The sequence below is a fragment of the Balaenoptera ricei genome, chromosome 5 (genome assembly GCF_028023285.1).
Source record: "Balaenoptera ricei isolate mBalRic1 chromosome 5, mBalRic1.hap2, whole genome shotgun sequence".
Classification (NCBI taxonomy): domain Eukaryota; kingdom Metazoa; phylum Chordata; class Mammalia; order Artiodactyla; family Balaenopteridae; genus Balaenoptera; species Balaenoptera ricei.
Window position 1 is genome coordinate 6,529,517 of NC_082643.1, and position 72,089 is coordinate 6,601,605.

The window sequence follows — 72,089 nt, forward strand, 5'->3', positions numbered from 1 at the left end:
GTCACATACTAAAAACACAGTAGCTTTCAGGGAAGCATGGCAGTGGGCTGAGGGGAAACTCCAACATTATCCACTCCAGGTTCTAATCAGGGCTTATCCACCAACACGATTAAAAGCAATCAGGGCAAGAAATTGTTTGGAAGAGATACCCATGGGATATGATCTAAAAAAAAAAAAAAAAAAATGAGTAGTCGAGTTGCTCTCCAGGCTGGAGGATTTAGTATTGTGACAATGACAAAAGAGAAAACTCAAAGGTATCTTGGCTACAGCTAGAAAGCTTAATCTTTTTTTTTTTAACATCTTTATTGCAGTATAATTGCTTTACAGTGTTCTGTTAGTTTCTGCAGTATAACAAAGTGAATCAGCTATATGTATACATATATCCCGATATATCTTCCCTCTTGCGGTCTCCCTCCCACCCTCCCTATCCCACCCCTCTAGGTTGTCACAAAGCACGGAGCTGATCTCCCTGTGCTATGCAGCTGCTTCCCACTAGTTATCTATTTTACATTTGGTAGTGTATAAATGTCAGTGCTACTCTCTCACTTCATCGCAGCTTACCTTCCCCGTGTCCGCAAGTCCATTCTCTATGTCTGTGTCTTTATTCCTGTCCTGCCCCTAGGTTCATCAGAACCTTTTTTTTTTTTTTTTTTTTTAGATTCCATATATATGTGTTAGCAGAGGGTATTTGTTTTTCTCTTTCTGACTTACTTCACTCTGTATGAGAGTCTCTAGATCCATCCATGGCTCTACAAATTACCCAATTTCGTTCCTTTTTATGGCTGAGTAATATTTCATTGTATATATGTACCACATCTTCTTTATCCATTCATCTGTCGATGGGCATTTAGGTTCCTTCCATGTCCTGGCTATTGTAAATACTGCTGCAATGAACATTGTGTGAACATGTGTCTTTTTGAATTATGGTTTTCTCTGGGTATATGCCCAGTACTGGAATTGCTGGGTCATATGGTATTTCTATTTTTAGTTTTTTAAGGAACCTCCATACAGTTCTCCATAGTAGCTGTATCAATTTACATTCCCACCAACAGTGCAAGAGGGTTCCCTTTTCTCCACACCCTCTCCAGCATTTGTTGTTTGTAGATTTTCTGATGATGCCCATTCTAACTGGTGTGAGGTGATACCTCACTGTAGTTTTGATTTGCATTTCTCTAATAATTAGTGATGTTGAGAAGCTTTTCACGTGTTTCTCGGCCATCTGTATATCTTCTTTGGAGAAATGTCTGTTTAGGTCTACTGCCAATTTTTGGATTGGGTTGTTTGCTTTTTTGATATTGAGCTGCATGAGTTGCTTGTATATTTTGGAGATTAACCTTTGTCAGTTGCTTCATCTGCAAATATTTTCTCCCATTCCGAGGGTTGTCTTTTCGTCTTGTTTATGGTTTTCTTTGCTGTGCAAAAGCTTTTAAGTTTCATTTGGTCCCATTTGTTTATTTGTGTTTTTATTTCCATTTCTCTAGGAGGTGGGTTAAAAAGGATCTTGCTCTGATTTATGTCATAGAGTGTCCTGCCTATGTTTTCCTCTAAGAGATTTATAGTGTCTGGCCTTACATTTAGGTCTTTAATCCATTTTTGTGTATGGTGTTAGGAAGTTGTTCTAATTTCATTCTTTTACATGTAGCTGTCCAGCTTTCCCAGCAACACTTATTGAAGAGGCTGTCTGTTCTCCATTGTATATTCTTTCCTCTTTATCAAAGATAAGGTGACCATATCTGCATGGGTTTATCTCTGGGCTTTCTATTCTGTTCCATTGATCTATATTTCTGTTTTTGTGCCAGTACCATACTGTCTGGATTACTGTAGCTTTGTAGTACACTCTGAAGTCAGGGAGGCTGATTCCTCCAGCTCCGTTTGTCTTTCTCAAGATTGCTTTGGCCATTCGGGGCCTTTTGTGTTTCCATACAAATTGTGAAATTTTTTGTTCTAGTTCTGTGAAAAATGCCATTGGTAGTTTGATAAGGATTGCATTGAATCTGTAGATGGCTTTGGGTAGCATAGTCATTTTCACAATGTTGATTCTTCCAATCCAAGAACATGGTATATCTCTATATCTGTTTGTATCATCTTTAATTACTTTCATCACTGTCTTATAGATTTCTGCATACAGGTCATTTATCTCCCTAGGTAGGTTTATTCCGAGGTATTTTATTCTTTTTGTTGCAATGGTAAAAGGGAGTGTTTCCTTAATTTCTCTTTCAGATTTTTCATCATTAGTGTATAGGAATGCAAGAGATTTCTGTGCATTAATTTTGTATCCTACTGCTCTGTGAAATTCATTGATTAGCTGTAGTACTTTTCTGGTAGCATCTTTAGGATTCTCTATGTATAGTATTATATCATCAGGAAACAATGACAGTTTTACTTCTTCTTTTCCATTTGGATTCCTTTATTTCTTTTTCTTCTCTGATTGCTGTGGCTAAAACTTACAAAACTATGTTGAATAATAGTGGTGAGAGTGGACATCCTTGTCTTGTTCTGATCTTAGAGGAAATGGTTTCAGTTTTTCATCATTGAGAATGATGTTGGCTGTGGGTTTGTCATATGGACTTTATTATGTTGAGGTAGGTTCCCTCTATGTCTACTTTCTGAAGAGTTTTTATCATAAATGGGTGTAAATTTTGTCAAAAGTTTTTTTTTCTGCATCTATTGAGATGATCATGTAGTTTTTCTGCTTCAATTTGTTAATATGGTGTATCACATTGATTGATTTGCATATACTGAAGAATCTTTACATTCCTGGGATAAACCACACTTGATCACACTGTATGATCCTTTTAATGTGCTGTTGGATTGTGTTTGCTAGCATTTTGTTGAGGATTTTTGCATCTATGTTCATCAGTGATATTGGCCTGTAATTTGTGTGTGTGTGTGTGTGTGTGTGTGTGTGTGTGTGTGTGTGACATCTTTGTCTGGTTTTGGTATCAGGGTGATCGTGGCCTCATAGGATGAGTTTGGGATTATTCCTCCATCTGCTATATTTTGGAAGAGTTTGAGAAGGATAGGTGTTAGCTCTTCTCTAAATGTTTGATAGAATTTGCCTGTGAAGCCATCTGGTCCTGGGTTTTTTTGGTGGAAGATTTTTAATCACAGTTTCAATTTCAGTGCTTGTGATTGGTCTGTTTATATTTTCTGTTTCTTCCTGGTTCAGTCTCGGAAGGTTGTGCCTTTCTAAGAATTTGTCCATTTCTTCCAGGTTGTCCATTTTTTGGGCATATAGTTGCTGGTAGTCATCTCTCATGATCTTTTGTATTTCTACAGTGTCAGTTGTTGCTTCTTTTTCATTTCTCATTCTGTTGATTTGAGTCTTCTCCCTTTTTTTTCTTGATGAGTCTGGCTACTGGTTTACCAATTTTGTTTATCTTCTCAAAGAACCAGCTTTTAGTTTTATTGATCTTTGCTATCACTTCCTTCATTTCTTTTTCATTTATTTCTTATCTGATCTTTATGATTTCTTTCCTTCTGCTAACACTGGGGTTTTTTTGCTCTTCTTTCTCTAATTGCTGTAGGTATAAGTTTAGGTTGTTCATTTGAGATGTTTCTTGTTTCTTGACTTAGGACTGTATTGCTATAAACTTCCCTCTTAGAACTGCTTGTGCTGCATTCCATAGCTTTTGGGTCATCGTGTTTTCATTGTCATTTGTTTCTAGGTATTTTTTGATTTCCTCTTTGATTTCTACAGTGATCTCTTGGTTATTTAGTAGCATATTGTTTAGCCTCCATGTGTTTGTATTTTTTACAGATTTTTTTCCTGTAATTGATATCTAGTCTCATGGCATTGTGGTAGGAAAAGATGCTTGATATGATTTCAATTTTTTTAAATTTACCAAGGCTTGATTTGTGACCCAAGATATGATCTATCCTGGAGAATGTTCCATGAGCACTTGAGAAGAAAGTGTATTTTGTTGTTTTTGGATGGAATGTCCTAAAAAAATCAATTAAGTCCATCTTGTTTAATGTGTCATTTAAAGCTTGTGTTTCCTTATTTATTTTCATTTTTGTTGATCTGTCCATTGGTGAAAGTGTGGTGTTAAAGTCCCCTACTCTCACTGTGTTACTGTCAACTTCCCCTTTTATGGCTGTTAGCATTTGCCTTATGTATTGAGGTGCTCCTATGTTGGGTGCATAAATGTTTACAGTTGTTATATCTTCTTCTTGGATTGATCCCTTGATCATTATGTAGTGTCCTTCTTTGTCTCTCATAATAGTCTTTATTTTAAAGTCTATTTTGTCTGATATGAGAATTGCTACTCCAGCTTTCTTTTGATTTCCATTTGCATGGAATATCTTTTCCCATCCCCTCACTTTCAGTCTGTATGTGTCCCTACGTCTGAAGTGGGTCTCTTGTAGACAGCATATATATAGGTCTTGTTTTTGTATCCATTAAGCCAGTCTATGCCTTTTGGTTGGAGCATTTAATCCATTTACATTTAAGGTAACTATCTATATGTGTGTTTCTATTACCATTTTCTTAATTGTTTCGGTTTTTTTATTTAAGTCTTTTCCTTCTCTTGTGTTTCCTGCCTAGAGAAGTTCCTTTAGCATTTGCTGTAAAGCTGATTTGGTGGTGCTGAATTCTCATAGCTTTTGCTTGTCTGTAAAGGTTTTAATTTCTCCCTCAAATGTGAATGAAATCCTTGCTGGGTAGAGTAATCTTGGTTGTAGGTTTTTCCCTTTCATCACTTTAAATATGTCCTGTCACTCCCTCCTGGCTTGCAGAGTTTCTGCTGAAATATCAGCTGTTAACCTTATGGGGATTCCCTTGTATTTTATGTGTTGCTTTTCCCTTACTGCTTTTAATATTTTTTCTTTATATTTAATTTTTTGATAGTTTGATTAATATGTGTCTTGGCGTGTTTCTCCTTGGATTTATCCTGTAGGGGACTCTCTGTGCTTCCTGGACTTGACTGACTATTTCCTTTCCCATGTTAGGGAATTTTTCAACTATAATGTCTTCAAATATTTTCGCAGTCTGTTTTTTTTCTCTTCTTCTTCTGGGACCCCTATAATTCGAATGTTGGTGCATTTAATGTTGTCCCAGACGTCTCTGAGACTGTCCTCTATTCTTTTCATTCTTTTTTCTTTATTCTGCTCTGCCATAGTCATTTCCACTATTTTATCTTCCAGGTCACTTCTCCATTCTTCTGCCTCAGTTATTCTGCTATTGATTCCTTCTAGAGAATTTTAAATTTCATTTATTGTGTTGTTCATCATTGTTTGATTGCTCTTTAGTTCTTCTTGTTCCTCGTGAAACGTTTCTTGTTTTTTCTCCATTCTATTTCCAAGATTTTGGATCATGTTTACTATCATTACTCTGAATTCTTTTTCAGGTAGACTGCCTATTTCCTCTTCATTTGGTCTGGTGGGTTGTTACCTTGCTCCTTCAATTGCTGCATATTTCTGTGTCTTCTCTTTTTGTTTAACTTACTGTGTTTAGGGTCTCCTTTTCACAGGCTGCAGGTTCGTAGTTCCTGTTGTTTTTGGTGTCTGCCCCCCATGGGTGAGGTTGGTTCAGTGACTTGTGTAATCTTCCTAGTGGAAGGGTCTGGTGCCTGTGTTCTGGTGGGTGGGGCTGGATCTTGTCTTTCTGGTGGGCAGGGCTGCATCTGGTCGTGTATTTTGGGGTGTCTGTGAACTTAGTATGAGTTTAGGCAGCCTCTCTGCTAATGGGTGGGGTTGTCTTCCTGTCTTGCTGTTTGTTTTGCATGGGGCATCCAGCAGTGGAGTTTGCTGGCTTTGGGTGGAGCTGGGTCTTAGCTTTGAGACAGAGATCTCTGGGAGAGCTCTTGCCAATTGATAATACATGGGGCCCTGTGGTCTCTGGTGGTCCAAAGTCCGGATCTCAGCTCTCCCACCTCAGAGGCTCCAGCCTGACACCAGGCCGGAGCACCAAGACCCTGTCAGCCACATGGCTCAGAAGAAAAGGGAGAAAAAAAGAAAGGAAAAATAAGTAAATAAATAAATAATAAATTTAAAATTATTAAAATAAAAAGATTTTTAAAAATCATAATAATTAAAAAGAAGAGAGCAACCAAACCAATAAACAAATCCAGCAATGATAACAAGCGCTAAACGCTAAACTAAGATAAACATAAATGTCAGAAACAAATCAGTTGCAGACCATAAATCCCAAGTCTACATTTGCTCCCAAAGTACACTGTCACAATTTTGGGACAATTCGTTGTCTATTCAGGTATTCCACAGATGCAGGGCACATCAAGTTGATTGTGGGGATTTAATCCGCTGCTCCTGAGGCTGCTGGGAGAGATTTCCCTTTCTCTTCTTTGTTCGCACAGCTCCCGGGGTTCAGCTTTGGATTTGGACCCGCCTCAGTGTGTAGGTCGCCTGAGGGCGTCTGTTCTTTGCTCACACAGGACGGGGTTAAAGTAGCAGCTGCTTCGGGGGCTCTGGCTCACTCAGGCGGGGGGAGGGAGGGGTACGGACGAGGCGGGGCGAGCCTGCGGCATCAGAGGCGTCGTGACGTTGCAGCAGCCCGAGGCGCGCCGTGCGTTCTTCCGGGGAAGTTGTCCCTGGATCACGGAACCCTGGCAGTGGCGGGCAGCACAGGGTCCCGGGAGGGGCGGTGTGGAGACTGACCTGTGCTCGCACACAGGCTTCTTGGTGGCGGTAGCAGCAACCTTAGCGTCTCATGGCCGTCTCTGGGGTCCGCGCTGATGGCCGCAGCTCGCGCCCATCTCTGGAGCTCGTTTAGGCGGCGCTCTGACTCCCCTCTCCTCACGCACCAGGAAACAAAGAGGTAAGAAAAAGTCTCTTGCCTCTTCGGCAGCTGCAGACTTTTTCCCGGACTCCCTCCCGGCTAGCCGTGGCGCACTAGCCCCTTCAGGCTGTGTTCACACCGCCAACCCCAGTCCTCTCCCTGCGATCCGACCGCAGCCCGAGCCTCAGCTCCCAGCCCCGCCCGCCCCAGCGGGGGAGCAGACAAGCCTCTCGGGCTGGTGAGCGCTGCTCGGCGCCGAGCCTCCGTGCGGGAATCTCTCCGCTTTGCCCTCCGCACCCCTGTGGCTGCGCTCTCCTCCGCGGCTCCGAAGCTCCCCCCTCTGCCACCCGCAGTCTCCGCCCGCAAAGGGGCTCCTAGTGTGTGGACACCTTTCCTCCTTCACGGCTCCCTCCCACTGGTGCAGGTCCCGTGCCTATTCTTTTGTCTCTGTTGTTTCTTTTTTCTTTTGCTCTACCCAAGTACGTGGGGAGTTTCTTGACTTTCGGGAAGTCTGAGGTCTTCTGCCAGTGTTCAGTAGGTGTTCTGTGGGGGTTGTTCCACATGTAGATGTATTTCTGTTGTATTTGTGGGGAGGAAGGTGATCTCCACGTTTTACTCCTCCACCATCTTGAAGGTTCCCCCAGAAAGCTTAATCTTAAGCCAAGGTCAAAGACAGCCAGGATCACTTAGATGACACCGTTTCTTTCACAAGGCCACTGAAAGAGAAAGAAAATAGTTTTAAATAAGTATGTTCTTCTTGTGAGTTTTTCTGTGCTTTTCTAAGTATGATGCATGCACACGTGGCCAAAACAAGATTCCATGGTTAGCCTTTTCTGTATCCAGTCTTTCACACACAAGTGGAACTAAATATAAGATGCTACCAAAAGTTTACATAATCCTAAATGCTTTGCTCTTAATGGCAGGTCTATCGTAATAATAGCATAAGTTTTGTTTTTAATAAAGATGTTTGCTGCATTTAGTTGCAATATTACCTTCTATTTAATAATAACTATTAAAAAGGAGAAAGGGAATATTTTATGCTTAACCAATACTTTTAAATAAACATTTTCAGCATGTAAAAATCTATAATAATATAGATAAGTTTATTCTAAAATTTATATTGAATAGTACAGACCTAGCACAGCTAACTCAACCTTGAAAAAGAAGAATATTGTGGAATGATGCTCTCTAACTTATACCAAGGCTTACTGATAGCTGCAGTAACCAAGACAGTGTGGTTCCGGTGAAGGGATAAGCATTGAGATCAATGGAACAGAATAGAGAATCCAGAAATGGACCTACACGAATATCCCAACTATCTTTGAAAAATGTGCAAAAGTAATTCAGTGGAGGAAGGATAGTCTTTTTTTAAATTAAATTTTATTGGAGTATAGTTGCTTTCCAATGTTTTGTTAGTTCCTACTGTACAGCAAAGTGAATCAGCTATACATATACATATGTCCCCTCTTTTTTTGGATTTCTTTCCCATTTAGGTCACCACAGAGCATTGAATAGACTTCCCTGTGCTATACAGTAGGTTCTCATTAGTTATCTATTTTATGCATAGTATCAATAGTGTATATATGTCAATCCAGTCTCCCAATTCATCCCAAGGATAGTCTTTTATAAAAAACAGTGCTGGAACTATAATACATTCATAAGCAAAAAAAGAAAAAAAAATGATATTGACCAAAGCCTCACACTTTATACAAACACTAACTCACAATAGATCACAGACATAAATCTAAAACATAAAGCTATAAATCTTTCAGAAAAAACTAGGAGAAAATCTTCAAAGTTTAAGCAAAGAATGCTTAGACTTGACACCAAAAGAACTATCCATAAAAGGAAAAATTGATATATTGGACCTCATCAAACCACACTGTCTTGGTTACTGCAGATATCAGTAAGCCTTAGTATAAACTAGAGAGAATCCTTCCACTGTATTCTTCTTTTTCAAGGTGGAATTAGCTATGCTAGGTCTGTACTATTCAATATCCAGAACATGTGAAGAACTCTCAAAAATCAACAGTAAAAAAATGAAATAATCCAATTGGAAAAGGAGCAAAAGACATCAACAGACATTTCACCGAAGAAGATATACAGATGGCAGAGAAGCATGTGAAAAGGCATTTAACTTCATTAGCCATTAGGAAAATACAAATTAAAACCATTATGAGATAATCATTTCACTCATATCAGGATGACTAAAATAAAAATGACAACACCAAATGCTGGTGAAGATGTAGAGAAACTGGATCACTCATGCAATGCTGGTGTGACTGTAATACGGAGAACAATTTTCCAATCTGGAAAACAATTTGGCAGTTTCTTATAAAACTAAACATGTAATTACCATGTGACTCACCAATTGCATTTTTGGGTGTTTACTCCAGAGAAAGGGAAATTCATGTTCACATGAAAAACCTATACATAAATGTTCATAGTAGTTTTATTTATAATAACCAGAACAAGGAAACAACTCATATCCTAAAACAGATCAATGGTCAAATAAATTGTGATACATTATACTAGAAAATACTGCTCTGTAATAAAAAGCAATAAACGAATGATACACAAAACTCCCTGGATGAATCTCTGAGAAATTACACTCAGTGAAAAACCCAATCCCAAATGGTTACACACTGTATGCTTGCATTTATGTAATAATCTTGAAATAAACAAATTAAAGAAATGGCAAACAGCTTAGTGGTCATCAGGGCTAGGGCTGGAGTTAGGAAGAGTGGGCAAAATGAGTGAAGTTATAAAAGGGCCACACAAGGTATCAAGTGATGGAAGATTTCTGTGTTCTGTGGTGGTGATCACACATGTGATAATGTTATATAGAATGAAGTACACAACGGCACACAAATGAATGCATGTAAAACTGGTAGAATCTAAGTAAAGTCAGTGGGTTCTTGCAATGCCAATTTTCTGGTTGTGATATTTTATTATAGTTATGATACATGCTACAGTAGGGTGAAATTGAATAAAGATTTTGTGGAACACCTCTGTATTATTTCTTATAGCTGCACGTGAATCTCAGTTATCTCAAAAGATGTTAAAAGAAAAAGATACCCACTTCCTCAGAGAAAAAATCTATAGCAATGTTCTAGCAGAAGAACACAGAAATGCTTAATTTGCAGATATGTGACTTAAGGCATATTTATATGAAACTCAATTATAGATGTATAAACTAAATGTCTGGTACCTAAAGTAAAAGAAAATTGTATCTTTGGAGAGACTTAAGTTTATTTTATTTTTATTATTATTATTTTGCCACACCACGTGGCATGCAGGGATCTTATTTCCCCGATCAGGGATCAAACCCATGCCCCCTGCAGTAGAAACACGGAGTATCAACCACTGGACCGCCAGGGAAGCCCCTTATGTTTTATTTTAATTCAGTAATCTTCCCTACCAAACACTGAATTCTATCTCCATCATTCATCACCACTAGTTTTATTCACAGTAAATGGACAGGAACGATGGATACTGGTAACTCACTCACAGAGTTTCAGAACACACTGGATCAAAGAGTTGGCAATAGAATTATTTGTTCATTGATGCTTCTTCACGTGCCCAGGTGCTAACAGGATAGGCTAGGTGGTTTGTAGTTTTTGTTCTTTTAGGTCCTGAAGCATTTCATTAAAAATCTCCTTAGTTGATGCTTCTCTCAAAGCTTCTTCCTAATTATTAGGAAATTATTTTAGTCTAGGTAGGAAGGGGAAAATAACCTGTCTTAAACTCTCCAAATTCTTGGTTCAAAGTGAATGAAAAAAAAAAGAAATGGAGAATTCAAAGCTCAAGGCAGAGATTCATCATTTAATTATTCTACATTATAAACTGAGGAAACTAGGTGGATGTCCATCCAAGGTATCGTGTCTGAGAAACAGGAATGCAGGAGACAGTGAAGGAGGGAGGTGGGAAAGGATCAGGCCATGGAGAGCAGTGGGTTTCTGTTGGAGGGTTTCCACCAGGGGCTGACACTATGTATTTTTAAAAGCTCACTCTACCTGAGCTTGGGTAATAAACGGAAGAAGTCCAAGAGTAGGTGTGGAGGCCTTGTACGTAGTCCTAGGAAAAAATTAACGAGAGAGAAATCAAGTGAGCTAGGCTTCTGTACAGTTTTTGAGAATTTAGAGATAAAACTTAACTTTGTTTGCAAATCTAACTCTTTTTATAGTTAATACTCAAATAGAAACGAATCCTTTATTTCACTTCTTTTAAGATTTTTGCAGACTTACCTTTGCTCCTGCTTTTTATAAAGGTGTACTTACATGGTGCATTTGGCTTCATTTTAAGGACATTTAAAATAGGCAATCCTTTAGAAGATCATTCTTAAAAATAGAATTTGTGGAATATTTTTGAAGCATGTGCACTTCATTTGTTACACTAGGTAATCCTTATCCTTGCACACCAGACCGACAAAGAGTTGTGTGCCTGCCTCACAAGATTAAAAGCTTTTGTGAAACTACCCATATTTACCTGTGCTTTTGCATTGTGCCCCTGCCCTACATCGAGGAGCAAATGATCTCATGAAGCTCATTGCTAAATTAATTGTAAGGATGCTGTTACAATTGTTGTTTCTTCTAGTATACAATGTCCCTTTTAAAAGGACCTTAAGAGAAATTCCTCACTGGTCTCAGTACAGTAAGTGAGTTTCTCCTAAAAATTGATTGCTTTTATACTTTCTGGACCCTAAATTACAACTCAACTCTTTTTACTGCTGGACACTTTCATACCTCTTCTATCAAAGGTACAGAAACTTACGGAATAATTTATAAAAAGTATACAACTGTCTACTAAGAATGCAAACTTTAGTCTGTTTGGGCAGGGATTCCAGGGTTCTGAGTACCCGGAGAGTGGTATAAAAGGAGAGGCGTGGACTCCATGTGGCCATGGGCATGTCCTGTTGGCCTGTGGTCTCCTTCCACTACAGGTAGAGCAGAACTGAAAGACTTCTCAGCAAGGACAAGACTTCTCAGCAACCAGCTCCTAGCAGCTGAAGGGAATTCACGATTGAGTCTTGCAGGAGAAATTGTCTGGCTGGCATACCAGAGTGTGCCCTACGAGAACAGATCAATACCAACATTTCTAAAATATGTCTTCTGTGAGTGAGAAAACAGGCATCGTGGCTAATATCCACACCTAGGAAAACCAAAGGAAGATACCATTACTAATTCAAATCCCCTTAGTGGAAAATAAACAATTCCTGAAAATCTACAAGGGCTAAATACACTTCAGAATAGAAATCTGAAGCACTGCACTTCTTTGTTTGTAAACCTGCTGTTTGGATCCATTGACCTAGGTATTAGAAAAATAACCTGGGTGTATGAGTGGAGAATACGCATTTGTATATGCCCTTTAAGAAGCAGCTTATGTTAGAGGTATGCAATGCCTCTAACAGGCAATAAATCTCAATAAGGTCAAAGGGAGGTTCGTTTAAAAGGGTGAGGGGGTATATTTAATCCACTGAATGTGAATGCTTAGGCTTAGATTCAAAAGCTAGGATCAGTGAGAAGGAGAAAAATACTCCCTTCTGAATGGAAAAGAATGCATATAAATGATACACCTTGGGACTGCATTCATTGAGTGTCCTTTTTTAACTGTAGCTAATTTGGGTTGAGTGTCTTACTCTACCAAATGATTCAGACAAAGCAGCAAAGACAAATGGAAGACATGGATAAGTATTTCCAAGTAGCCTCAGAAAAGAAGACTAGGGTAAGCCAGCCTCCTTAAAATGTTCATATTCAAGACTCCGTTGAGATTTCTGATAAGAGTTATGGACTCTCTTTCTTGAAAATTGTGCCTGCACTAAAATATTTACATATGAGGCACCAGGGGCTTCTGCATCCCTGGAGATATTTCTGTGGACTTTACCATTTGAAGACCAGCTTGAAACTTCTAGTCATCCATTATTTTCCATTCCCAGTGTCACCATCCTAATTCAAGCCAATTTTATAACACTCCTGTTCTGTGTTATTCTCTCCCCTGTGGAGTTCACACTTCCTGTTGAATATATCACTATCCAAAATAAAATTGCAAAGAGTTTTGCCTCAAGTGCAACCCCCTCTGTGTTTTGATCAGAGTTTACCTTATCTCCCTATAAATCCTACTGTTCTACCTGCTTTATTTCTTGTATATACGTAATAGAATTTTTTTCATCTCCATGCTTTTACTTTGAAAGTTATTTTTTGCTTTTAAATGCCTTCATTTGTTTCTCAGCCCATCAAGCTTAAGGTTCAACTCAAACATCAAACAGTCTTTAAAAAAGTTGCCCTCATAGCTTTCCATAGTCTGTCTATAGTCCCATGACATTTAGTTTATGTCCTTCATATGGTATTTGGTGCTTATTTATTTATACTACAATCATTTATATATATATGATTTCTCTCCTTTTAAGAGAGTCAATATTGGAAACTCAGATCAAGATGGTGGAGTAGGGGACGTGGAGCTCACCACCCCCCAGCAACGCATCAAACATACATCTACATGTGGAACAATTCTCACTGAAAGCTAACTGGAGACTGGCAGGAAGTCTCCCATACAACCAAGGCTGTAAGCAAGACACACACACAATCATGTAGGAAGGGGAGAGAAGTGATCCGGTGGGGACCCGTGCCCCTGGGAAGGGAATCAGAGGAAAAGGGAGATCACATGGGCAGAGAGCCTCCCTGGGGAGTGAGTGGTTCAAGCCACACACTGGGTGTCACAGCCCTGGGGTCTGACACCAGGCAGATGAGCCCCCTTGGCTGGTGGGACTAACAGGAGGGCTGTGGGAAGCCTAGACTCTGCACATGAGGAGCACGGGCTTGCTTGCTTGCTGCTGAGCGAGGGCAAAGACGGCAGGTTGAAACCACATGGGTGGCGGGCTGGTTTCCCACAACCGCGCCAGCGTGTGCCCCAGCCTGAGCTAAGGGAATGCTCCAGCCCCGCTCGCCCCGCATCACAGCGCCACCCTGGGACGAGGGCTGCCGCAGCCGAGGACAGAACCCCGCTGCAAGACACTGAGGTGGCTCAAACCCGAAGTGGAGGCTGAGCAGGGTGGTGACAGCCACTCTTGGCTCTCACACAGGCGGCACATCCAGGGCCGTCTGCATCTCTGACGGTGGCCAGACTGCCACACCTCACACCCCAGCCCTCGCCAAACACCCACACCAGTCCCTCGTGGTACAGCACTGCTCCACTCTAGGGATGAGGCTGGGGGTCCTGGGAGAGGGGAGAGCACACACCCAAAGGGAATGGGCCAGCTTGGACTTGAACCTCAGGGCTTCTGCTTCAACAACTTGGGACCCACCCTCACCCCTGAATGTGTGGTGATGAGCACAGAGCAGAGGAGAAGCCCTGCCTCACAGCTGGCTCCAGCCCCAACCCCTCCATCTCCAGCCTCACCTGCTACCAAGGCGATAGCTGTCAGCACACCCTGGGAAAAGCCGTGACTTACGTTCACGTCAGATCCAGCTCTCCCACCAAAGCCACTGGGCACATGCAGTCTGTACAGGGATGCTCCTACAGAAGGACACCCATTTAAGACCACCATGGGAAACTGTTTTACCTAATTTCACAGAGACAGAGAAAGATAAACAAAATGAGAAGACAGAGGAATTTGTCTCAATTGAAAGAGCAAGAGAAAACTCCTAAAACGAGCAAGAGAAAACTCCTAAAACAAACAAACAAAAACTAATGAAATAAAAATAAGCAATTTATCAGATAAAGAATTCAAAGCATTAGTAATAAGAGTGATAACTAAATCAGGGAAAAGAATAGATGAATGTAGAATTTTAACAAAGAACTAGAAAATATAAAAAAGAATGAGTCAGAACTGAAGAATGTAATAACTGGAATGAAAAACACACTAGAAGGAATTAATGCACACAAAGAAATACAGAGGAACACATAAGTGGAAGATAGAATAATGGTGATACTCAAACAGAACAATAAAAAGAAAAACAAATTTAAAAATGAGAATAGTTAAAGTGACCCCTGGGATAACATCAAGCATACCAACATTCACATTGGAGGGGGTCACGGAAGAAGAGAGAGAGAAAGGGGTTGCAAATGTATTTAATGAAATTATTGCTGACAGTCAATGCTTTGGGTTTGGTATGTGTCTTCTATATCTTTTTTACCCACATTTACTTATCTAATAAAACTTTATTAATACTAATCTTGTGCTTGGTAGCAAAACATACATGGTACTTGCTATCATAGAACATACAGATAAACAAACAAAACACATACAATAAGCTAACAAAGAAATAAATAGTCAGAAAATGTAAAACTCTATGAAAGAAAGAAACAGCTTGGTCAAAAATTAACAGAAAGGGACCAACTTAGAATGACCAGGAAAGGCCTCCCCAGGTAAGAGACATTGAATAGAGAGCTGTGGGTGAGCAGGGAGCTGGTATAACCACAGCCTAGGGAAGAACATTCCAGAAGGAAGGAACAGCATGAGCAGAAACCCTAAGATGAGAAAAAGAAAACCTTTGGAATGTTCTAGAAACTGATAGGGTTCATGTGAATAAAGCATAGTGAGAGAGAGGAGGAATTGCCACACATGTCCAGATGTAGTTGTAGAGAAGCAGGGGCTAAGTGTGAGCTTTTTACGTAAAAATGCACACAAGCTCTTATATGGAGAATAAACTGAAGGTGCCAGAGCAGCAAAGAATCAGGGAAACTCGTCAGAAGGCTGGTGCTCAAACAAAGTGGTGGAGAGAGACAGTGGCAGAAATGAGGGTAAAGTGCAAGTTTTGAGATGATTTATGAAGGTAAAATAACAGACCATAGGGACGGATTTGAGATGGGGATGAGAAAAAGAGAAGAACGAGGGGTGATTTCTGAGCTTCTAGATGATTAATGATTAAATTCCAGTCTTCTGGAGGAAAAGTGGATTTGAGGAATTAATAATTTAGCTTCTGATTTCTTCAAAAGTCACTAGGAGATTCTGGGATGCTTGTGGCTTGAAGATGACTCTGCTGAATCCCCCGCTACTCCAGTTCAGCTACCAACTCAAACCCTGAGAAGGGCAGTGGCTGGAGCCTGTCTACAGGCCTGGCTGGAGAGTGAGAGCTGGGACCAAGCCCTGGTGGGTCCTGATGAGGGTGCTGGTGCAGGCTCCTCCACTCTTGGTGGACAAGAACATTGAGACTGGAAGTTTTTGGAGGTGACCAAAATGCTGAGGAAAAGCTATGAACTCTCTCCAAAACAAGGGGAAGATTGTTTCTGAGAGGACGTGTGGGTCCACCTGACCTCAGCAGGGAAAAGTAGAAAGTTGGCCAGAGTCCTGCTCTCCTCTGAGTCTGCATGAAGAGTGGGTGTTATATACAGAAACAGGGTGTCTGCTATAGCAATGAATCCTGCAACACACACACGCAATTTTGAGTTAATAATGTCATATTGTTACCAAACCAAACTTGGGTCTACTTGCCTGCATGCAGTAAAGCCAATCTACTGACACCAGGTTAGGGTGAAGGAAAGTGCAGCACTTATTGTAGGGCAGCAAGCAAGGAGTCCAGGTAGCTAGTGCTTAAAAGGCCCCAAATCCCTGAAGGCTTTCAGGGAAAGGTTTTTAAAGAAAGGTTGAGAGGAGAGGATTGTGGGGTGTGTGATCAGCTCGTGGACATTCTTCTGATTGGTTGGTGGTGAGGTAATCGGGAGTCAACATCATTAACCTTCTGGTTCCAACAGGTCTGGGTCTATATGCTTGTGGGCAGCATACAGTTAATTTCTTTCACCTGGTGGAGGTTTCAGTATCTGCAAAACAGCTCAAAGGACATGGCTCAGAATATTATCTATAGCCCTCGAGGAAGAGCTAAAGGTCCTTGACTTTGTTTAATGGTTAAACTTGTCTTGCTTGACTGTTTTCCTTTCTTTCTGCATTTTCTCATTTCTCTGATTAAATTTACTCTTTGGAACTTGGGGAAGGCCCAGAAGGCTAAAGTTTTCCCACAGACAAGAGGCAGGCAGAGGACATGGGGGTGGGGTCTATTCTGGGAAGGCCCCATAGGGTCCTTCTGTGTTACAATATGTTAAATAATGGTTCTTAACATAGAAAAGACACATAGGGAAATACTGACAAAATCAAGACTATCTAGAATTACAAGTATAAAATCATCTCAGCTAAAATCTAGCATATTTAGAATTAAAGTATAAAACCACCTCAGAAAAACCTCGACAACTGCACTGTTAGTATCCCCACGTTACAGATACAGAAACTGAGGGGCAGAGAGTGTAAATCACTTGCCCAAAGTCACATGGCTATGAGGTGGTGGAGCTGAGTTTTGAACTCAGGCAAACAAATCTGCTTACAAATTGTTTACAGTGATAAGGATGCCCCCAGTTTTTCACTTGTAACTGGTGGCCTTAGTGAGCAAAGCATTCAATCTTACTTCAATCAATCATCTATAAAGTATGGTGTGTGGATTAGATGATTTTTTTTTTTTAAATTTATTTATTTATTTATTTATTTATTTATTTATTTATTTATTTATTTATTTATGGCTGCGTTAGGTCTCCGTTTCTGTGCTAGGGCTTTCTCTAGTGGCGGCAAGCGGGGGCCACTCTTCATCGCGGTGCGCGGGCCTCTCACTATCGCGGCCTGTCCCGTTGCGGAGCACAGGCTCCAGACGCGCAGGCTCAGTAGTTGTGGCTCACGGGCTCAGTTGCTCCGCGGCATGTGGGATCTTCCCAGACCAGGGCTCGAACCCGTGTCTCCTGCATTGGCAGGCAGATTCTCAACCACTGCGCCAGCAGGGAAGCCCCTTAGATGATTCTTACGGTTTTTTCCAACTCCAGCATTCCACGAGAAGCCCATATTAATGTCCTTAAATAAATGAACATTATGGATTTGACATAAAGATCATGATCGATTTTGGGTAGATTTAATAAAATTATAAATTTCTTAAATCAGGCCTCTTCTCCTTCTCAATTAAGAACAAAATTTTAATCACACTCTAGAGCACTGAAAATGATTCTATCAACATTAACAATCTTTAAATGAACCAGTACATGTGTTTCGAATGAATAATATCAGGCAAAGTAAAAGAAGAACCCAATGTGGAGGTTTAGGTGCCTAAATGGTACCAAAGTGGTCTGAATTAATGAAAAAAATATATTTGACATTTATTTAATCCACTTGTTTATGATGCCTCTATTGGAAATGAGCCTACATTGGATTCCAGATAGTGCTAAAGAATAAGAATGTAACAGCAGAAGCAAAAGACCAGCTGACACTCACATAAGAGCCATTGATCATGATATCAGTAGGTCATGACATGATGTGTAATGAGTGTACGTTAGTTAACTTCCTCAAGAGTTAGTTTTATTCTAAGTTTTTATTTGGAAATAATTATAGATTCATAGGAAGTTGCCTTTCACCAAGTTTTCTCCAATGGTCACATCTTATCTAATTCTTATAGTATTTCAAAGTTAGGAGTTTGATGTTGGTAGAACGTGTGTGTATAGTTCTACATCATAAAATTTCATTTTAAACCCTAGAAAAGAATGCCTTTACTTCTTCATAATTAAGATGCCTTTCCACCTAGGCTGTTGGCTGAAATTTTCACAGGATAAAGCCTGTTTTTGAATAATGGGCTTACTTCATGCCCTTGTTGTCGTATTTAGCACCACTTAAGGTATTTCCAGCATTAGCTAAATTATATCCTCATCTGTCCAACAGACAGATTTTCTCCTATTTTTATAGGTAAAGTTGCTACAAAGAAAAGAAGCATTTGAGAAGTCCACTAAAACATTTTTTTTAATGGTAGAATTAGTCCTGGAGAATGTTTCTGTCTGAAGTCAGAACAGTTGTTTCAAATTCTATACACTATCAATTTACAATTCCCTTTTCCTCCAGCTGCTTTGAGATCTTACCTGCAGCGGGATTGTTCATAGCACTTTCCTCTGCACCCCCTGCTCTTGTGAAAATTCATTTTATTGTAATTGTTGGAAAAAGCAGTGCCTGAGTTCCTGTCAACACACGGAGAGGGTTACTGACCCTCAGCCCACCTGCACGGCCTGGTGTGAAGGAAGAGCCCATGGCAGCCCTAAACCCAGCCCAAACCCAACCCAGCCTCCATTTACCCATCTCTAAAGTGTAAGTTATAAGTACAAGATCTTCCAAGATACTTTCTCTCTTTAATTCAATAATTCTGTGATGTCTCCATTTCAGGTGGCACATGCAAATTCAATTCCATAGCCAGCATTCCCTCGTGTAGGATATTATCAGCAGAAATGCAGTTTGATTTCTTTGAAAGGATACAGTTGATACTCTCGAGACATCCATGGTAGCTTGGATGATGGGCCAGAGAATCTTTTTGGCTATGACAGTCTGGCTTGGCCATGGCCTTGACTTCTGTACCCTGTAGGCTTTGAGCTGCGCCAGGACATGAACAGCAACAAATTGAGATTCCACTGCTCAATTGCCGAAAACCTAGGATAATGGTTGATTTGGAGCCAGCCTTTCTATTGAATCCCAGCCCACCTCTCACCAGCTGTGTCTATAGGCAGAGAGTTGGATCAGGAAGGAAGGAGGACCAGGGTAGGCCAACTCTGGACAAGCACAGAGATGGTTTTACCCTCTGCCCCATTTCAAACACCTCCTGGACAGAGCTGCTCCTGGACGCAGCAGTGTGATTTCCAGCCAGGCAGGAGTCAAAGACCTGAGAGTGGATCCTGCCCTTAAAAGATGAAGTCAAGGGTGGGTAGGAGGACCTCACAGCAGGAGGGCACAAGCTAGGAGTACAAATGAACATGAGAATCATAGAGCTTCAGATTTGGGAAAAGGCTGTAACTATGACCTAGTCCCTGACATCCTGCTATCTCCTGACCAGTGGCAGTTGGTATTCTGCTTCAATATCCCCAGTGGTAGGTAATTCACCACCTACCAATGTAAAAGGTTTACTTTTTGCCTGCCTAATTCAATCCTTCCCAGTTAAGGACAGTCTTTAATTTTATTCTATTTTCTTGCACAATGGTTTGAATGGGAAGCAAAAGGGAGAATGGAAGGAAAACAACAGCAGCTCTTGCTGAAGCTTGGCCTTGCAGTTTGACAGCATCACAATTTCACTGGTTTTATTTGCGGGAATAATTGCACCTCACAATCCATAAATTGCTGTGGATACGCAATTCTTGGTGAGCATTTCCTTTGCACTGTTTTTGAATTGTATCACTTTAGAGAAGGCTATTTTATATTTCTCAAAATTTCACATTATTGGGACACATTTTGAAAAGATTCCAGAACAAGTGGTTTCTTTTTCTTTTTCTTTTTTTTTTTTGTATCTATTTCAAATACGTGGCTTGATGTTTTCCCCAAGCTCTTGCTTGAAGTGTGAAATTGTTCCTCCAACTCCGGTAATGCTCCTTAAATTTCTCATTAGCAAAAAGTAGAAAGCATACTGTCTAGAAAAAAATTAACTTTAATAAAAATGGTCAGTCTTAAATGGAACCGGACCACAATGTCTGTACCATATTCCAGATGGTTAATGGGAATGATTTTATTCTTTCCTCAACTTGGAGTCTTCTTTGCATTATTCTCTATTTCTTTAGATAAGTGGAGATTGTATTGGAGGACAATCAGAACTATTAAAAGCTAAGCGACTGCATTTCAGAAGAATAATTTGTGTTTTCTGTCACCCACTGCCATTGTATTCTGATATCTCATATGCAGTCAGCAAGGATGTGCATTCACCATTCAGCCCTTCAATCTTTACCCTTCAGAAAGGAGAAGCATTACTCATTTCTCTCCACATGCACTTATGGAGCAGGGTTACAGCAAGGTTGAAGGGTCTAACTCTTAAGGAATCATCCATCCAGGAAATTAAAGATATTTCAGGAGGCATTTTTATCAATACTAACCTACACAGTGAAGATTAGCATAAAGTCATATAAAAAAGAGAGCCGACCAGTTAAACATGACTAACTTTTTCTAATAAAAGTTATTCATTTTAAGACACGAGAACAGGGCAGTGCAGAGTTTGAGAGGGAAGGCTCCAGAATCAGCCAGTCCTGAGTTTGAATTCTGGTTTCACCGTTACTAACTATACGACCCTGAGCAAGTTATTCGTAGTTAAACCTAAGCCTATAATTATATGCTTAAAGATAAAGCTAACGTGAGACCTTCACCCCATTGCATTCTGTGGGGAGTAAATGAGATAACACACAAGAACATGTCCTGTAGCACCTATCTACCACACAGTAGTGCCTAATAAGTACAAGCACTGTTACTATATTATTGCTTAATCTGGGTTCTAGAAATATTTATCATGTCTGCTATATTCCAGATCCTGGGCCAGGTACTGAGGACACAAGAATTTGCAGTTTGTTCTTTAATTGTTTTCAAGATCTAGTAGAGACAAGCAAAAGGTAAACAAATGACAGGGTAACGTGAGAAGTGCAGTGACAGAGGGACATGGGAACACAGCTGGGGGCGGGGGGTGTCAACTGACAAGGCAGCATGAAGCTTTTGACGGGTTTACAAAGGAAAGTCTTTCCGTTGGTGCAGAAATGTCTCTGGTTCTTTATCACCTATGCTGGACTCTCCATGGATAAAATTTCTGGGAGTAAATTATGTGCTTCTAAAATCTGCCATCATTACTCGAGGCTGTTAAGGATGCTGTCCAGGCACTATCCTAGCGACAGTCTTCAAGGTGCAGCCTCTGGAATCTTTAAGGTGTGGCCTCTGGAATCAGGCTCCTGGGATTAACTTCCCACTTCCCTGAGCCCTGGTTTGCCGTGTGCAAAATACTCGATCTCTCTAAGTCTCAGTTTCTTCCCCCGTAGAGTGGGAGTGTAATGTTGCTTACTTTATGAAATTTTGTGAGGATTAAAGGAAATAATATACATATAAGGCACTTGACAGATGTCAAGTGACAAGTGGATGTTGACTGCTGCACTTGGTTAAATAAAGAGCTAAAAATTGCTCTCATTTCAGAAAAGTCATCATTTTCTGTTTGGTTTGTTAGGACCATGACCCATGAATCAGAATTAAAAAGGGAGTAGTACATCTCTTGGCAAAAAGGAAAAATCTAGAGATGATGGAAAGAATACCCCTATTTGTTTGTAATTTAGTTCTTTTCTATTTCCCTGAGTGGTGAAGGGTGAAGGATCCTGTAAGTGTCAAATTAGATAAGGGCTGGTTTCCATTTACATTGCCGTGCTAGCTCTATTTTCTGTGTGCGTGTTCATAATGTTCTCATTTAATGTGTAAATATGTTTTAGTCCTGACACAGTGTGCTCCTGGTTTTATGACCAAATCTGTTGCCATGCTGCCCATAGTTTTATTTTTTATATTTTAATAAAAATCCATTGGTTGATCCTTTTTATCAGACTCTTGTGGAAAGAATCATGGGAGAATCAGCCAGCGGTAAATCACGGCCCTTTCCTAAATACCCAGGACAACAAAAAAGAAAGGAAAGGCCTTGGAAGGAAGCTATGTTACCCACAGAAGTATTAATAATACACTCTGGACACAGGAAGTAGTGGGAGTATCATTCATACCAAGGTAAACATGCTGATTAATTAAAATCTCCCTCACCGTGCCTTGCCTGCAGGAGCCTCATTGTTACTTTCAACAGCAGTAAGGCTGTACTGTCACTTTCTGATTTCTATAGATTATTGTCTAAAATTTGTATTTTAGCTGAAAAAAGCAGCTCCAGAATCCCCAACCACTCCCTACCACATGGCAAAACACAAAGGTAACCCAGTTGATGGGTGCTAACAATTACACATATATACAACATTTCACCAGTAAACCAACCATAAGATTTATCCTTACCCCAAATTCTAATTATGCTCAGATTTGATGGTATTTATGTGAGGTTTTTCTGCTTAAGCAGTCTTTTGAAAGCCATTTCAAAATTGCGAAACAGAACACACATACAGCATAATTGCTCGTATAAAGTGTGATTGAAGATCATAATGAATAATTACAAAGAGGACACCCAGAATGAGAAATGAAATATGCTGCTCTCCAAGGAGTCCTCTGCCCCACTGTGTGCCTCTTCCAGATCCCATTCCTTTCCTGCCGTTTGAGGTAACAATTGCCCTGATTTTACAGTAACACTTTAGCTATAGTTTTCCCAAATATGTGTGCATCCCTAAAAATGAGGTTTAGTTTTGTGTTTTTTTGAAATTCATATGAGTGAAATCATACAAAAGGTATGATTTCTTGTCTAGTTTCATCTATTAAATATTATCTGTAGAAGATTTGGAAAGGAGACAGGGTTTATTTAGTTTTGTTGCTAGAAAATATCCTGATCTATGAACCTAATTGGACATTCCGCTTGCTTCTAGTTTGGATAATTAAGGACAATTATGCTACAGACAGTTTTTACATCAAATGTATTCTGTTCCACATGGGCAAGAGATTTTACAAGTTCTATCCTAGGGTTAAAATTGTAGGATGATCAGATATGCATTCTTTCAACTTTACTAGCTAATCTCAAATTGTTTTCCAAAGTGGTTGTACCCACTTACACTCCCACCAGCAGTGTAGGCAACTCATACCATTTCCATTTTGGCCAACTTTACGGGTGTGCAATGGTATTTTATTGTAGTTTTAATTCACCTTTTCCTGACTACTAATGATGTTGAACACCTTTTATATGTTTAGCAACAAACTGAATTTCCTTTTTGTGAAGTTCAAATATTTTGTCAATTTTTCTAGAGTTTTTCCTTTTTCTTAACAGTATTTTAAATAAAATATGGATATCAGTACATTGTTTTCCCCCCAGCTTTATCGCGGTATAATTGAAAAATAAAGTTGTAAGATATTTAAAGTGTACAGGATGATGATCTGATACATGTATACATTGCGAAAGGATTCCCCATAGAATTAATTCACAAGGCCATCACCTCACATATTTGCCTTTCTTCTTTTTTTCTTGTCAGAACGTCGAAGTTCTCCTTTCTTTGCAAATTTTAGTTATTCGCTACAGTGTTATCAACTGTAGTCATTAGATCCTCAGACTTAATTCACCTCAGAACTGGAAGTTTGTGCCCCGTTACTGACCTCTGCCTGAATTTCCTCATGTGAGAACTACACTGAAAGACCTCACTCCCTGCTCTGTAGAAACACTTCTGTCAACAACAACAATAATGATCCTGAATTGGGTGCTCGTTTTATATACCCAAATATATACTCATTTAGTTAAAAATGTGGACGTCTCCATTGGTGTATCGTCTATGTGTTTTACTGACTTATTTCTGTACCAATATTGTCTTAACTGTTAAATTTTGTGCTTAAGATGTTTTAAGTCATTATAATATAAAAACATATCTAGGGTATTACAGGCTAGTAAAAAACTGGATATCTTTCAGTCAAGTTTCATAATTATTAATGATCAAATTGATGATCAGAATTCCATGTAGGATGTTTAAATGTAGTTAAGAAGTCATATTTAAAAGATGATTAATGATTCTTGATGATCTAAGTCTAGTTTGAGAAGATAATTTATAATAAAGAAGCAAATGGGGAAGCAATGGGTCTTAACCAGAGTAGCACATTAGAATAAATTGCAGAAGCTTTCAAAATTCACATATGATTGCTTAGTCCGAAGGAAATCTGGGATATAAGCTAGACACATGAATTTTAATTGAAAAATACGTGATTCCAATCATCTTTCATGTTGATAATTACTCCAGAGTCAAAAAGTTGATTTCAAGTGCCAGATCCACCATTTACTAGCTTTATGACCTTAAATATGTTAACTTAAACTTCCAGTTTTTTCACCTATAAAATGGGGAACAGGTGTCCCCCTAAAACCTAAAAGGGCTTTTAAAGACTGGTAGGCATAAATACACCTTATTTCTCTTCCTCTTTTAATCTCAGTTTCCTGATCTGTAAAGTGGAGCTAATAATTATCTAGTATGAAGAGTTGAAAATATCTAAATAAAGCAAACTATGTAGAAATGGTGTATGAACTGCAAAACATTACATAAGAAGTATTTTCATCTAAAAAGTTAGCAGGTCAAGGAAGAGCTAGGGAACAAGGGATAGTGGATTTACCTAATACAAGGTATGAATGCAAATTTTAAGGGATTTAGTGTCAGGCTTTAAGCAACGCTGAAAATGGCCTTTCGTGCGTCTTCTGAGGCTTCATCTTCTTTCGTGTGTGGCCGTTTGTCAGTTAATATAACAGCACTGAGAGCAGTGAGCAATGCTCTTTCTTTAGCCCTAATATCAAGACAGCCATACAACTGGGTCTCCCTGGTGCAACTCACCTACAGGCTCTGCCCCTTGATCTCCACTTAGTTTACTTGGCTGTTATAAAGAGACTTGGACAGCAAATTGGAATGAAATACCTTTGTCATGTAAGTCAAGATAATTAGAAATAATAATAGCCGCATAGCCACAGAGAACCCCAAGATTACCCTAACTAGGAACATTGCTTCTGTTCCCAAAACTGATTGTTTGAATAAAAAAGAATTTCCACTTAAAGCAAGGAACTTCCCTGGCGATCCAGTCCAGTGGTTAAGACTCTGCCCTTCCACTGCAGAGGGCATGGGTTCGAAGGCCAAAAAAGAAAAAAAGAAAGAAGCAAATGAACGTGCCCTGAGTGTCACATGTACCTACCCCCTTGGAATTTCCAACTTACACCACAGATACCCAGAATGATACCACATCTTCCTCAATTAACCTAAATGTATTTAACCACCTCCTGACCCTCCACCGCTGTCCTAGTGCTGCTCACGTGACAAGAGCCATATCCGAGGAAGAAACATCCCATCAATGACCGGACTTGGAACCAACATGTTCAAAAGAAGCAGGATTCTTGGATGTGTTATTTTTCCAGTACTATGAACATCAGCTGACGCTTCATTTACATTTGGCTTTTGATTAATGTTAGCTCCTTTCTCCACTAAAATAATTCTTGTTCTTATTGAATGTTTAAAGATAACTTTTGTTTTGAATGCATAAATTTGTATAACATAGGCAAAGAAAAAAAAGCAAAAAAATTCTGATAATTTTGTTTTATGCTCTATTACCTGGCCAAGTGAAGATCCTCTGTAATTCTTGTCACCCAGTAGACAGACTCATGCTGCTAATACTCTTACTCATGTCCAAGGCTTGATTCAGGTGCCTTCAAGAAACTTCTTTCAGTTTTGAGTTAAGTACCTCCCAGAAAACTGTGACTATACATCTGGGGTTACGCTCACCATCTGCTACATGTTAAAAAGATGCATTTCTGTGTAGGTTTCCCATCGAAATTAATGCCTGTCAAGAGTGAGGACAGTCTTGTTTTACTGCCAGCATCTTCGACAGAACTTGGCTGGTACCATTTGGGCTACTCATTAAGTGTTGGTTGAATGGAACTGAACTGCTACTACCTTTTGCCGAGATCCATTCTTCTACTTCTCAGATAAACTGATAATGAGATGAGCATATTCTGCTAAACAAAGGTTGAATATAAATTCTTCACTTTATAGTCTGCTGTTTCTTCCTCACCCAGTCTCCAGCCAAGACTACTGTATCAAATTGTTCAGACAAAGCTAGCTGGAAGGGGAATATTATGTACAAACTACAGGAAGCATGAAAAATAAATAAAAGAAGTGTTAAGATGACTTAGAAACCGGGAGCAATTGAAATATTTCCAAAGTGCCAACTTTGTGATTTCCTCAAAAGGAAAATGTGTGAATAAAGCTCTTAACTGAACCCTAGTATACAGCTTCTAGCATTTTAGCTTACTTTATTTTCCCCCTATTTTTCTTGTTTGGGTGAATTTTTCTAATACACTCTAGTAATACTGAGGTATTTAGAGTCTTAATCGTGGCTATTTAATTATAAATTCTAACTTTATTTGAGATGTGATTTCTAAAGTTTTAACACATTATTTAATTATATTCAGGTGCAATTTTCCCTAACAAAACACTTAAATGGGAAGATGACATTTCCTTGAAAGAATTTGCACTTTTTTTTCAATATTGTCTTGTGTTCTTTTTTTAAAAATTTATTTTATTGAAGTTTAGTTGATTTACAATGTTGTGTTAGTTTCTGGTGCATATAGCAAAGTGATTCAGTTGTACATATATATATATTCTTCTTCCTATTCTTTTCCATTCTGGTTTATTACAGGGTATTGAATATATTTTCCTGTGCTCTACAGTAGGACCTTATTGTTTATCCATTCCATATATAATAGTTCACATCTGCTAATCCCAAACTCCCCGTCCATCCCTCCCCCACCTCCCATCCTGCTTGGCAACCACAAGTCTGTTCTCTGTCTGTGAGTCTGTTTCTGTTCCGTAGATAAGTTCATTTGTGTCATATTTTAGATTCCACATATAAGTGATATCATATGGTATTTGTCTTTCTCTTTCTGAATTGTCTTTTGTTCTTATTTAGCATTAAATATAGGCTAACCATAATATCTTGAGATTGAAAAAAATAAGACTTACTGTATGCAGGTGCTCAAGCTAAAAGCCAGGTATACAACTTTAAAGACTTCCATTTGGCTATGAGTGGGAAGTATAGTAATTCAGTGTTTACGTAGACATGCTGTGGAGTCGCCCGGATGTAGGATTAAATTTGCCTTTTGCAAATTACTGTGACTTTGGGGGAATGCTCTGTAGTCTCTGTGAGCTGCAGCTTTCTCATCTGTAAAATAATAACATTATCCAATTTATAGCTTATTGCGAGGCACTAAATGCTCAATCGGTAACTATTGGTGTAGCCTCTATGAAACAATTAGTCACGTGATAACCCCTTTACTCCATTCAGAATGAGATGGTTTTATTGCAGTTGTTATTGTTGTTTGTTGTCACTTTGCATTAGTACTTTCTAACTGAATGTTTTCAAATTCCAAGCCTTTGATTGGAAAAACAGATCACAGTCTTCCTTTTAATACTCACTACCGGTGTTCTCGATTTCCCTGAGCCATACCACAAGCCCCGGCCTCTGTGACCCTATGCTTAGTATAACCCACATCAATTCTGAATTCCATTTTGTGTATAGTCTGTTAGTTTGGTCCATTTGCTTTCCTCTCCACAACTTCATTCATACCCAAATATATTTCTAAATATTTTGTTCTGTTCCAAGGTGCAAAATATCCTTTATATGACCTTTAAGAATATTGTCTATTTTGAAAACTAGGTGCATTCTCCTCATCAACTCCTCCACACCCTCCTGCAGTCTATCTCAGCCTTATGTTGGCATCTTCTCCAGTCTGCTCATGTATGGTACAGCCGTCTCTCTTACTTTGCTAAACCATGTCTCTATTTTACAGGATACCTCCTCTTACAGGATTTGTTATCAGTAGAATATTGTATTACAAACAGTCCCTAACTAGGTCTCCCCTTTCTATTAACTCATTCCTAGATTTACTTAAATGGGATCACATAATTTTGGCGCTTATATCTATCTTAGATATGATTTAGTCCAATCTCCTCATTTTGCAAATGAGAGCACTGAGGCTCAGAGAGATCAGTGCACAGAAAGTATTGCCTGTCTTTTCTTTCAATTAAATTAAATTAAATTTCATTTAAAATTACTCCTTGAAAGCAAAGATTACATTTTATGCATATCCCATGTGTCTATAGAATCTAAGCTGCTTTGGTGCTAATAAAATAATTCAATACTATAAAAGATTTTGATGTAATTTTAATGCCTAATTATCAAAGCAGTGTGCTTATAACAGGTGATGCTTGTTTCAATGGATAATGGCAACAGCAGAAGTTTACCTGGAACTTTTCCTGAGCCATATTTCTATGGTTGTCCCCTGCCCTCTGTTAGGCCTTTGGATAAACTCTATTCATAAAGGGCAGTGTGTTATGTTATAGAACAGAGTTCATGGGCTTTGAAGCTGGACATATCTGAATCAGAATTTACCACTTGCTACCTCATGGCCTTGGTTAAGTCATAGAACCTCTATGAGCCTTGATGGGAACAATAATACAAACCTGAAGTGGGAATTAGAGATAAATTATAATAAGCACCCAACAGATAAGTGCTCTATACCTGGCAGCTATTATTATTAAAGTTTATTTGATATTACCTAGGCAGAATGCATGCAAAGGATAGATACAGCAGTCTTCAAAATAGTCTTCCAAAAGGAAGTAAGAGACAAAACAAAACTGATGGAACTAGAGAAAATGTTTGATACGGATGCTCACTCATTTCATTAATTTTTTTAAAAGCCATAAAATACTAAGGCTCAGGATGAATACATATATACATACATAAAGGAGTGGGGACCACAACAACCTGTAAAATATAGTTTAGAAATAAAAACAAAAACAAGAAAAACAAGTCAGTCACAACTTTTTTTTTTTCCTTGTTATTTGGGAAAAGCACAATATTTTGCTTGATTGCTTTTACTACTCACTTTTCAACCAGTCATATGGATTTTATGGACCATAGGCAAAATAAGTAAACTGTATTATGTTTTTTTAAAAATATATTTATTTATTTATTTATTTATTTTGGCTGCGCTGGGTCTTATTTGCAGCATGCAGGATCTTCGTTGTGGCATGCAGGATCTTTATTTGCAGCATGTGGGATCTTTTAGTTGCAGAATGCAGACTTCTTAGTTGCGGCATGTGGACTTCTTAGTTGCAGCATGTGGACTCTTAGCTGCAGCATGCATGCAGGATCTAGTTCCCTGACCAGAGATCGAGCCCAGGCCCCCTGCATTGGGAGCAAGATGTCTTACCCACTGAACCACCAGGTAAGTCCCTGTATGGTGCATTTCAATTGTTCACTGGTGTAAAGGTAAAGAAGAAAAATCCATTGATGTTGCAATCACATAGATCTAGGTTTGAATCCTATCATATCTTATGGGCATCAACTTATTCACCCATAATATCACAAGATAATGTACAAATAAAGCATCTGGCAAAAGACTGAGTCAGATACATATTTTGATGCAATATTCCCAAGAGACAATTTTAAGCAACAAATCTTTCTCTTTTATCTCACTTCAGAGTATAAGAGGCAAATGCAAAGCTTGTCTTCTGTACAAGACTGTAGATCTGTGACACTGTCTCTAGGGGATAGTTAGTGCATATCCAGTGAATGCATATGAGCATTAATGCTGAAGCTTTCAGGGGAAGAAGTTGAAGCATTGCACAGAATTTTCTCATTAAGGGCAAATAGTAATCATCTGAATAATATTGTTCTGATCGAGTTTAGAAATGTTTAGAAAATGAGGGAGGTATTCAGATAGACCAGAACTGGCACAAGCCTTAGAGTCAAACATGTGATTAAATCTCTGCTTTGCTCTTTATGAATTCAAGTGATTGGAATATTATTTAATATGTTTGAGCCTCAGTTTCCTTATCTGTGAAATGAGGATAAAGGAGGCTGCTTTGAAGATATTTTGTGAAGATCAAATGAGATAACATATATCAAATTTCTGGAACATAGTAGGTGCTCAAATATTATTTCTCTTCTGGCTTTCTGTACCTTTTCCTCCCCTTAAGAAATTATCTTAAAAATAAAATGAGATTTTGATGATAATTCTAGTGACTCATGTCAGTTTTCCTCTGAGGAACTTATATTTTAAAATTAAATTAAGAAAGGCAACCCACAGAATGAGAGAAAATATTTGTAAACCATACATCTGATAAAGGACTAGTACCCAGAATATATAAAGAACTCTTACAACTCAAAAATAAAAAAAGAAATAACTCAATTTAAAAATGGGCTAAGGATTTGAATAGGCATTTCTTCAAAAGATATATGCATGCCCATTAAACACATGAAATGATGCTCAACAATGTTAGTCATTAGGGAAATACAAAGCAAAATCACAATGAGATACCACTTTACAACTAGCATGAGCATAATCAAAATGACAGGCAAGACTGGAGAAACTGGAAATCTCATACATTGCTGGTAGGAAATGTAAAATGGGCAGCTGCTTTGGAAAACAGTTTGGCAGTTCCTCAAAAATGTAACCATAGCGTTAACAGATAATCCAGCAATTCACCTTTAGGTATATATCCAAGAGAAATGGAAACATACATACACACAAAAACTTATACATGAATGTTCATAGCAGCATTATTCATAATAACCAAAAAAGTGGGACAACCCAAATGTCCATCAACTTATGAATGGATAAACAAAATATGGTATATCCAAATATTGGGATATTATTTGCAGTAAAAAAGAAATGAACTATTGATACATGTTGCAACATGGATGAACCTTGAAAACATTATGCTAAGTGAGTCAACTCACAAAAGACCACATATTGGATAATTCCATTTAGTGAAATGCCCAGAATTGGCAAATTCATAGAGACAGAAACTGGACTAGTGTTGCCAAGGAGAGAGAGGATAAAGGCATAAGAAGTGACTGTTAATGGGTATGGGATTTTTAACTTCAAATTCCACTTGTTCACTGCTCATATACAGGAAAGCAATTGACTTTTGTATATTTACCTTGTATCCTGCAATCTTGCCATAATTGCTTATTACATTCCAGAGCTTTTTTAATTGATTCTTTTGTATTTCTACATAAATGATAATGTCATCTGCAAACAAAGTTTTATTTCTTCCTTCCCAATCAGTATACATTATATTTCCTTTTCTTGTCTTATCACTTTAGCTAGGACTTCCAATACTATATTAAAAAGAAAAGGTGAGAAGAAACATACTTGTCTTGTTCTAGACCTAAGTGAGAAAGCTTCAAGTTTCTCATCATTAAGTATGATTTTTAACTGTAGGTTTTTGTGTAGATATTCTTTATTAACTTGAGGAAATCTTCTCTATCCCTAGTTTGCTGAGAGTTATTATCATGAATAAGTGTTGGATTTTGTCAAGTGCCTTTTTCTAAATCTATTGATATGATATTTGTCTTTTTTAGCCTATTGATGTGATGTATTACATTAATTGATTTTTGAATGTTGAATCAGCCTTGAATACCTGGGATAAAACACAATTGATTTTGGTGCAATATTCTTTTTACACTTTGTTAGATTCAATTTGCTAATATTTTGGGGATTTTTTTGTCTATGTTCACGAGAGATATTGATATGTAGTTTTCTTTTCTTGTAATAACTACATCTCATTTTGATATTAAGGTAATGCTAGTTTCATAGAATTAATTAGGAAGTATTCTCTCTGCTTCTATCTTCTGAAAAACATTGCATAGATTTAGTGTCATTTCTAACTTAAATGTTCAAAAGAATTCACCAGTGAACTCATCTGGGCCTGATCCTTTCAGTTTTGGAAGGTTATTAACTGTTGATTCAAGTTCTTTAATAGACATAGGCATATTCATACTATTTCTTCTTGTGTGTGTTTTGTCTAATTGTGTCTTTTAAAGAATTGGTCCATTTCATCTAGGTTATCAAAGTTGTGGGATAGAGCTATTTATAGTATTCTTTTATTATCCATTTAATGCCCATAAGATCTGTAGTTATTGACCTTCTTTCATTTCTAACAGTAATTTGTGTCCTCTCTCTTCTTTTCTTAGTTACCCTGGCTATATTCTTATCAGCCTTATTAATCTTTTCAAAGAACAAGCTTTGGGTTTCACTTATTTTTCCTATTGATTTCCTGTTTTCAATTTCATTGATTTATGCTCTAATTTTTACTTTTTCTTCATCTGCTTATGTTAGATTTTATTTGCTCTTCTTTTTCTACTGCATAGGGTGAAAGCTTAGATTATTAATTTTAGATCTTTCTTTTTTTTTAATATATACATTCGATGTTATAAATTTCCCTGTAAACACTGCTTTCACTGCATCCCACATATTTTGATAAGTTGCATTTTCACTGTCATTTAGTTCAAAACATATTTTTTCTTTTGAGATTTCCTTTTTAACTTCTGTGTTACTTTGAAGTGTTTTGCTTAATCCCCAAGTATTTGGAGATTTTCTAGCTATGTTTCTGTTATTGACTTCTAGCTTAATTCCATTTGATTTCAGAGCAGACAATGTATGATTTCTGGTTGTTTTAAATTTGTTAAGTTTTTTGTTGTTGTTTGTTTTTGGTTTTTTCATTTGTTTGTTTGTTTTTTTGTGTAGCCCAGATTGTGGTCTATCTTGGTGAATGTTCCATGTGAGCTTGAAAAGAATGTGTAGTGTACTGTTGTTGGATAGTCAATAGATGTCAATTTAATCCAGTTGATTGATGGTGTTGCTAGTTCACCTATGTCCTTACTGACTTTTTGCCTACTGTATCTGTCCATTCCTGACAGAAGACTCTTGACCTATCCAACTATAATAATAGATTTAGTTATTTCTCCTTGGAGTTCTATACATTTTTGCCTCACATATTTTGTTAGGTGCATGCATATTAAGGATTGTTATATCTTCTAGCAGATATTATTATTTATGTAATAATACATATTATATCACTTTTATTATGTAATGCTTTCCCTTAGCCCTCATAACTTGCCTTGCTCTGATGTATGCTCTGCTTGAAATTAATACAGTTATGCCTGCTTTCTTTTGATTAGTGTCAGCATGGCGTGTGGTACACACATTTTTCCAACTCTTACTTTTATTCCACTTTTTTATTGTGATAAAATACACGTAATAAAAAGTTTACTATCTTAACCATTTTTACATGTACAGTTTAATGGCATTAAGTACATTCATACTGTTGTGCAACCATCACCACCATCTCCAGAACTCTTTTCATCTTGCAAAACTGAAACTCTATACCCTTTAAACAGTAATTTCCAATTGTCCCCTCCCCCAGCCCAGGCAACCCCCATTCTACTTTCTGTTTCTATGATTTTGACTACTCTCAGTAACTCATATAAGTGGAATCACACAGTATCTATGCTTTAATGACTGGTTTATTTCAGTTAGCATGATGTCCTTAAGGTTCATACATGTTGTAGCACATGTCAGAATTTCCTTCCTTTATAAGGCTGAATAATAATTCATTGTGTGTATATATATCACATTTTGCTTATTGATTCATCTGTCAACAGACACCTGTGTTGCTTCCATGTTTTAGCTATTGTGAATATTGCTGCTATGAACATGGGAGCACAAATATTTCTTTCAGACCCTGCTTCCAATTCTTTTGAGTATATACCCACTAAAGGATTACTGGGTCATATAGTAGTTCTATTTTTAATTCTTTTATGAATCACCACACTGTTTTCCACAGCAGCTATTTATATTCCCACCAACAGTGCACAAGGGCTCTAATTTCTTCACATGCTTACTAACACTTTATTTTTATTATTATTATTATTTTATAGTAGCCATCCTGATGGTATGAGATGGTATTTATTGTAGCTTTCATTTGCATTTCCCTAATGGTTAGTAATATTAAGCATCTTTTCAGGTGTTTATTGGTAAATTTTGGGGTAATTGGTAATTTGGTAATTGGTATTTTCTCTTCAGAGAAATGTATATTCAAGTCCTTTGTCCATTTTTGATTTGTGTTTTTTGTTACCATCCCTTTACTTTTAATCTAAATTATCTTTCTATTTAAAGTTAGTCTCTTGTAGACAACATATAAATGGGTCTTCTTTTCTTTTTTGATCAGTTCTGGCTATCTCTGTCTTTTAATGGGTGTATTTAGACCACTGACATTTAAAGTGATTATTGGTTTAGTTAATACCCACCATAATTGTTTACTGTTTTCTATTTGTTGCTCTCATTCTTTGTTTCTATTTTATTCTTCCACTCTTTTACTGCCATTGCCAGATTTAATTGAGCAAATTATATGACTCCATTTTCTCTCTTTTCTTAGCAGATTAGTTATGCTACTGTTTTAAACTTTTTAAAATGATTGCCCTAGAGTTTGTAATATACATTTACATCTAATCCAAGTCCACACTCAATTAACACTTCACAAGTAGTGCAAGTACCTTATGATAACAAAATAATCCCTTTTTTTCTTACTTTCTCTTTCTGATACTTCATCGTTAGTGTAAAGCAATGCAACTGATTTCTGTATGTTAATCTTGTACCCTGTGGAATCTGTTTATCAGTTCTAGTAGTTTTTGTGTGGAGTCTTTAGGGTTTTCTAAAACCTAAAATCTTTAGAGTATCATGTCATCTGCATATAAGGACAATTTTACCTCTTCCCTTCCAATTTGCATACCCTTTATTTATTTTTCTTGCCTGATTGCTGTGTCTAGGACTTCCAGTACTATGTTGAATAGAAGTGGGGAGAGTGGGTATCTTGTCTTGTTTCAGATTTTAGTGGGAAAGGTTTCAGCTTTTCACTGTTGAATATTATATTGGCTGTGGGTTTGTTATAAACAGCTTTTATTATGTTGAGGTATGTTCCCTCTATACCCACTTTGGTAAGAGTTTTTATCATGAATGGATGTTGAATTTTATCAAATACTTTTTCTGCATCTATGGAGAGGATCATGTGGTTTTCTGTCTTTTCTTTTGTTGATGTGGTGATAATAACAAAATAATCTTCATTCCTCCCTCCTGTCCCTTGTAAAATTGCTGTCATTCATTTTGCTTATACATGTATACATTTATGCATAGGCATATATATTGATATGTATTCAATTATGTGTGTTTACATATATAGGTAAAATAATAACTTCAATTGTGTAAATTATTTTGTATGTTTATGTATATATATAAATTGTTGCTATTTTTGTTACTATTACTATTCTTAACAAACTGTTATTTGTTAGATCAATTGAGAATAAGAAAAATAAAAGTTTTTATTTTATCCTCACTTATTCTTTCTCTGATGCTTTTCTTTTATTTATGTAGACCTGACCTATTTTTCTTCTCTAGGAAGAACTTCTTTTAATTTGAATATGCTATGCCTAGGTATAGTTTTGTGTGTGTTTCCTTGGCATTTATCCTCTTTGGTGTTTTTTTTGCTTCCTGGATCTGTGGTTTGGTGTCTGACGTTAATTTGGGGAAATTTTCCCTTATTATTGCTTCAAATATTTCTTCTATTACTGTCTCTTTTTATTCTCTTTTTGGTATTATTCCCATTACACATAGGTTATACATTTTGTAGTTGTCCCACAGTTCCTGGATATTCTGTTCTGTTTTTGTTTTGTTTTGTTTTGTTTTGTTTTCAGTATTTTTTCTCTTTGTTTTTCAATTTTAGACATTTCTATTGACATACCCTCAAGCTCAGAGATGCTTTGGTAAGCTGTGTCCAGTCTACTAATGAGCCCTTTAAAGGCATTCTTCATTTCTGTTACAGAGTTGTTGATCTCTGGCATTTCTTTTTCACTCTTTCTTATAATTTCCATCTCTCTGCTTACATAGTCTATCTGTTCTTGCATGATGTCTATTTTATTCATTAGAGCCCTTAGCATATTCATCATAGTTATTTTGAATTGCCAGTCTAACAATACCAATATTCTTGCCACGTCTGAGTCTGGTTCTGTTGCTTGCCCTGTCTCTTCAAGCTGTGTTTTTTTGATTGAGTATGCTTTGTAATTTTTTCTTAATAGCTGGATGTGATGGGTAAAAGAAACTGTGTTAAATAGGTCTTTAGTGACGTAGTGGTAAAGTGTGGGTGAAGAGGATGTATTCTACAGTCCTAAGATTAGGTCTCAGTCTTTGAGTGAGTCTCTGAACAGTGAACTTTACAAGTGCTTCTCAGTTTGTTCTCCCCCCTTAGGAGGGGTAGGGTGCTTACATTTGGCTGGAAGGTAGAGAAGGGTATTTCCCTTCTCTAATATGGAAGGCTAGAGGTAGCTGCAGTTGGGTATTTTCCTTCCCCAAGGCCAGTTAGACGCTGATAAAAATCCAGCAGGTTAGGCTCTGATAAAATAATTCCCCTCAAGGGCAGGCCTTGTTATGAAGCACAGAATGTTCTGGCATATTTTAAAATGGTTCCTTTTCCCCTCCTCCTGCCAGAAGCACAAGAGGATTTTTTTCCAATATTCACGGTGGAAATTCGGTCAAGCTCCTGAAGGTAAGAAACATAAAGTGTGCCCCGCCCCTCACCCATGACTGGTTCCCTTGGAGTTTTTAACTCTCACACTTGTCCACTCTAAGCCTCTGCCAATTCACCTATTAGAGTTCAAGGTTTTCTGCCCCAGCACTGATTCCCGTGGAAGCTTCTCCTCCAGTAAGTTGTGAGTCTCTGTATCTGCTTGTCTCTCCAATTTGGGGCCAGAGTTAGTTGAAAACACTTCTAAAAAGTTAATTTTATGGTATGTCAATTATATCTCAATAAAACAGTAAAGGAAAACATTGGCCAGAAATCCAGGTGACCCTCATAGTTTTCATTCCTGATGCCAAAGCAAACAGAACCTTAAGCAAGGCTGCTTTTGACAAAGGTAGTCCTGTAATAAAATATAGTTGTTGTTGCTTTAAAACTATGTCAAAAACCACAGTTCAAAATGTAATGCTGCTAAGTGAAGGGGTAGTTGTGTAATTCCATCAAAAAACTTTGCTTCAGTATGTTTTTTGGTTTAATGAAATACTGTTCACCCTTGGTCAACAATTTTAATTGATGGTCCTTCATGTTCTCTCCCAGGCAGGATTCAAAAATTAGGAGTCAGGTAGGCACAGTCCTTACCCTAAGAAAGCACTCATGATGCTCCAGGAGCCAAGGAAGATGGCTGGCAGAAATTAGTCAGGCTTCAGCCCTACCTATTTATTGGGAAAATAGTCCTGGAAGATGACTCAGGCATTGGCTGGGAGACTAGAAAGAGTAGGGGTGTATAAACCAGGAGGGCAGAAGAGATCAAGACCTGGAGAAAGGGAAAGCAGATTTGTACTGATAACCCTTGCGTGGGACAGATCTGTGTCTCAAATCTGCAACTGGGACTGAATCACCACGATTAGGAATCTGTGTTAGCTCTTAGAGGACAGCTTGGAAAATATCTATATTTTACCTTTCTGAGGTTGTTTAGGATTAGGGCAGGCCTGCACTGCAGATAAAGGTTAAGAATGATCCAATAACAAAAAGATAGGGTGGTTGCTTGGGCAGCACATATACTAAAATTGGAACGATACAGAGAAGATTAGCATGGCCCGTGTGCAAGGATGACATGCAAAATCGTGAAACATTCCATATTTTTAGTAAGTCAGAGAAAAACAAGTATCATATATTAATGCATATATGTGAAATCTGAAAAACTTGGTATAGACGATCTTACTTACAAAGCAGAAACAGAGACACAGAGGTAGAGAACAGACGTATGGATACCAAGGGGGAAGGGGGAGGTGTGGGTTGAATTGGGAGATGGGGATTGACATAAGGATACTATTGATACTATGTCTAAAATAGATAACTAATAAGAACCTACTGTACAGCACAGGGAACTCTACTCAGTGCTCTCTGGTGACCTAAATAGGAAGGAAATCCAAAAAAGAGGGGATATACGTATATGTATATGTTTAGCTGATTCACTTTGCTGTACAGTATAAACCAACACAATATTGTAAAGCAACTACACTCCAACAAAAATTAATTTTAAAAAAAGGTAGGGACACAGAGGTGGGGGAATCAGGCAGAATCTGGCATATGGGAAACGTTCTCAGTGTATGTCAAAGGCTCATCGTCAGAAGCCAAATTGCCTGGATTTGAATCCTGGCTGTCATTTACCAGCTGAGAGACATTGGACGAATTCCATAACATCTCTGTGCCTCGGTTTCCTCTTCTGAAACGTGAGGAAAGCATTAGCTGTACTTTATAGGGTAATTTGTGATAAGTGCTAAGTATGTGATAATTTTGATTGGAAATAATAGCAATGAAATAAACCCATTGTAGAATTATATGTTTAAAAATATATATGTATTCACATCCATACAATGTGTTGCATGTACACACACACAAATATATTACTAAAGGAATCACTAAATGAAAGAAATTTGAGAAATCTTACTCATTTGCCCTAGAAAGCTATGCTCTCCTTCTCATAGGCTCCAACTCTTAAGTCTGACATGTTGTTTGATGGCCCACGGGGATAAGTAGACAAAGAAAATAGGGAGACTATGAAAGAATTCATGGTCACTGAGAAACTACATTCCAGAAGAATCCCTGATTGCTGAGAAAGCAATCTCAGCTGTGAGGAAAGACCTAGTAGTGCCCAGGAACTCTCTGAACAAGGCCAGAGTTATCCTGGAACTCCAGCTTAAGTTGGCCTCTTTCCACCACTTTCACTGTTGTGGAGGAATACTTTGTCAAAATACACATTTACTTGGCTGTCAAATTTTGAAGGTATAGTATAATGTGCATGTATATATCCGTGGAATATTTGTGGAATATAATATGCATGTATATATCCTTGGAAATTTTGAAGGTATAGTATAATGTGCATGTATATATCCTTGGAAATTTGTGGAATAGAAGAGTATAATGTGCATGTATATATCCTTGGAATATTTGTGGAATATAATATGCATGTATATATCCTTGGAAATTTTGAAGGTATAGTATAATGTGCATGTATGTATCCTTGGAAATTTGTGGATGAGAATATCCAGTTAACAGTAAAGAAATAAAGGTGGTATGAATAATCAAATACTATTTTAAGTAGAATTATCTGAAAAGGGAATTCTTGTAATCATCACGGCCATTTTCCCTCCACTCTTCCACGTCAGTCTTTTCTGCAGCTAAAATCAGAAAGAAGGTGAATGGTATTATGTCCTAATAAAGTCACGTGTAAGGAAAGAAAAAGAAATGATCTCCTAAAACTCTATCATAGGTTCAGCACACTGATGGGCTTGGCGTCACTGGCCAGAACTTGGTTTTGTTCCTGCTGCACCTGCTACACAGGGAGGGGCTCAAATTTTTCAACGTGAGCTTCGGTTGTCTCTTCTCTAACGTGGTCACATCAGTCATGCATCTTCCCAGGTACTTAAGCCCTTGACATAGTACTTGCACAGGTAAGTGTTTTAAAATGCTGGCTATTATTTTCTTCTAAATTTATAAAAGCTACATTATAATTATGCTCTTGTACTAAGCCAACAATTGATTTTTATTCTAAAGAAAACCCAATGGTTTGTTTGTATTCATTTATTTTTTAATAAATTTATTTATTTATTTATTTTTGGCTGCTTTGGGTCTTCATTGCTGCACGCGGGCTTTCTCTAGTTGCGGTGAGCGGGGACTACTCTTCCTTGCGGTGCGTGGGCTTCTCATTGCGGTGGCTTCTCTTGTTGCGGAGCACGGGCTCTAGGCACACGGGCTCAGTAGTTGTGTCTCGCTGGCTCTAGAGCACAGGCTCAGTAGTGCAGGGGCTTAGCTGCTCTGCGCCATGTGGGATCTTCCCTGACCAGGGATCGAACCCGTGTCCCCTGCATTGGCAGGTGGATTCTTAACCACTGCACCACCAGGGAAGTCCTGGTTTGTTTGTATTTAACATGCATGTTTATTTCTTCTTGAATCACAGTGGATCTGTGGTCGACCCTAGACTTTACTACTAGTTCATCGACATCTTTGGATAAAAGAGAAGAATTTGGTATTCAGGTCATTATTTATGAAAAGCTAAGGAATCAGCAGCCTACATGGCTAAATGAAGATTTTGGAAATGGTATCTCAGCAAATGTGCTAACAAGAATGCACCTGCATTTTCAGGCTGTTCTCAAGCAGCAGTTTGTTTCCATAGCACCTAAGTAGAGAAAGACTAAATCTCCCATTCACCCCCCAAAGCAGAAAACACCAGGTAGTTTCAAATTCCAGGTTTTGGTAAGGAAAGATGATGACATTTTCCAATACGCATTAAAGGTTGGTTTTAGAATTTTTTTCCTTTGTTAACTAAAAGTCATTCTTAGGCTATAATTTGAACTCATATTAACATTCAATGCAAAAGACTAATACTTGTCTTACAAATCGTGTAAGTTTCTAAAATCTAAAATGTCATTTTGCTTAGTTTAGAAAGGAGAGTGACATAATAAAAGAGAAAACACCTCTTTGCTAAAGATGAACTTAGGAGGAGGAGTCCAAGAAAATTTCAGAATGTAAAGTCAGTACGATCAATAATGAGAGGGAAGGATTTGTGTCATTATGTATTCATTCAATTGTTTAAAAAAAAAATTTTTTTTAAAAACCTTCTAGGTACTTGGCAGTTTGCTAAATGCACTGGGACACAGAATCATGTAAAACAGTCTCTGCCTTCATGAAGCTTCAGGAAGCCAAGGAGAGAGGCTGGACCATCAGGGGTTATACCACAAGGTAGAAAATGCTTCATTAGCAAACAGACAGAGGATGCTGCAGAACTTCATGGGAGGGAGGACAAGGGGCTAAAAAAGGAAAAGAATAAATAAAAGAAGCTAAAGAGAGTCACAAAAGAGACTATTCAGAAAAAGCAGAAACAATTTTAATAAAGAAAATGTCTGCCCTTCTAAAATCAAACACATTTAATACTATGTCTGTATAATACATCAAAGATATGTCTTGTTCTTTAAAATATCTTCCCTCCCAATGATTCTGAGGCTCAATCATGATTACAGGGTACATGAAATGAAGTATATTAACATGACACAACCCCTCAGTACATAGTGCATGATTGGTAAGATTCCACAGGCACACAGTTCAAACAAGTTAACATGAGCTACGTGAAGTGTCCTCAATTTTCCTGTATTTACCCCTGCTACCCAGGGTGGACATTCTTTCAACATTGTACCTTGGTGTCCTTTGAAAGATGGACATTAAAAGTTAAAAATGAGTTAGTATATAGGCACTGATGTATAGAAAATACACTTTGTGGTTATATATATTGTTAGCTGGAAATAAATGCCTTTGAATTACGTGTATATTTATGCTAGGAAGCTTGACAAACACTGAACAGTCTGTGAAGAATGGAAAGCCTCTTGACCATCAATTCAAATAAATATAATCCAACCATATGAAGCAATACTAATTTACTTGTTAAACTAACTACTCTGAAATCATTTGGTTGTCAGGTACCAAAATAGTTTTAAAGTTAGGGAACTGCTGTCCCACTTAATCCTTGTGGGTGGCCCAATTCCCCAAGATATTCACAGCTGAGAAGTATTTTTAAATGTATTTTTTATCTTACGTGATAATCAATTAGGAGCAAATGAACTCCTGTCTTAAAATTTCAAAAAAATGCAAATCACTTTTGAATGACTTCAGACGAGGCATACAGGACACAGACTCTCTTCTAGCTCACACCCTGAATGCTGCTTTTGCATGCCATCACCTCTGCAACAGGCTGAAGCTTGATGCCTAACCTTACACGGGACTGCCCAATCTACTGACAATCTCATCGAATAAGGATGGCCCAATCAAGTGAGAGCATCAGGTGTAGTGCTTCTAAAGTCAGTGAACAGTAATCCTTTCAAGAAATTTCCTTCTAATAAATACAATATAAAAGCCTTTCTATTCTATGCATAAGTTTACAAAAAAGCACTTCAAAGATGTCTGGTCAAAACTATCGCCAGGAGATTCCAAAGCCCACAGGTTTTGTTCCAAATATAATTATGACAGCTCCTACAGAAGCAGTAAAAAGCAAGACAAGAAAATCTTGATCTTTCTTCAGTGATTTCAACCCTATTCCTTGGGAGAACAGGGAATTAAAGTCTGTTGCAGGTTGTGCTTGGTTTTAAACAGATGTCACCAGGGACCAAATGCTATGGCAGGTTCAGATTTTTTCAGTATCATCAGTGTGGATCTTTTTAAGCGTGACTGGGCTTGGCTGCTTCAGAGACGTCTTGGAAACATCCGTGTGCACGGTGGACATGGCGATGGTCTCGTAGTCGTCATCCTGAGACCGGAAATCACAGAAGTTAAAGAAGAACTGCAGGTCTCTCTGGAAGTTTTTGTTCAGGAAGCCGTAAAATATGGGGTTGACACAGGTGGAGATCATGGCTGTGAGGTGGCAGAGCAGGAATAACAGATTATGGTTGCACGTAGCAATGATCTGGTGATTCCAGTCGAACACGGTGTTGAAGATGGTGAGCGGCAGCCAGCAGACCGCAAACGCCACCACAATGGACAGCAGCATGATGTTGATTCTTTTGGTTTCGCTGGACCTGTACTTATTGTCTCTCATCTTGTCCATCATGTTGTTTCTTCTTTTTAAGCGTATATATATCTACAGGAGGAAAAAAATAAAGAGTTCAAATAGAATCACTCATTGAATGAGGACTCTTGGAGAAAGAAGGTAAAAATGGAAATGGTGGCGGCGGGGGGTGGGGAAGTTTTCTTACCTTGAAGTAGCAAATAAATATAAAACAGAGTGGGCCAAAATACTGCAGCACCAAGAGGAGAGTGGTGTAAGACAACCGGTGAGAGTCTGATGGAAATTTATCAAAGCAGACGTACTTGTCCTTGAACGCATCAAGGGTCACATTTTGGAACGGTTCATCTGTCAATACTTGGTAGATCAGGAAGGGCAGAGAAGAAGCCAAAGCAAGGACCCAGATGACAGCAATGCCTACGTAAGCATGTCTATTACTTGGTCTCCAGCCCCGTGGATTGATGATCAGCTGATGCCGTTCCACGGCAATGAGGACCAGAGAGAAGATGGACACAGTGATGGAAACACACTGCACAAACGGGTTCAACTTGCACATTGCCTCACCAAAAACCCAGTGGTCCATCAACGTGTAGACAAACGTGAAGGGGAGACACATGATAGCAACAAGCAAGTCTGAGAAGGAAAGGTTCACAATCAGGATGTTGGTGACATTTCTCAACTCCTTTTGTTTCAAGATGATGATGATCAAGGCCAGGTTTCCAGAGACCCCAAGAATGATCACAGCTCCATAAGCAAGAGCTAACGTGAATATCATGGCCAAGGGCAGATGACAATCGTCATTTTCGAAAGCCAAAAACTGGGAATTCTTCTCTGAAAAATTATAATAGATTGAACGATTTTCTACCTGGGAAAATAACGTTGAATTCATTTTCACTGGTTTGGCTATTACAGATGACTTTAGACAAATGGACAATATGTTTCCTCAAAGCAGGTCAAAGACTCAACTTATTTTTATTCTCCATATTGGAATCCATTTCTCAAAATTATTCTGAATTCTTCATTCCCTTGAACTGAACAACCTGTAAAGAGAAAATGACCAGTTGCATTACTAATTTTATTGAGGGTAGTCAAAACGAATTCTGACTCATAGTACTGTTTAAAGTGAAGACACGGAAATAAAATGTATTCTATATATACATCTTTTTTTAAATAGTAGAAAGAGTGCAAACAATTAGAAAAAAAACTTTAGTAATACTTTTAACTTGATGTGCTTTCACATTGAGTTTCAGCAAAATGCAGTGGTCTGTACATTAGTAAGGTGTGTATAAATCTCATGCCCAAAGTCTTACATAAACAACCGTCAGCACATTCCTAAACACTGTAGGAATATGAAGGTATTAAAAAAAAAAACAATGCACAGATTAAAACATATGAAAAAGATATGACACCAACAAAGGAAAACAAAAAAAAATTTTACCTAATTCTTCCTCTTACTATAAAAAAGAAAGAATTTATCAAGTTGTAGTAATAGCCCCACCAACACTGAACTGCTTTTTAAGGCAGACTATTTGGCGCAAGGACTTTAAGGAGATGATCGATACAGTGAAACATCAAGAAACTTTGTCCTGTGAAGGACTGCTGAAGGAAAAGAAGATGTTTAATCCAGAAAAGACTCACTAGGAATGGTGCAAACATCTTCTCACATTGGAATGGGTAGCATGTGGTCCCTGGCTTGTGGCTCAGAATCTTATGTCCACTCAAGTTAGAAGCAGGACCAAGGGAAGTGGATTACATTAAAAATATTTCACATCATTATGAGGAACAAAAGTTTAATCAAATGGAATGAACTGCCTGTAAACCAGCAAGTTCTCCACAGGCAACAGTTTGTAAGTACTACTCGAAAGGCTTGGGGAAGTTCTCACATTGTGTAGGAGATTCAACTGGGTAACTCTGAAGCTCTTTCTGACTTTAAGATTCTATAATATTATTAACATGTCAGAAGCTTTCAAAAGATTTCTAAGGTTTTCTTCAAGTAAATATCCTCCCTCCCCACTAGACTATATATAGATACAATCCAGGGATCTAAATTTCAGTCGTACTTTTGATCTTTCACAGCATTTTGGGATAGGAATACTCTTTTCTTACCAACAAAACAAATCACAGACAACAGTCCTGTAGAGCTTAAAAGCTCCTTTAAAAAAAAAATCTCTGATTTCCCTTACGTTATTAAGTAAATATATGAGATGGGGTTTCTTATGTTAATTAACAGGCCATTGTGCCTGCGTTAAGAAACAGAATTGCATTTCTTTCTTCTGTGAGAACTATAAAGAAAATCATGCAGAATTACTTCCATTGAAAAGGAGACAAGAACTTTAATGAACAAAATATGCTTTTGCCTTTTAAGAGATGCCACTATTGAACCTTTCCTTGGGTGCTTTTGCTTTCTAGAATACGGGGTGTTTTTTTATTATAAAACTACAACTTATAAAACTGAAGAATAAAAAGAAAGGTTGCTACCACTTAGTGAGAATGAAAACATCGGGACTAGGAAAGGTATCAAGTGGGAACGTTATAGAAACGTTCTCCCCTCTTCTTGTCAACAGCCTGGTAAGACTCCTGAACCTCCCTGGTAACACACTTTTCTCTCAAGAATACCAAAGAGAGAGAATATCTGTGTCTCTCAGTGTCTGAGAACAAACCTGGAGCAAGCAAGTGCTAATCTAAAAATTCTTTGGAAATTTCGCACTAAAGAATTCAAGAAAATTTCGCATCATAAATCCTAGTCAGGTTGCTGGCAAGATATTTAACGTCACTGCGCAGTTATCTGAGTTTTTCTTCATTAGTAGAACTAGCATGACAGGAAAATGCATCTTCTAACTCCCTACCCACGGCTCCCCGTCTGCACACAGAGCCAGGTGAGACACACAAGGTAGGGACCACTGAGCCTCCTGGACCTGACACTTGAAGACCGCTACTCTGCCTTACACTCCCGGTCTAACAACCCCACGGGGCATGTTCTGTACCAGGCGGGCAGGTCCCTTCACAGTCACCAAGTGCCCTGGCCCGTTTTAGCTTCTGCATCTTCGCCTCTGCAACTCCTCATCACGCATCCAAATTCTACCCATCTTTCAAAGCACCATTTAGTCCCTTGGATGCTTAATTGGTTCTTCACAACTGTAATATTACCTCTTGAAGGTAGGTACTATGTATATTTCATACTACTTTGCGAATATTAGATTTAGAATAAAAATGTGTTGATGACACAGTAGGTGCACAGATGGAATAATAGGTTCTTGTGTGATTGATATTAACATCAATAGCTGAATTCTACTGTCGACCGAAAAAAATCCACAATCTAAAAGTTGCGAGTTATGTTTCATTCGGCGGACTCGCTGAGGACTCAAGCCCGGGAGGCAGCCTCTCAGATGCTCTGAGGGACGGCTCGGAAGAAGTCAGGGAGCAGCCAGGATATACAGGAGTTTTTGCAAGAAAAGGCAGGTAGCTGGAACGTCAAAAGATTGCTGTTAATTAAAGAAAACCAGACATCTCACGTTAATGAATTTAGCACTTTTCTATGTATGGGAAGATACAAGAGTCTGAGCTCATTGAAATATTATCTGGAGCCAGTATCCTGTTCTTTCCCATCCAGAATCCCCTCAGGTGCACCGTCCAGGGTGACTGCAGGGGCTGATGGCTTGATGCCCACAACATCCTTTGTTTACTGATACAGCAGGCGGCAGGGGACATTCTTGTCCACACTATCATCGTCCTTTGACGTGCAAAATGGAGGTTAATTATAAGAGCCATTTTACTAGGTCAGGTACATGGTGTGCGGGGGTGGGGGGGGAGGGAATGTTCCACTTTGTGCAAAAAAAAGAAAAAAAAAGGAATTGTTTCTGAAAGAGAATTCATTCATCCAATAAATATTTATTGAACACTATTTTGTGTCAGGCAGGGTTTTAGTAGAGACTACAGTGAGGTTCCCATTGAGTTTCTAGTCTTGTGTGCAGAAGCAGACGAGAAAAAATAAATCAGTAAAAGAGACAGGACACAAGACGGTAGTAAGTGCCCTGGAGAAAAATAAAGCAAGGAAGGGGACCTGGGATTGTTGGGATGGCAGCTGTTAACCGGGGGCGGGAAGGCCTCTGACTGCCGGAGAAGATGGCATGTGAGTTAAGACCCGACAGCGAGGAAGGAAGCCAAGCAGATGCCTCAGGGATGCACCCCCTGTGGAAACAGCAAACATGAAATCTTGACGACTGGAGTGTGCTTGGTGTGCCGAACAGATGAGAAGCGAAATAAATGAGGGAGAGACTATAGCGAAGTAGCTGGGAGGGTAAGCAGGGGAGAAACAGACTCTGCAGGGCCTTACTCGGTGGGACAGTCTTTGACTTTTTCTCTGAGAAAGACGAGGACTCCCTGGAGAGTCTTTGGTAAAGGCATGAAGTTCTATGACTTGTTTTAAAATTACTGCTCTAGCTGTTGTTTGCAAGGACTTAAGACAGGAGAGAGAAGTAGGGAGATTCATTTAGAGGCTAGTGCAATAATCCAGGTGAGAGATAATGGAGGCACAGACCAAGGTGTTTGCAGTGAAAAGGAAGAAAGATAGAAAGTTGATATCTACCAACTGACTTTGACAAAATTCACTGCATATGGGACTTAATGCAAACACTTATTAAATTATTACAATTTATGGGCTACAAAGTTTTCTTGCAGATGAATTTAGGTTAAATATACTGAAACTCTACTCTGATTCCTTTGAAATTACATTTGCTAGACATATCCTGTGAGAAATAGCATTTTTCTTACTAAGTAGAAGTTAGCTGTACAGAAAATGCAAACTTTACATTTTTTTAATGTATTTGAAATCAGACTCCTTTGCTAAATGCATGTCATTCCAGTTGGGTAAAACAGTTCTGCATTGGATAAAATGTGTATTTCCAGCCTACCTATTATACTAAGTATAATCTCAAGGATGAATAACTGTCAGAAAATAATATTGAGAAAGAATTTACATACGTCATCTTTGACAAGGAAAATGATTTGATATTTACTATTCCAATATATATTTCTAAAGTAAGGTATGCAACTACAGACGCTGCAAAAACTGAAAGGTTGTTGCATCTCACTATAGCTGCCTTGTGCCTTTAGAGACAAAACAGAGACACTACATACATCCAGCTGGCAAATGAGCCCCCTTCCAAAGGGAAATTTGCTTCTCCATTCCAATTAGAATGCTGGCCTTTACTGCTTGCTGTTCTTAGAGCTGTTAACTGCCTGAGAATACAGCTCTCTGGTCATAACCTGCTGCAGATAAATTTTCTCATATACTCAGAACTGGCTGCTTAACTCCCTTGTTTTTGGAAAAGAAATGCCAGCCTTGCTACACGCGTCCTCCCAAAGTTACTGCTAGTTTATTCACATGAGTTACATAATTCTCTGTTCCTTTCCCTTCCAGGAGGGCTTGCTCAACTGACAGCTGCCTTAAAACAATGAGGAAAGACTAACAAAGCAGTAGTCACCCACCGAAAAGCGCGCTGTCTTTGGTCCTGGGTGAGGAACCCGGCCGACAGCCTTCTCTCACCGGGGAAGCAGCCTGCAGTCGTGGGACTGACAGCCGCTGTTGCTGGGACTCCGCTCCAGGCAGAGCCCCGCAAGCTCCGTGCTCCCCGCCCCCCCACCCCCCGCCTGTGTGCCACCCGACAAGTTACGCTTTCCCATAGGGTCCTGGTGGGCACGGCAAATCTGAGAACTCTTTAACAAAAAAAAAAAAAAAAAAAGGAATGTCAAGACACACTTCCTCACTCTCCCCTCCCCTCCCCTAGGTTTTTCCTGAGTTACCGAACTCAGGAAATGGGATGTGTTAAATCAAAATTCCTGTCGGCACGCTTACGCGCCCACCTTTTTCATATCGCGTTAACTAGGTGAATTGCCCCCAACTGTCCTCATTCCTAATACTCCCTCCCCGCCCGCCCCCCCCCCTCATACACACACACTTGCCACCCATTTGTCAGATGTCTCTACCCATAATGATGAGACTGGCAAAGCAGAAAACATCCAAAACAACCAGAACCAAACAAGCACAGCCCAAAGTTAGTTGACTCTGGCCCAACATCAGTCCTTAAAACATTCGCCTCTCTGCAATCTACCTGGAGACCAGCGGGCCACTCTTAGGCCACCCCCCTCTCCAGTCCGTCCACAGTCTCCTACCCAGCCGCGCTCCACCACCACCGGTGCAACGGAGCTGAAGAGTTGGACGATGGAAACTCGGAAGTAGGGGACAGTACGATGTCTCCTGGGGACGCAGCGCCAGGCTGGAGGGGCCAGCGCCGGGGGGCAGGGCTCGACACAGCCCGCGCGCGGGGCGCCCACCGGGGCCCCGGGCCGCTCCGCGCGCACGAGTGCGGCGCGCAGGGCGAAGGCCGACCCGCGAGCCCTCCTCCCCCGGCCGTCCCAGCCGCGCGTTCCTCCGCAAAAGCTCAGCGCGGCCGCGCCGCGGAGGCTCGGGAAAGATGCCAGAGGCAGCGAAGGAGGGAGGACGACGTCTCCCCAGAGCCCGAGGAGGGGGACTCGGACCCCGTAGAGCGGCGTCGGCCCCGCACCGCGGGCGGTCCCGGGGGGCCGGTGGCTTGGAGCACCTCGCGACCCGCCCGCGCGGGGACCGAACCGAAGGCTGCCTGCGCCCGCGCCGCTCCCCAGAGCTCGCTTCGGGACTCGCGTGCCCTTTCTTCCTCTCCCATCCTTCACCCCACCAGTGGCGGATTCCTCTAAAGTCCGTCCTTCCAAAGGGGTACTCCTGAAACTTACCCTCTCTGCCGGCTGACGATCAAAGCGGGGAGGGCGGCCGCGGAAGGGAGCGCAGCGGGAAGGAGAGCCCGCGGGCGTTCCTCCGGCTCAAAGCCTAAAGGTTGGTGGGGAGGGGAAGAGCCGCCCTTGAAGCGGAGCTCCACCTCGTCCCGGCCACGTGACAGCCCCCGGGCGGCGCCGCGGCCCCCCGCACCCCTCCCCGGGGACTCGGGGGGCAGCGCGGGAGCCGCGCGCGCTGTCGGACCGCGCGCGCGGGGCGGGGGTGCGCGCTCGGCGCTCGGCGCTCGGCGCCCGGCGGGGGCGGGAGGGAGGCGAGGCGCTGGGCGGAGGTCGCGCCCGCGCGCCGTCGCTGGCGGTCGGTGCCACCTCGCGGCGGAGGCTGAGCCGGCGGCGCGGGCGGCGGCGCCGAGCCCGGCTCCGGGGAAGGGGGCGCGAAGCCCACCGCGACTGCGCCGCTCGTGCGTGCCTAGCCTCTCTCGTGACGTCCGGAGCTTTCTCACGCCGGAGCCAGAAGTTTTTCCTTTTCAGCAGTGAACAAAGAGAAGACCTCAAAGAAGCAAAAGGAGCGAGTCTCCGATAAGATGGAAGGGGCTTTTTTTTTTTTAAGTCCTTCTTTCTCTCCGCTAGAAAAATGCGTTGAGGCAGATTTGTTCCTGGCACCGAGCTGCTCCTTTCAGGGAAGCACGAGGAGAGGAACATTTTCTTGCGGGTCAGAAAGAGTCATTGCCATTTCCTCGGTACTTAATCTACTACCGTGCAGAACAATATGAAGGAATAAAAGAACAGAATGTACACAGAGCACGTTGACGGTGCAAAGCCATCCTGGTGCCTGATGATTCAGGCTAATTTCTGATACACTAACCTCAGGTGTTTTACATAGTTCTACTCTACTTCGAAAAGCCAAAGTTGTGTAACACACACACACACACACACACACACACAGAGTGATTACTGATGTAGATGAATACAACTTCTTCCAAATCAAACTTTCAAGTAATAAAGAGTCTTCCTAATAAAGATACAGGACACTGCCTAGGAGATACTTACAAGTTTCATTACATAACAACCATGATCGCAATCTGTCTTCAAACTAAAAGCAGAACAAGATTCTGAGACAAATGGATTTACTTGAACTTCGTTGAAAATGTTTTATTTTTCTAGTTATTAGACTGAATAAATTCTATTTAAAGCTCAGTAGAAACTCTAACTCATTCATTTATACAAATAATGATGTACACAATCTCTGTTGTCTCCCACCCCCCCGCCACCGGGAAAGGTTTCTAAAATATTTGTCATTAGGTATATTTTTATAAAGTTGGAAAGGGATTATGACCAAGAATCGATATATCACAATCAGGTAATAAATGCACTATACAATATATATGAGCATATATTTTTTAAAAGCCCACTAGTGATTAAGGAATAGTAAAATGGCACATATATTTTCTTTCTTTTTCTTTTTTTTTTTTTAACCCAGGATGAAAATATAAAACATAATTTAGGAATTTCAGTTATTTAAAGAGCAATAACTCATTTGTGTTTCTATTCACTCTCTGTTTACTCTATCCCTTAAGTCACATTCTGTTCATAGAAGCAAATTTACCCCAAGGTCTTCATCATCTAATTGGCTCTTTTTAGTCTGCTGCAAGAATTACAAATGAAATAATTTAATTCTCTGAAAAGAATACATTTTTAGGTAAACGTTTTTGCTATATCAGCAAATATTTTGGATTTAAGAATATAATTTGGACTCATTAAATGACACTTTCCTTTCTGTGTTTTCCAAAAATACTACTAAAAGCATGTCTGCAAGAATATCTGAATTACTGTGGCCATTGTATTTTGTCATCTTATTAATTTTTATAAAGTACCCCCCCAGTCCAATTTATAAAACTCTATTCTTTTTTTTTAATTAATTTATTTATTTTTGGCTGCGTTGGGTCTTCGTTGCTGTGCGTGGGCTTTCTCTAGTTGCGGCGAGCGGGGCTACTTTTCCTTGTGGTGCGCGGGCTTCTCATTGTGGTGGCTTCTCTTGTTGCAGAGCACGGGCTCTAGGCGCGTGGGCTTCAGTAGTTGTGGCTCACGGGCTCAGTATTTGTGGCTTGCGGACTCTAGAGCGCAGGCTCAGTAGTTGTGGTGCACGAGCTTAGTTGCTCCGCGGCATGTGGGATCTTCCCGGACCAGGGATCGAACCCGTGTCCCCTGCATTGGCAGATGGATTCTTAACCACTGTACCACCAGGGAAATCCCTAAAGCTGTATTCTTGAGACATTAATATCAAATACCAATCTTTGAAAGATCATTGCTCTCAAAGACTTTTTTTCTATGTCAAATTTTGTGATACAAAGGGAGGTTTTGAAATGCTGAACAAAAACAGCAAATTTATACAATTCTCTAGGACTATCATTTACTAAAGACTCTTTCCAATGTGTAAACTAGGAAACTTAAGCATAGTATAATAACCAAATACAACATAAGATCCTCGTATAATGTAATCTAATGGAAGATTTGAAATAAACAAAGTAACATGAGTTGCTCAGAAAATATGTGTTAAAGAATAATCTGAATTCCTCAGAAGATGTGTTTAAAAGAATATGTGTGTTAAAGATCTTTTTTTTTTCTACTCTTAAGTGAACAGTCAGTTGCATACTTTCCTATTTGGGATTCAAGGTAGATAAAACCTCACCTTTGCTAGAGAGAGAGAATTTTTTTGCATCTTGTGTATTTCCTTCTGAAATTTCACAGCAGCCAGAGAATTAAACTAATGACTTATTCTCATGTTCTGATGGTCAATAGGTTTGTTCTGTCATTTAAACAAAGGAATAGGATCTACTCCTTAAATCTCTGTAGATCTTAGTTTTATCATATAAAAAATGGAACAACTTTATGGTCTGGCCCTTTAAATTCCATGATTCAGTAATTGGCTAGATAAAATTATTTATCACTATATTTACTGCTGGAATTTATCCGCTGTAATTACCTTACTGGTCTTCTGACGAATTTCTGCTGCAAGGGTTAAAGTTCCTGAAATGCTGTTAGGCCTTGATTCATGAAAATTATCATAAATTATCTTTCAGAAAAACCCTGATAGTCATTAACACATGTGAAAACTAGAATGTAGCTGATATTGATTAGGAGGAAATTCCATCAAGGTAGAACTTACTACGAAGTATGTTATTCTAGGAATTAATGCAGTGCCAATTTTTCCTTCTTTCAGTGACTTACCTACGGCATTTCTTTGAATCTATGATGCCATAGAATGTAAGTTGCAATGTTATTTTATGGACCACTAACAAAGAAAAAAATCCTTCCAGTAAAGCAATGACATACAGTCAATTGTAAATGAATCTTAAAGTTAGAGAACTAAAATGTTTTTAAAAGTCCTCATCTTAGGACCAATAAAATACAGTAGGTAAAGAGTTTGACTAAATTGGTTAGTACAATCAGTCAATACGATCACTTTATTCAACTCTTTTTGAGAGAATTAACTTAGCAGAAAAAAGTGACAATTAATTTACTTAAAATGTTAGTATACAAGTATATAGACAATTCAATTATCTTCCTTGTGTAGAAGACACCAAATACTATTTATGGATTCGCTCTTGATTTAAAATGGGAATGCACTTCAAGAAAGTTCTCATTTGGTTACATAGGCTACAAATTTAGAGCTTTTTTTATACAACTCTGTCAGAATAGATTCCATACGACCAGTACCTTAAAATTACTTAGTAAATATTCAAACATTTTCCTGCAGATTTCATCCTGTTTGACACCCTTTAGACATTCAACAAACGTGTAATGTTATTTGACAAAAGTGTAATGTTGTGTATTTATTGCATGGTATAATGGAAGGAACTTTGCTATTATTATTTTTCATGATAATTATTTTCACTCCCTTCTTAGGTGTAGGCATAGCTGGTGAGAAGGGCAAGTATGAATGCCACCACTGACCTTCCTTCATCCATGACAAACATCCTGCCCACCTCCACTCCCCCCGACCCCAACCCTGAAATCTCAGGCTTGACATCAGACCCCATCTCAACATCAGCAGATCAGACTTGGCCCCATGATGTAAAGCTATTTCCCATCCTGAGATGGGACAATATTTCCCAAAGACAGGAGAAAGATTCCTTATGTGCACCTAAATAATATGACAGATGGGCACAGAGGTGGTGAGAAGTGTTGCCTGGTATCACTTTGCTTAGGTAACTATCCCTTATTCATCCCTTTATTTAAGGTCTAGCTGTTGCTTTTCTTTCCCCAGATACATATAAATCTAGAAAGAGGTTATATAGCCAAATATGGTCTGTGGTATAACCCGATCCTTCTCATCCTAAGAGACTGCTTAGCTGCCACTCTCTGCTAGTATAGTATGTTGGTGGAAATCACTCAACTGTGCAGGTTATTGCAACTACAAATTCAAAACCTCAGTTGAGCCTTAAATGTCACTCAGAAATTCTCAGGCTTGGGTGACTCCCAATTCCTTTCCTCTTAGAAGGTATTTCAAATAGCCACCCCTCTCCCCAGCCTCCCACCTCATACCCTCAGCCTCAGTGGATTCCTCCTTCCTTCTGAAGGGAGTAAAAGCCATAGGGTATTTTTTTTTTACTGAAGTATAGTTGATTTACAATGTTATGTTAGTTTCAGGTATACAGCAAAGTGATTCAGATATATATATATATACGTTTTCAGAATATTTTCCCTTACAGGTTATTACAAAATACTGAGTATCATTCCCTGTGCTATATAGTAGGTCCTTATTGATTATCTGTTTTATCTATTTTATATACAGTAGTATGCATGTGTTAACCCCAAACTCCTAATTTATCCCTAACCCCCTTTCCCCTTTGGCAACCATAAATTTGTTTTCTGTGTCTGTGGGCCAATTTCTGTTTTGTAAATAAATTCAGTTGTATCTTTTTTTTTTTTTTTTAGATTCCACATATAAGTGATATCATATGATATTTGTCTTTCTCTGTGTGGCTTACCTCACTTAGTATGATAACCTCTAGGTCCATCTGCATTGCAGAAATAGAGCTACCACATGATCCTGCAATCCCACTCCTGGGCATATATCTGGAGAAAACCATAATTTCAAAAGATACAGGCACCCCAATGTCATAGCAGCACTATTTACAATAACCAAGACATGGAAGCAACCTAAATGTTCACAGACAGATATAAGGATAAAAAAGATGTGGTACATATATACACTGGAATACTACTCAGCCATAAAAAAGAATGAAATAATGCCATTAGCCATAGGGTATTTATTCCCTTTCATGTCCCTCATTTTGGCAATGGATCCTCCAGCCCAGCTGACCCAGTCTCCAGGCACTGAGTTTTCCCAGCTGATGCCCCAAGTGCCATGTGACAGAGACAAGCCATCGCCGTTGTGCTCTCCTGAGGTGCTGACCCACTCAATCCGTGAGCATAGAGTCTGAGAGTTTTTGGTTTTCCATTAAGTTCTGGGAGGTTTTTTATACAACAATAACATAACAAAAATACCTGCTTATTTGACAATTCATTTTTCTTGGCTCAACACTGAAAACAAAAACAACAAGACAAAATTGCTCACCCTTCCTCACTGTAACTCCCTCACCCTTGTCATATCTTCTCTAGCTGCCTTCTCTGTCCTGGTTGCTCCTCCAGGAATAAGGCACATTTCCTGTCCTCTCATTGCTTCTCATATGGCCCACTGGAACCTGCTTCTGCCAGGGAAAACAATGACTAAACCGGTGGATACAATTCAGACTTTAATTCTTTATGTTGCATTTGACTCTCTTGACCATCCTCTCCTGGAATCGCCTTTTCCTTTGACTTCGCTAACTACATTTCAGATGGTTTTCTTTCCTTATTGGCTGTTTCTCAGTCTTCTTCCCAAGGATCTGTTGTCTCCATCTCCTCCTTAGGTGATTTGCTCCCTAGGATACTGTTATGATCAATCAGCCCGAGATGGCCCCTGTGTATTAGCCTAAAATGGTCCCCACATTGTTTACTTCTTCACAGCTGGCAGGACACAAATGCCAGACTGCATCAACCTCAAATTCTCACAAATCTAATTGCTTTATATGCAGTCCAAATAAATATATTTTTAGTTATTCATTGCCTACCTACTTTATACACTCTGAGAAACTGCACCAAACATCTGCTAACCATGGATAAGACAAATCCTGTAGCCATAAAAGACACCTATCCGATGTTGCCCTTCAGAGCTCTCTGACCCAAGTCTTCCCACCTTGCCACTGAGTGGTGTCACCTAGACACTAAGACTCCCTCTGTTTTCTCCTCCCCGGGGATTCCCTTGTCCCATCCCCCTTCTGAATGGTAGCTCATACTACTGTCTCTGGAAGGTCTCTTTCTGGGAGAAACTTCCCTGTCATGCAAGCCTGTCCAGGACCACCCAAATAAAACTGCCTTTCGTGGTCCTGTCTCTTCCCTGATCAGCCCTGAAATTCCCAAGTTTACCAGAGACCTCATTCTTAATCTTCTCCCTTTTTTCACTTTCAAACATAATCATACCCTCTGCTGTCACTGACACGCTTGTACATTTGTAACCTTAAATCTCCGTGTAAAGTGTGGACCTCTCCCAGGTTTCCTTGACAAATATGCTTCACAGCTGGTGGACCCAATACAAACCAGTGTCATCATCTCTACACCTCAAGCCGGAACCTGAGGATCATCCCAGTATTTCCCTCTCTCACACCCTCAAATTCAACTGGTCTCAAATTCATTGGGTGTGTTGGGAATCGGTTACACATTCCCACTGATTTCACAGCATAATATCTCTCAAATGTGTTCTTTTATATCCATCAAGCTCTAGCTAATTCTCTACTCAATGGTCTCTCTGCCACCAACTGCTGTCAAGGTCATCCAGTGAAGTCACCGCCCAGCTTAAATCATCTAGTTGCTCTCCAGATCCTTCAAGAAAAGTGTGAACAATGTCCTTGTGAACCAACCTTTTCAGTAGCATCCTCTACCCATTCCCACACAGACTTCAGTCAAACTGAACTACCTGCAGGTCTCTGAATATTACTCTCTATCACCTTCATGTTTCCCCCCACTTCTTACTTGCCCATCCCCTCCATCTGCTGGTTTAACTTTCACCAATTCTTCAAACTTCAGTTCAAGTATCTTCTCAACTACAAAGCCCTCTTTAATGTCTATCTCTCCATCTCCCCAAATCACCCCACAGGCTGAGTTTGTATTTATATTCCTGTTTTTATTCCTACTAGTCTCTGAGTTTATTTCTAACACAGAATTTATCACACTATATTGCAGTCAGTTATGTATTTGCACAGCTACACTGGGATCTCTGGAAGCCAGTGATTATTTTTTTTCACCTCTTAAAGCTTAGAGCCTAGAATAATATCTGGCATATCATAAGATACTGAAAACAGGTTTGTTGAGGGATTGAAGAACAAGAAATAAGATAGGACTATATAAATTATAAACATCACAAATCAAGCCCATTTGTTCATCTCAAACATTAAAAAATATCTTTAGCATTTGTAGCTATGATGGATTATTGTTATTTTTATACATATGCATAACACATGTATATATTTATACATATTACTATTATACTCCTCTTGATTCTTATATTTTGGATTTTCTTATGTGTTGAATTCTGCTTTCCCCATTCAGTGTAAGCTTGAGTAATGGACCTCACTGCCTTTGAAAATGCATGTAATGTCTAGTAGAGAATATGTCTCATATATTTTTCTACCTGCTGAATAACATACTTTTAAAAGCTGAATTACCTATGAGCATAAGAGTAAGAATATGGTAACAGATGCAGTTTTAAAGAGCATATTATTCAACCATATCTGCTTTTGATTCTGAACTTATGCTTTGAACATTTCTCTAAACATCCTTTTTAAAGACTATTAAAAACAAACTGACATACCAAAAATAAATAAACTGTTTCTCTTTCATTTCCACTTAAATATAGCAAAGCTATATTTAGCTTTATAACTAGATTTAATTTTTTAACCTTGAAAAATTAGCTAAGAAATGAACATTTATCTTAAGATGATACTGAGGTGATATTTATCAACAACACTTTTTGTGTGGAGTTTTAACCTACAGAAGGGAAGAATATATGACCTATGTATGAATTTGTATGATAGAATATTGTGTCTCCAAAGGAATCCATGTTCTCTTCCTTTATATATTTTGTAATAAAAATTTTAAATAATGTAATTAGATATAGAATGATTTGCTTTAAGACACCCACAACTTTTAAAAAGAATGAATTAAATATCATTATATAGTTATTACTAGCTGCAGGGAAGAGAATGTACACCAATAATGGGAAACATTATCAACAATATTTCTTTCTTCTTTTTCTTCCTCCTAATATGGAGGGTAAACAAACAATGTTTATCACCATTAAATTTTTCTGAGGATCCAAAAAAGTTATTTTTCTACCCATATATCTGTAATATGTGTTTGTTAATGGCATAAAGTCATAGGTTTTCAGAGCTAGAAGGGGGCTCCAGATCTGCTAGTCAAAATATTTTGTTTTACAGACAAAGAAAGTAAGGACTAAAAAGATCAAGTGCTTTGTCTAAAGCCACACCATTAATTTGGGATAAAACCTGGCTGCAATCCAGGTGTTTTGACAAACTACCATTATACAAATACGTATGTGATATTTGATTATATAACTATATATGTGGGTATCACACATAAGTGTGTATATATTTTTAACATGAAAAAATTACTTTAGAAAAAGAATTGGAATCAGTCACTGCTTTATAGTGAATGCTTTAATCATTAGGGCATCAAAGAGAAAGATAAAGTTTTGCTTAAGTACCACAGTGTTGGTCAGAAGAAGGCAATGAAATGTTTATAGTTCTCCCTTAGCACTTCAAAATTATGATTGAATTCCCTGGAAAAAATGACTCTATGCACGCAAATACTTTAGGTTAACTTATTTTAAAAAAATATCTTCTGTTACTTAAAAAATTGCTTGTATTTCACAATTATAAGTTAGTTCCTTGTTTTAAGTCCTGAATATTGATTATATAACAAATTATTATGATTCCAGAGAAATCAATGCAGCAATGAGCATCATAAAAATATTTGTAACACACAGAGATGGCCCTTTCCATACCTTTTAAGAATTAAAGATTTAAATTTATCATGGTAGAAACAGTGGACAAAGAAATGTTTACTCTTCGTGAGTATAACAAAAATCTTCAGAGGAAAAGAATGCAACAACTAAAATAATATTTTCTTTAGTTTATTCACTCCCACTATAACTAATATTCGAGATCACATATCATTTGAGATTACATCAAAGCACTTTAGTAACTGGCCTCCACAAATGGTAGCTGTTATTAAAATGCAGCAATAACTTTGATAAAAACAACAGACATTCCTCAGAGAAATGTTACCCCAGGCATTGTCTGGAGAGTGTTTTATTATTCAATAATTTGTCTTAGGAGTTACCTAGCAATTTTAAGTTTTACCTTTATAGATATGCTTCCTTCCATAACTGATAAAGAACCACGAGAACTGGAAAATAGCCAGTTTAATTTTGTAACACACATAAAACCCGACTTAATTTCCCAAATGAGCATTTTGCAAATAGTGAGAGGAAAACATACATAACAGCAGAGATGGACATTACTATTTTTGTTCCCGTGGTGGTACTTCCTCTGTTTGAATGTCACTCCATCAAATAGAAATGAAATTATTATGTTCTATAAAGAGTGATGATGAGTCTTGAGTCCCTCCTGGGAAATTTGAAGATAAAAGCACAGTTATCTTTGTATTTTCTTCTTTATGTAGCATATTGTTGGAATTTTTCAACTTGACAATTTTTTCAAAAAAAAAAATCCTAACAATGTGTTCACTCCATGTACAGCAAGCGTGTATTTAAAGAAGAAATTCTGACTCCCCTTTTGAGGCCTGCATGGTTGTGTGCGTGGTGAGAAGAGAAATGGTGGGTTAACCAAAATCTTCACCTCAAAAACATGGCGGCCTTCTATTTTTACTCTAATAATGATAGTTACTTCAAACCTAAATGCATATCATCGAAAGAAAAACCCCAAATCGGTGGAAAAGAAAAAACTACAATTCATCTTGTATTTTTGATATACAAAAGCTTGTAGCATAGCCCAATTGTATTTGTTTTTGGAAGCTAGTGTTAGGGCTCAGGGTGGGCCACCCCAAAATACGCCATGATGGCATATTGGTTACTTCGAATTAAAGTTACTTAAGAAATGACCAGTGCAATAGGGACACTCTGACCCTCCTTTCTGTCTCTCTGAAGGCAGCAAAGAAATCTCCCATGTGAAAGGGGCTGTCCCTGCATCTGGAGGTGGAAGGACACCCTCACTACCAGAGATCCAGAATTTGGCCGAGAAGCCTGTATAAACAAAGCGTGTTACTTCTTTACTTTACTACCCCAAGCGCAAACTCTGTTGAGATTCCTTACTAATTAAGCACCCAAAGCCTAAATTCCCTTGTCCTGTCAATTCCTCACAAATTTATTGTTTCTTTGTCTAAAAACTGTAAAAGCTGCTTGCTTTGGCCACTTCTTAGGTCTCATTTCTATGAGACCTCCCTGCATATGAATTAAAATTTGTTTATTTTTCTCCTGTTAATCTGTCTTGTGTCCATTTTATTATTAGTCCAGTCACAAGAACTCCGGGAGGGGACAGGGGGAAATTTCCCCCTCCCAAACAATAGTCACAATGGGGTTCGTTTGGAAGTTGTTTTAAAGCCAATATGTCCTAGAAGTAGGCGTGTATTGTAACTGTACAGGGTACGGGAGGGTAGAAATTTATGTGGTAGGTGTGGTGCTTTACTGTACAGATACTGGAGTTAAGAAAGTCTAAGAACCAAGCTTTCTTTTCTCCCCAGGCACTGCTTCTTGACACTTCCATCTTTCCTTTCACCCACTGCAGAATCCCATGGGCCTTCTCAGAATGCCTATTGTGCTAAGACAGCAATGAATGAAATAGGAAGTTTATATACTTGGGTATTTAAAGCTCTTGGATGACTCTGGCTGGTACAACAACAATCTATACAGGTTCCCTGAGTATCAAATACTAAAATTCAGCAGAAAAGGGCCGCAGGAATTTTTTCTCTGGCTTCTGGGGTAACAGCTTGCATTTACTGCCCCCAGAAATTAGATTTACAAGTAGTGTCACTCCCAAGGGATACAGTCCTCTGCAGTTTAGAGAAGGCTAGTCCCACACGATTGCACTCCTCACCACACACACCGTGCTGTTACTGTCACATAGCCGTCTTTAGCTTTAAAGTGTACAATAAAACACCCCTTCTCAGTCTCGGCTACAGTCAAAGACATATGGACCTCTCCCTGTTACACAAACTTGGGTTCACTTGCCCGCGGGCAGTAAAGCCAATCGACTGACACTGGGTTGTGGTGGAGGAAAGTGCAGCGTTTACTGCAGGCGCCAAGCAAGGGCAACAGGCAGCTCACGCTCAGAAGACCCCAACTCCCCGATGGCTTTCGGGGAAGGGGTTTTAAGGGCTGTGTGAGGGAGGGGGCGGCAGGGTGTGTGATCCGCTCATGCACAGTTCTCGGATTGGTTGACATCAAGGTGAAGTTTCAAGCATCATCAACCTTCTGGTTTCAACCGGTCTAGAGTCTAAGGGCTTGTGCTCAGCAGTTTTCATCTGGGGATCTGCTTCCTGTAAAAACAACTGAGGAATGTGTGCGGGGCCTTTATCTGTATCTTTCAGGAAACTGGGAGTTCGGTGATTTTGCTGTGGCTGGTTTATGGTCTGAATTGCCACCAGTTTCTCCACCCAACAGCTATTCTTTGTTTCTGCATGTTCACGTTCCCAATCATTAACTCTGGAGCAGCCTTTAGAGATTCAAGGGAGGCTCCAGAGACTAAAGCCTTTTACTTCAAACGACAGGGACCCAGGGGCTTGTGCACGTTTTCATCCCAATCTCTCTTGCCTCTTCTTTTTTCTCTCTCCCTCCCTGTCTCACGCGCGCGCGCACACACACACACACACACACAGAGAGAGAGAGAGAGAGAGAGAGAGAGAGAGAGAGAGAGAGAAAAGCATTAAGCACCTGACAACTAATAACTAAAAATAAGGCAAACCTGCGCGATACAGGTTTGGACGCCCTGGGGATGGAAATCACGTTGAGCAGAAAAGGAGGACAAGTTCTCTTTGCCTGGGACTTTTTAGCCTATGACAACTCTTTTCATCCCAGCCCTCTTCAGCTGCCACGCGCAGGCTGGGAAGCGTGGGCTGGCTCCAGCCTCCCGGGCCCCGCGCCCACGCCTGGTCCCCGCGGCGCCCGCCGGAACCGCGTGCCTACTGCGCCCGAGCGCCTCCGCCACCCCGCGTCCCCGCGTCCCCGCAGGTCGGGCCGACCCCCGCCCAGACGCCTCCCCGCCGCCCTCCGGAAGGTGCGAGAAAGACCAGCGCGCTGCTTTGGTTTGGTTTTTATTATTATTTTTCGAACAAAGAGAAAACCTGGGCCTTGCGGCGTTCCCCGGGCGCCCACGCCGGCCGCGGACCCCGACTTCCCTGCGCGGCCTCGGCGGGCCCGGCCCGGGAGACGGGGTGCCGCGGGCTGCCGCCTCTCCCCGGCCCACGCGGAGGTAGGGGGCGCCCTGGGCGGGCTCGGGGAGCAGTCGTGTGCCCGGGCGCCCCCTGCCCCCGTCGCCGCCGCCGCCGGGCGCAGGAGCGGCCGCGATCCCGGGAGCCGGGGCGCCCCGAGGTACGGGAAGGGCCGGGGCTGGAAGCGGGGGGTCCGGGCGACTTCGGGGCGCGGAGGGAGAGCGGAGGGACCCGGCGGGGCTCCCGTGCGGCGCAGGAGCCCCCCGGGTGGGCGCGCGGAGCTGAGCCGGAGGAGCGTGTCGGGGGTCCCGCCGGAGCCGGGGCGGGGAGGACGCAGCCTCCGGGGAGGGCGAGCCCGCGGCGGCCCGGCGGCGTCCGGGGCTGGGGTCCCGGGGCGTCGAGCACCTGCCCCGCCGCCCGCGGATGCCCGGGACCCCGAGGCGGCGCGCCCCGGTCTGCGCTCCGGGGACACATCCCTGCGCCTCGACTTCCGACCCCGGGGATTCATCCCCGAGCTTGCGGACCTTTCGGTTACCCTTTAAAGGGCCCGAACCACCGCGTTGGATCGAAGCCCAGAGACTTTCTGAGAGACCGTGGAAATTGCCTAAGGCGCTCTCAGCGGAATTTGCAGCCCGAATGAAATTTTAAATTTCAGGTTTCTCAAGGGAAGAGAAACTCTACTGTTAGACATGGGAAGAGAGGGTGGCTGCGCCTGCGTGTTTATCAGCTGAGCGGAGCAGTATTTCTTTCCGATTCAAATTTGGCCAGATTCTGGCTTTAAAAATAAATCGTGGGAATATTTTAGAACGTGGAATCTCGCCATTGTTCCAGGATCACAGCAAAGTAGGCAATAGTTGGTATGTTTTCATTGCTGGAAGGAAAAAAAATTACATGGATTTTATTCTTTTGTGTGATTGGCATCTTTTTTGAGATGAAAGATGTGCATTTACATAAGGCAGGTAAAGATCCTAACAAAGGGACCTTACTTAAATGTGCACGCTCAGTCCTTCATCGTCCTGAGTTCCTGCAGTTCTTTTTTAAGAACTATCTATTCAACATACTTAAAGTCTATTCACGAGATTTCATTTCTCTTGGTGTCACATATAGATCAATTTTTATAAACAATTACAATATAACAAAATTACAATGTCTTTATAAGACATTGCTTTTTTAAAAACAGTCACCACAGTTTAACCAGGAAATTTTTTTTTTGTCACTTCTACTCTGAGGATTAAAGCTTGGTGTTTCAGCCTAGGAATTCTGAGGGTAGAGGGGTTAAAACTAGATATAAAAGAGAAAAACAAAATCTCGTAATTAGGCACCACAAAGGTTTCACACAGTCAATATCAGATTTCTTCTAAAATAATATTTCATTTTAAAAACATTCTCTATTTCATAATTTCTCTAGTGATCTGAGATGAAGTTCACATTTAACATTATTTTTTATTATGTATAAAATATTTATGTTGCATAAAATTGTACAACGTTCATTATGACACTTGTTGAAAAACAGATCATTATTAAAGAGATTTACATTTCCATTATAGGCTTCCTTATTGTACTTTTCAGGAAAAAAGGACGTCAAGGGCTAAGTTGAAGGAAAGAAATCCTGTGTGCTTTTTTTCCCTTTCCTTAAACTTCTGTTGTCATTTCAGCAATCTTCACAGCATTTCTACCATCTCAAGATGGATCTTCTTGAGAAGATTCCATCTCAAGAAACCACTTTCTAAGTTCATCCATAAGAAGCAACTCCTCACCCGTTAAAGTTTTATCATGAAATTATAGCAATTCAGTCACATCTTCAGGCTCCATGTCTAATTCTAGTTCTCTTGCTGTTTCCACCACATCTGCAGTTCCTTCCTTCACTGAAGTCTTGACCCCTCATAGTCATCCATGACGGTTGAAATCAACTTCTTCCAAACCCGTGGTCATGTTGATATGTTGACCTGTTCTCATGAATCACAAATATTCTTAATGGCATCTAGAATGGTGAATCCTTTCCAGAAGTTTTTCAATTGACTTTGCCCAAATCCATCAGAGGAATCACTGTCTATGGCAGCTCAAGCCTTACAAAAATGTGTTTCTTAAATAATAAGACTTGAAAGTCGAAATTACTCCTTGATCTGTGGGCTGCAGAATGGATGTCGTGTCAGCGGGCAAGAAAACAACATCAATCTCTTACATCTTCGTCAGAGCTCTTGGTTGACCAGGTGCATTGTCAATGAGCAGTACTATTTTGAAAGGAATCCTTTCTTCTAAGCAGTAGGTCTCAACAGTGGGCTTAAAATATTCAGTAAACCCTATTGTCAACAGATGTGCTGTTATCCAGGCTTTGTTGTTCTGTATATAGAGCACAGGTAGAGTAGATTGATCCTAATTCTTCAAGGCCCTAGGATTTTCAGAATAGTAAATGAGCTTTGGCTCAACGTAAAGTCACTGGCTGCATTAGCCCCTAACAAGAGGGTCAGCCTGTCATCTGAAGCTTTGAAGCCAGGTATCAACTTCTCCTCTCTAGCTATGAAAGTCCTAGATGGCATCTTCCAATATAAGACTGTTTACTCTACATTGAAAATCTGTTCTTTCGTGTATCCACCTTCAGAAGTACCTTAGCTAGAGCTTCTGAGTAACTTAATGTAGCTTGTATATCAGCACTTGCTGCTTCACCTTGCACTTTTCTGTTATGGAAACGGCTTCTTTCCTTAAATCTCATGAACCTCTGCTGGCTTCAGACTTTTCTTCCAGCGTCCTCACCTCTCTCAGCCTTCACAGAATTGAAGAGAGTTAGGGTCTGGCTCTGGATGAGGCTTTGGCTTAAGGGAATGTTGTCACTGGTTTGATCTTTTATCCAGACCACTAAAACTTCCTCTGTATCAGCAATAAGGCTGTTTCTCTTTCTTATCACTCATGTATTAACTGGAGTAGCACTTTTAATTTCCTTCAAGAACTGTTCCTTTGCATTCACAACTTGGCTAACAGTTTGGTGCAAGAGGCTTACCTTTTAGCCTATCTCGCTTCTGACGTGCCTTGCTTACTGAGCTTAATCGTTTCTAGCTTTTGATTTAAAGTGAGAGACGTGAAACTCTTCCTTTTCATTTGAACACTTAGAGGCCATTGTAGGATTAACAACTGGCCAGATTGCAATACTGTTGTGTCTCAGGGAACAGGGAGGCCCAAAGAGAGGGAGAGAGATGGGGGCGTGGCCAGTCAGTGGAGCAGTCAGAACACGCACAACGTTTACGGGTTAAGTTGTCATCTTACACGGGGAAGTTTGTGGTGCCCCAAACTACTACAATAGTACATCAGAGATCACTGATCACGTATCAACATAACAAATAAAATAATAATGACAAATTTGAAATATCGAGAGAATTACTGAAGTGTGACACAGAGACACGAAGTGAGCAAAGGCTGTTGGAAAAATGGTGCTGATAGACTTGCTCTACACAGGATTGCCCTAAACCTTCAACTGGTAAAAAACACAATAAGTGAAACAAAGTGAAGAACTATAAAATGAGGCCTGCTTGTAATTTAAAATTGTAAAGTGGTAAATCATCACAATTGTTTATGTAGGTACTCTTCATTTCATTTTGGGACCATCTGAAACCTTGTCTACTTTCAATGGTTCTCATATATGTATATATGTACAGACATACACACACACACACACACACATACACACACACACACATATATATATATACGTATATACACATATGGTTATACTTTACCCTGAATTTGCCCATATTCCCAGGATGATTCATTTCCGTTATTTTAAAGCTGGAAAAATTAAACTACTTTTCTAAAATTATTAAGTAACAGATACTTACTTAGCATCCACTATGTGCAACATACTCTATTAAGCATCATTAAAATTATGAACGTAATTAAAACATTTTTCCTTCTCTCCATTAGAGTCTAGCAGAGAGAACTGACCATGCATTGGAGGCACTCTGAGTTTTAGATCCAAAACCACATTCTTTCTATTACCACCAGTTGTGCTGCATAGCCTCTTAGGATTGTTCCCAAAAAGTGAGTCCAGAGAAGAATAACTAAGCTATATATATATACACAAGGATCGTGGTAAGAAGCAGCTTGTACAGATTATGGGTGTAAATAGGATTCTGAACAAGCGAGGTGGTGCCAGGGTGTCATCATATCTCAGGAAATGAGACGAGAAAGCCAGTCTGGGCTTTGATTAGGGGCTCACTGAGCTGTCCAGGGGAGTGGCAGGAAGGCCATTGACTGATGGCCTTATGATGAGTGGGATGAATCAGTAACCTTGGTGAGTCACTTTGGTACCAGTTATCTTTTTTAATTTGAGGCAACATCAGTGTAAATTGTCGGTTAGAGCCTAAGAATAAATGAATAAGATCCTGAGCTTTTGAATTCATTTATCTTTAAAGGGATGTATTGATAATTAGCTTTCAGAAATTCAATCAACATAAAATCGGTTATAGAAGTTGTGAAAACCTTAAACTTTTAAATTTTCTTATAGCACAGAAATGCTTATATCATCCTATTTGAAAATTGCTATATATAAACTTAAAGTTATTTATGATGAATGTGTATACACAGTAAGATTTTCTACTTGGAAATTTATTGGACCAGGACCTGTAATTCCCTTATAAATTGAAGATAATAAGGTTTACTATTAATTTAAATATATATGTATTTTTATAGTTTTAAGTATAATTACCCAACTATAGATCTAGAAACAGGTTGATAAACATACACTGATATGTAGTGAAAATGCCTTTTTAAGCTATATATATATATCAGGATCTCTATAACAAGGTATACTCATCAGAATTAACAAACTGTTGCTGTCCTGAGTATGCTGTAGGATATTCTTGTTTAAAAAAAATGGAAGTGCTTGCTTTTTTAAAGGGGAGAAAGCATTCCTTTTGCCTCTTCTTGACATATTATAGGCAGTTGTGTACTTCATCAGGCAATACTGCCAAATCTCTAATATGTAACAGTAAATAAGTAACATCAGCAGAGTCAAGAGGATGGACCAGGAAGATGCAGAGGTCACGTCTGCACACAACTAGGGCACCTACCAGGCCCTGCTGGGGGACCACGGACACCTAAAGGGATGGGAGGAACCCCCGAGCGACTGGGTAGGATGAGGTGGGGAGGGAGGGGGAGGAGAACTTGAGGCAGGATGGGACCGGCATCCTTGAGGGGCAGCTGGGGGAGGGGAGGGGGTCCCACGCCCAGAGGGGGAACGGGGGAGACCCTCGGGAGGGCAGAAGATCAGAAGGGCATGCGGCCAGCGTTCCCCCTGCCCACTTGGGCCCCAGGGAGCCTGCTGAGGTCCCGAGCCTGATCTGCCCAACCAGGCCCCCTCCAGCCGCGTGGGTCCTGTGGGAGTGGGAGGGAGGGGGGAGGAAAAGTAAAGGCCGGATGGACAGGAATGGTGCCCCTGAGGGGCGGCTGGGGGAGGGACGGGGTTCCCACGACCGGAAGGGCCCACCCACAGTTAGGGGATGAACAGGGATGGGGGAGACCCTTGGAAGAGCGGAGGAACAGAAGGGAGTGCGGTGAATGCTTCCCCTGCCCACCTGGGCCCCAGAAAGCTTGCTGAGGTCCTGGGACTAAACCTCTGCCCTCGGAGGCTCCCTCCCACCACGCTGAGCCTAAGCCCCGCTCACACCCACACCCAGGGCCTTACCTTGGAACTCCGAGCCGGGGCGAACTCCAAGGCACACCTTTCCCAGCAGCGCAGGTCCTGAGCCTGGGCCCTGACCCCCACCCTAAACCCCGCCCCTGGCTAAGCTCCTTCCCAAACCTAAGCCCCACCCCCTACAGCCCAAGCTTTTTCTGGTCTTTTTTTTTTTTTTTTTATGTTGTGGTTCTGTTTTACCTTGTTGTTAATTCGTTTATATTTTTATTTTTTCTGATAAGTTTTTTATTTTTCTAATTTTATTTTGCTCTTTATAATTTGTTATTGTTCTGCTCCTTTCGGTTCCTTTGGGGTTTCACCCACCTTTTTTTTTTTTCTGTTGTGGTTCTGTTTTACCTTGATGTAGTTGTTTCACTTATATTTTTATTTTTCCTAATATATTTTTTATTTTTCTAATTTTATTTTATTTTTTATTCCTTGTTATTGTACTGCTTCTTTTTTTTTTTTTTCCTTTTCTTTTGCTGTGCTGCACGGCTTGTGGTAGCTTGGTTCTCAGGCCGAGGATCGGGTCTGAATTCCTCTCGTGGGAACACTGAGTCCAAACTGCTGGACTAACAGAGAACCTCAGATCCCAGGGAATATTAATCAGACTGAGGTCTCCCAGCAGTCCTCATATCGGCACCAACCCGGCTCTGCCCAACTGCCTGCAAATTCTAGTGCTGCATGCTTCAGGCCAAACAACCAGTAAGACAGGTATACAGCCCTACCTATCAAAAAAAAAATGAAACGACTAAAAAATATGTTACAAACAAAGGAGCAAGGTAAAAAGCTACAAGAAAAAATAAATGAGGAGGAAATAGGCAACCTACCTGAAAAAGAATTAAGAGTAATGATAGTAAAAATGATACAAAATCTTGGAAATAGAATGGAGGCACGCATTGAGAAAATACAAGAAATGTTTAACAAGGACCTAGAAGAACTAAAGAACAAACAAACAGTGATGAACAACACAATAACTGAAATGAAAAATACACTAGAAGGAATCAATAGTAGAATAACTGAGGGAGAAGAGCGAATAAGTGAGCTGGAAGGTAGGATGGTGGAAATAACTGCCAAGGAGCAGAATAAAGAAAAAATAATGGAAAGAATTGAAGACAATCTCAGAGACCTCTGGGACAACATTAAATGCAACAACATTCAAATTATAAGGGTCCCAGAAGAAGAAGAGAAAGAGAAAGCGTCTGAGAAAATATTTGAAGAGATTATAGTCGAAACTTCCCTAACATGGGAAAGGAAATCTCCACCCAAGTCCAGGAAGTGCAGAGAGTGCCATACAGGATAAACCCTAGAAGAAACACACCAAGACACATATTAATCAAACTAACAAATATTAAAGTCAAAGAAAATATATAAAAAGCAGCAAAGGAAAAGCAACAAATAACATACGAGGGAATCCCCATAAGGTTATCAGCTGATTTTTCAGCAAAAACTCTTCAGGCCAGAAGGAGTGGCAGGATATATTTAAAGTGATGAAAGGGAAAAATCTACAACCAAGATTACTCTACCAGCTTGCATCTCATTCATATTTGATGGAGAAATCAAAAGCTTTACAGACAAGCAAAAGCTAAGAGAATTCAGCACCACCAAACCAGCTTTATAACAAATGCTAAGGGAATTTCACTAGGTGGGAAACACAAGAGAAGAAAAAGACCCACAAAAACAAACACAAATCTATTAAGAAAATGGTAATAAGAACATGCATATCAATAATCATCTTCAATATAGAACGTTTAATGCTCCAACCAAAAGACATACACTGGCTGAAAGGATACAAAAACAAGACCCATATATATGCTGTCTACAAGAGACCCACTTTAGACCTAGGGACACATACAGACTGAAAGTGAGGGGATGGAAAAAGATATTCCATGCAAATGGAAATCAAAAGAAAGCTGGAGTAGCTATACTCATATCAGATAAAATAGACTTTAAGATAAAGACTGTTACAAGAGATAAGGAAAAACCCAAAATTAGTAGAAGGAAAGAAATCATAAAGATCAGAGCAGAAATAAATGAAATAGAAATGAAGAAACAATAGCAAAGATCAATAAAACTAAAAGTTGGTTCTTCGAGAAGATAACCATAATTGATAAACTTTTAGCCAGACTCATCAAGAAAAAAAAGGGAGAGGAGTCAGGTCAATAAAATTAGAAATGAAAAAAGAGAAATTACAACTGACACCACAGAAATACAAAGGGTCATAAGAGCTACTACAAGCAACTATATGCCAATAAAATGGACAGTCTGGAAGAAATGGACAAATTCTTGGAAAGGTACAACTTTCCAAGACTGAACCAGGAAGAATTAGAAAATACAAACAGACTGATCACAAGTAATGAAAATGAAACGGTAACTAAAAATCAACAAACAGAAGTCCAGGACCAGATGGCTTCACAGGCAAATTCTTTCAAACATTTAAAGAAGAGATAACACCTAACCTTCTCAAACTCTTCCAAAAAATTGCAGAGGGAGGAACACTCTCAATCTCGTTCTATGAGGCCACCATCACGCTGATACCAAAACCAGACAAAGATATCACAAAAAAAGAAAATTACAGGCCAATATCACTAATGAACATAGACGCAAACTTCCTCAACAAGATACTAGCAAACAGAATCCAACACCAAATTAAAAGGATCATACACCATGATCAAGTGGAATTTATCCCAGGGATGCAAGGATTCTTCAATATATGCAAATCAATAAATGTGATACACCATATAAACAAAGAATAAAAACCATATGATCATCTCAATGGATGCAGAAAAAGCTTTTGACAAAATTCAACAAACATTTATGATAAAAACTCTCCAGAAAGTGGGCAGAGAGGGAATCTACCTCAACATAATAAAAGCCATAAATGACAAACCCTCAACAAACATCATTCTCAATGATGAAGAACTGAAAGTATTTCCTCTAAGATCAGGAACAAGTCAAGGATGTCCATTCTTGCCACTATTATTCAACATACTTTTGGAAGTCTTAGCCACAGCAATCAGAGAAGAAAAAGAAATAAAAGGAATACAAATTGGAAAAGAAGAAGTAAAACTGTCACTATTTGCCAATGACATGATACTATACATAGAAGATCCTAAAGATGTCACCAGAAAACTACTAGAACTAATCAATGAATTTGGTAAGGTTGCAGGATACAAAATTAATGCACAGAAATCTCTTGCATTCCTATACACTAACAGTGAAAGATCAAAAAGAGAAATTAAGGAAACACTCCCATTTACCACTGCAGCAAAAAGAATAAAATACCTGGGAATAAACCTACTTAAGGAAGCAAAAGACCTGTACTCAGAAAACTATAAAACACTGATGACACAAATCAAAGATGACACAAACAGATGGAGATATATACCATGCTCCTGGATTGGGAGAATCAATATTGTGAAAACGACTATACTACCCAAAGCAATCTACAGGTTCAGTGCAATCCCTATCAAATTACCAGTGGCATTTTTTACAGAATTAGAACAAAATATTTTACAATCTGTATGGAAACACAAAAGACCCCGAATAGGCAAAACAGTGTTAAGAAAGAAAAACGGAGCTGGAGGATTCAGGCTCCCTGACTTCAGACTATACTACAAAGCTACAGTAATCAAGACAGTATGGTACTGGCACAAAAACAGAAATATAGATCAATGGTACAGGATAGAAAGCCCATAGATAAACCCACACACCTATGGTCACCTAATCTATGACAAAGAAGGCAAGAATATACAATGGAGAAAAGACAGCCTCTTCAATAAATGGTGCTGGGAAAACTGGACAGCTACATGTAAAAGAATGAAATTAGAGCACTACCTAACACCATACACAAAAATAAGCTCAAAATGGATTAAAGACTTAAGTGTAAAACTGGACACTATAAATCTCTTAGAGGAAAACATAGGAAAAACACTCTTTGACATAAACCACAGCAAGATCTTTTATGACCCACCTCCTAGAGTAATGAAAATAAAAACAAAAATAAGCAAATGGGACCTAATTAAACTTAAAAACTTTTACACAGCAAAGGAAACCATAAACAAGATGAAAAGACAGCCCACAGAATGGGGGAAAATATTTGCAAATGAAACAATGGACAAAGGATGAATCTCCAAAATATACAAACAGCTCATGCAGCTCAATATCAAAAAAACAAACAACACAATCAAAAAATGGGCAGAAGACCTAAATAGACATTTCACCAAAGAAGACATATAGATGGCCAAGAGGCACATGAAAAGATATTCAGCATCACTAATTATTAGAGAAATGCAAATCAAAACTACAATGAGGTATGATCTCACACTGGTTAGAATGGCCATCATCAAAAAATCTACAAAGGGTGGAGTGGGTGTGGAGAAAAGGGAACCCTCTTGCACTGTTGGTGGGAATGTAAATTGATACAGCCACTGTAGAGAACAGTATGGAGGTTCCTTAAAATATTAAAAATAGAAATACCATATGACCCAGCAATACCACTACTGGGCATT

General features: G+C 39.5%; 2 protein-coding genes and 1 non-coding gene across 7 annotated transcripts in view; 2 read left to right on the top strand and 1 right to left on the bottom strand.

Moving 5' to 3' along the window:
• The first annotated feature begins 37,566 nt into the window (after positions 1-37,566).
• On the top strand, positions 37,567-37,673 carry LOC132366825 (U6 spliceosomal RNA). Its single transcript, XR_009503548.1, has one exon. It is a non-coding gene; the product is annotated as a U6 spliceosomal RNA (small nuclear RNA).
• A 3,221-nt stretch (positions 37,674-40,894) lies between these two features.
• On the bottom strand, positions 40,895-49,583 carry NPY1R (neuropeptide Y receptor Y1). 2 transcript variants are annotated; one of them, XM_059922366.1, is made up of 3 exons: positions 49,350-49,583; positions 42,772-43,621; positions 40,895-42,656 (listed from the first exon to the last, which is right to left on the bottom strand). In XM_059922366.1, the coding sequence occupies exons 2-3, from the start codon at positions 43,468-43,470 to the stop codon at positions 42,204-42,206; spliced, it is 1,152 nt and encodes a 383-aa protein (XP_059778349.1). In that variant the 5' UTR covers positions 43,471-43,621; positions 49,350-49,583; the 3' UTR covers positions 40,895-42,203. The 2 variants fall into 2 exon arrangements, with proteins under 2 accessions (XP_059778349.1, XP_059778350.1); XM_059922367.1 differs by lacking the exon at positions 49,350-49,583 and adding an exon at positions 48,692-48,747.
• Positions 49,584-61,582: 11,999 nt separating this feature from the next.
• NPY5R (neuropeptide Y receptor Y5) overlaps positions 61,583-72,089 on the top strand; it is a 13,907-nt gene continuing 3,400 nt past the window's right edge. For 2 of the 4 annotated variants that reach the window (XM_059923882.1, XM_059923879.1), the window contains exon 1: positions 61,583-61,759. The gene's annotated coding sequence lies outside the window, so the exon portion shown is untranslated. Of the gene's footprint in view, positions 61,760-62,036; positions 62,074-65,902; positions 65,943-72,089 lie in introns of those variants that run through there. The other 2 variants (XM_059923880.1, XM_059923881.1) reach the window with 2 other exon arrangements.

Bases quoted from the DNA above. Each gene is read 5' to 3' on its own strand.
- NPY1R (XM_059922366.1), bottom strand. From the start codon at position 43,470: ATGAATTCAACGTTATTTTCCCAGGTAGAAAATCGTTCAATCTATTAT. The intron at 42,657-42,771 runs GTAAGAAAACTT...TTCCTCCTGTAG, and splicing joins TATTTATTTGCTACTTCAAG to ATATATATACGCTTAAAAAG.